This window comes from Thalassophryne amazonica, chromosome 13 (assembly GCF_902500255.1).
Source record: "Thalassophryne amazonica chromosome 13, fThaAma1.1, whole genome shotgun sequence".
Lineage (NCBI taxonomy): Eukaryota > Metazoa > Chordata > Actinopteri > Batrachoidiformes > Batrachoididae > Thalassophryne > Thalassophryne amazonica.
In genome coordinates this window covers 41660565-41732653 of record NC_047115.1, presented here as the reverse complement: position 1 = coordinate 41732653, position 72089 = coordinate 41660565, and the positions used below count along the sequence as shown (strand labels likewise).

The 72089-nt window shown below is 40.0% G+C and overlaps 2 protein-coding genes and 1 non-coding gene across 3 annotated transcripts; all 3 read right to left on the bottom strand.

Moving 5' to 3' along the window:
* Positions 1–2007: 2007 nt before the first annotated feature.
* On the bottom strand, positions 2008–21320 carry oga (O-GlcNAcase). Its single transcript, XM_034185753.1, has 18 exons — positions 21155–21320; positions 19037–19088; positions 18869–18966; positions 18571–18701; positions 18267–18438; positions 18083–18181; positions 17675–17959; positions 14581–14739; positions 14259–14452; positions 13745–14005; positions 13458–13661; positions 12976–13150; positions 7334–7419; positions 6177–6281; positions 5927–6018; positions 5644–5836; positions 3208–3367; positions 2008–2330 (listed from the first exon to the last, which is right to left on the bottom strand). Exons 1-18 carry the CDS (start codon positions 21318–21320, stop codon positions 2194–2196), a joined length of 2769 nt encoding a protein of 922 aa, XP_034041644.1. The 3' UTR covers positions 2008–2193.
* A 5111-nt stretch (positions 21321–26431) lies between these two features.
* pprc1 (PPARG related coactivator 1) lies at positions 26432–64654 on the bottom strand. The gene is made up of 14 exons (XM_034185257.1): positions 64535–64654; positions 50388–50483; positions 50138–50287; positions 49856–49936; positions 47731–49756; positions 36637–36690; positions 35933–35993; positions 35113–35174; positions 32989–33712; positions 32658–32855; positions 32470–32548; positions 32269–32390; positions 31714–31865; positions 26432–26707 (listed from the first exon to the last, which is right to left on the bottom strand). The coding sequence occupies exons 1-14, from the start codon at positions 64613–64615 to the stop codon at positions 26607–26609; spliced, it is 3987 nt and encodes a 1328-aa protein (XP_034041148.1). The 5' UTR covers positions 64616–64654; the 3' UTR covers positions 26432–26606.
* On the bottom strand, positions 31954–32094 carry LOC117524037. The gene has a single exon (XR_004564684.1). It is a non-coding gene; the product is annotated as a small nucleolar RNA SNORA50 (small nucleolar RNA).
* Positions 64655–72089: the final 7435 nt, after the last annotated feature.

Sequence of the window (72089 nt, the reverse complement as noted above, 5' to 3'; positions counted from 1 at the left end):
TCGTAAATTCAAAAGCATATCTGTTGTAAGTCTCACACCTCACTGAGATACAGCTAGGTGGGGCGGCTGTACAGGGTTGACAAACATGGCTAGCAACTTCCTTGAAGGAATGCTAGCCATGTGAATAAAGATGTACAAAATAGTAACACTTTATGATTTACAGAGTATGTACTACAGTATTATGTACACGGACGTGTGTGGCATGCATGTTCCCCTATGTAGCGTATGACGCGGTTATTCTAATGTCAGCTGCAGTAAATGTACCTCATGCACATCATGAACGTCCACAAAAACAAAACGTCACATTGGCCAACGGCAACTGAAAGAACACGAGCCTCATGTTTCTGTCAGAACACTCATATCTACAATCAGAAAGTGCTTTTTAACTATACAGCTACTACACAACTTGAAACGCATTGAAAAATGGAATCTGTATTAAAATACAAAACATTCAATGAAAGAAGGAAACAAAAACCCACTAACTACTTTCAACTCTCAACTCCCACAGTGCAACAGTGTAGGAGTCAATGCTACTTCAGTGACAGAAAATAACACCTGCCAGTAAATGGGGTAGAAAGGACAACTGAGAAAACATTCACTGGAAAATATGAATCGTAACAAAACAGAGAGGGATGCAAAATGACATGTACTACAGCCAAAGAATGAGATCTCACTTTGTCACAGCACATCTGAATTTGGGATGAAAATGCACACACTTGAATTTTACCCAGATTGCCTTTAGTTCAACAGTTCAGGCCCCTGGGTAATGTTCACAACAAACTGAGCAGCTTCATGGCAGTGAGAGAGTTAGTGCTTCATCTGGGTAAATCACACCTGCAATTTAAAGTCCTATTAATATCCACTAATGTGAGCCATGTCCAGAAAATAAAATAAAAATTACATCTCTATATTAATCTGCTAATCATTGGAATTGTAATATCTGAATTTTGGTGTAACCAGGTTGTGCTCCCAGGAAATGTTTACGGTAATTATGAATGTAATTTTGTACATTTTATCAACTTAGTCACTTGAAACATTTAAAAAATAAACACTACATAGTTACACAACTTCCTGAAAACTGGAACGTGTTGATCAGGTGAGGTACTGCAGTGACGTGAACTTGGCCATTGTAGAGACATGATTGACAGGTGAGAGGCTTTGTTTAAAAAAATCAATCAGATCTAAAGTTGTGTTTTTTGGGGGGGGGGGGGGGGGGGGGTATTTCAAATATCAACTGCTCAAACAGAATGGTCTGACTATTATTAATAATTATTATGAGATTCAAGACAGTTATCCACCCCCATGTGTAGTCAGCCTCACCGCTTCATGTTAAATTTATTCATGCTTCTGACTTTTCAGAGAGCTACAACAGTGCACCTCCTCCTCCACAGTGCACAAAGACACCACCTTATGTGATGTTACCCAAAACCACATAAAAAAAAAAAAAAAATGTTCAAGAACATCCATTTTTTTTTCCTGTTGAGCCCACACTCTCATTCTTCTATTGTCATTTCACTGAACTCAACACAATGAGTGTGGGCGGGCAAAAACAAAACGTGTAAATCCCACTGCAAGTTGCTCTTAAAAAGGCCTTGTTCTCAAAGCCGAAAACAAAGAGTCACTATTACGGAGCAAATGGAAATGCCACATTATAAATCTTATTGTACTTTAGAAACTGTGTAATCGAGTCCTGCTTATGCCAACAGGTGCATTATTTCTCCATTTCAGAGTTGACAAAGCAGGACACACACGGGCAGTAAGGCACCACCTGAGATCAGCTTGTTTTACAGCTCTGCCTTTCTCCACTTCAGAGAACTTTGTATGGGACTTACTATGTTAAAAAAAAAAAAAGTCACTTTATGGAGTTGTCACTTTCTGCCTGTGGAGATATGCGAGCAGTGGTACCCAGAAATCAGCACTGGAGTACCACTCTTCCATATTGGCAGTCGAGTCACCTGACTAGAGGTCAGTTTGGCCTTTTAGCTTCAGATCTGCTGAAACCAACAGAGCTGTAAAACCAACAGATAGCACAGGGCATCTGTGCACCTGATGTGCTTAATTTCAGGCTCCCTTGGGCTAGCCAAGGTTCAAATCACATTAATGTTTTGACTTGTGAAAACAGTAAACATGTTTAGAAGCCTAGCTGACCTGCCCTCTATTAGTCTGTCACAGTTATGGTAGTAGAACATTTCCTCATAGGCTGCGTCCCATAATGATGACATCTTTGGGAAAGCCTTCCATTTTGGCCACCTCAAAGCATCCGAGCTTACTGTAGAAGTCCAACATTCTCTTATCAGTGTGACACACCTTGCAGAATGCACCATGTGAACCTGGGGAAACAATAAAACTAGATGAGCAAAAAACATCCCCAAAACTCCCTGTTGCCGAAACCCGTTTGTCAACATTTCACAAAACTGCATTACGATTACAACAAAACTTCCAGATCCTAATGTCTTAGATCAGGGGGTGGGCAACTTGTTCCAGAAAGGGCCAAGAGGGTGCAGATTTTCTTTGCAGGCACTGACTCCACCAGGTGATTTCACTGATTAATATCAGTTTGAGCAGATGGAATCAGTTAATCAGTGAAATCACCTGATGGAATCAGTGGCTGCAAAAAAAAAAAACAAAACCCTGCACCTCTTGGCCCTTTCTGGAACAAGTTGCCCACCCTGTCTTAGATCTTCTGTTGCTCGAAGCAGCATCCTATTCATGAAGATATAGTTTTAGCTGGCTAAAGAGTATTAAACGGGTAGAAGGTTTTGTTTGTGCAAACAAATATAGACAACATCCAAATCACAATAAAACATGCATGAGACATAAAATATGCATTATAGTACAGGTAATCTTGTCCCATTAAATCCTGTGTGTAAGTAAGGATTCTTATCTAACTTTCAAAACACAAATACATTAATTTCCAACATTGTTTAAACTGGCACTTTTTTCATAAATCAGTGTATAAATTATACTAAATGTACATGTATCCAGTACTTTATTTTGGTTTATTCAGTAAGATTACAATAGTCTCTCTCAGATGTTGACGCTCACCCAGTGGCCTTTTAAAGGAAAAGGCAAAAGTATTATTAAATGTGAGCCTCTTCATATAATCACTCAAATTGCAATTTGGTGAGCAATGACATTTACAAATATTCAGTACATTATTTGCTTATTGAGATGCATTAATGTCAATTTGCAATTGCTGCCACCTACCATTGGCCTTGAGAGAAGACAGAAGACATCCCATCATGCTTTTAGCCACACTGGGGTCAGTCACCTTTGCATGAATGTCAACTTTGATAAGTGAGGGAAAGTTGGACAGGAACGATTCTGGAAGACCTTCCTCTTCTTCATGAAAACTCAGCATCATCTTCTACAAGGACAGAGGCAGATGGTAAAAAAGAATCCAATACCACATGGAAAAACCCATGGCATTCATCATCTCACATCAAGGCGACAGTGTACATATGTAGGTGGTTTATCCAATTTGGAAAAGGCATTTGTGTATTTTTTTTTTAAAAGGGTAGCGATAGGATTACACTGAACAAGCCTGTGAAATGAAAATTGTGAAATCCAAGGAAAATTTTCAGGGGGTCTGGGGGTGCAGCCCCCCAGGAGCTGGGGTTTAGGGCCCGAGGGGCCCCAGAAACCAAATTAATTTTGCATCTAATAATACATTTTCAGCATTTCCTCCGTGGTATAACTCACAAACTCGCAGATTAAAGCAGATAACCCGTAAGTTGGAGAGGAAATGGCGTCTCACTAATTTAGAAAATCTTCACTTAGCCTGGAAAAAGAGTCTGTTGCTCTATAAAAAAGCCCTCCGTAAAGCTAGGACATCTTATTACTCATCACTAATTGAAGAAAATAAGAACAACCCCAGGTTTCTTTTCAGCACTGTAGCCAGGCTGACAAAGAGTCAGAGCTCTATTGAGCCAAGTATTCCTTTAGCTTTAACTAGTAATGACTTCATGACTTTCTTTGCTAATAAAATTTTAACTATTAGAGAAAAAATTACTCATAACCATCCCAAAGACATATCGTTATCTTTGGCTGCTTTCAGTGATGCCGGTATTTGGTTAGACTCTTTCTCTCCGATTGTTCTGTCTGAGTTATTTTCATGAGTTACTTCCTCCAAACCATCAACATGTCTATTAGACCCCATTCCTACCAGACTGCTCAAGGAAGCCCTACCATTAATTAATGCTTCGATCTTAAATATGATCAATCTATCTTTATTAGTTGGCTATGTACCACAGCCTTTTAAGGTGGCAGTAATTAAACCATTATTTAAAAAGCCATCACTTGACCCAGCTTACCATGTTTCTTGAGGGCACAAGATGCAGTGAGCTTTTCCCGTTTCTTTTATCTGTGTTCATGACACCTTACACCTTATGCTGCATTTACACCGGGTGCGACGTGAGCGACAGGTTGCCATGTAATCCCTATGGAACGACGCGTTTTGGCGCCAAGTCACGCAGCGCGACGCGATGGACGCGAATGAAGCAACACGAGTGAAGTGATTTTGAGCGATTGGCGCTTTTGTGGCGCGATATTGTGTCGCATCACGTCGCGTTGCCCTCCTCCCCAAGTTGAAAAATCAGAACTTTTCGTCTCGTCGCGCCGAATATGTAGTGACGTGGAGATGTCTGGAGTTTGACTGAAGATGTGAACACGTCCTCTATCTGGTAGCAGCCTGTGAGCAGGACTTATGTCTCTTTTGTCCTTTATTTCACAATTATGACAGAGTTTTTGGAGCGAGCAGCAGCCCCACAGCAGCGGGAGTGGAGTTTCTTTTTATTTTTATTTTACGTGCGCGCGCAAGCGAATCGTCCGTGGAGATTATTTTACTTATTAACTACACAGATGTATAATAAAACAAATGGTGACTGGTTTTCTAAACACAATTATGACAGAGTTTTTTGAGCGAGCAGCAGCCCTGCAGCAGGGGGAGCAGAGTTTTTTCCTTTTCTTTTTTTACGTGTGCGCACGAGCGAATCGTCTGTGGAGAATATTTCATTAATTAACTACACAGATGTATAATAAAACAAATGGTGACTGGTTTCTAAACACAATTATGACAGAGTTTTTTGGGGGGAAGAGCGAGCTGCAGCAAGCAGCGGAGTTTCTTTTTTTCTTTTTTTTATTGTTTAGATGCGCGTGCGTGAACGGGACAGGAGGTCCTCAAACTGGGTCCCGCAGAGGTGGAAGGACCGCTGAAAGCGGCCGTCATCCAGACGCAGCTCCTGCAGCAAATAATGATACTCCCTGTATTGGGAGCTTTCCACAACAACTCGCTCCGTGTGATCAAGGTCCGTCATGTTAACCTGACGGACAACCGGAACCGGCGAGCGGAATGGAAGCTCCTCCTATTTGATGACGCACCAGGGCGAATTTTCACAGCAAAAGCAGAGTGACACACCAGGCGAAGGAGGCACCTCCGTCGCCACGCGACACCCGCAAATTTGTAGCGACTGATCGCGCCCGGTGTGAAAGCGGCATTACAGTTATGTTTGTGAACATTTTTTTAATGCAGTTCTTTCATAAGGGTTATGAAATACATGATGTGAAAATTGTTAACGTTCACTGCTGATAGAAAGAAAATCCTGACATTTGGCACCACGTTGAAGAGATGGACTGGGATCCTACCTCTGCCTCTGTAAGGTCCTTCTGACAGTCAGGCTTGTGGTACTTCTCTTGCATGAAGGGAATCCAACTCAACTTGCATTTCTTAATGAAGGGCTTGACATCCACAGTGCCAAGAGCATAACCACAGATCCCTTCCTCATCTTCTAGCACAAAACCATAGTCTGAACTCAAAGTCAGGAGACCTCCGACTAACCTGCAAAGACGGAGTAAGGATTAGACATGCAGACTTGTACAGGAGTAAAACCCTGCATTCCAGGATGTACACTGGGTGTTTATGCGTTACCTGTCTCCTATGAGGTCAGCATCCTGCTCAGAGAAAGGCACATCCTCCATTCCTTCACAGAACATCTCTTTACAGATTTTATAGACCGCAGCCTGCAAATCAGAGATACAATTGGCATGGATGAAATGTGCTCCCCAACAACCACCTCAACTTCAGCCTTCCCATCTTTCTCTTCCTTTGTATTTTGACTATTGAAATGCAGTATTACATGTTTAACAAACTGGTTAAACAAGAAGGCATTAAAGCTCACCTCATCTTTGGAAAAATATGGCCTGATGGAATAGATTTTGGAGGTTGGCATCGATGGTGGAGGTTGGTAGAAAAGATCGTTTGCCCCATCTATTGGCAACAATCGCTGTGGGTGTCAAAAGAGAAAGGTTTAGTGTCCATCAGGCCAGATAGTGTGCTGGTCTGGCCGAGTGCCTCAGTGCATTTGCTGCAGTTGAGCCACTGTCAAACCAAAAGGATTTGCAGAACACAGCACAGAGTTTTGGGCTGACATAACAGCGACTAAAAATTTTCATATTCATTTTTAATTTGACAGTGGACAATGAGCAAACAACACATTTTCTCAGTTTTGGTAAAGCGCACATTGCACAACGCGCACATTTCAGACAAACAAGAGAGGCGCTTTGGTCTGACTAAGGTTTTACTGGCTGAAGGAGATGCTCCTTTCCCTTTTGTTGGGCATCGCAAAATTTCGCTGCGCTGGACCCTCCTGTTGAGAAAAATAATGATGCCTGCGCATACAGCCAGAGAGAACTCCAGGAAAAACACCAAAGAGACAAATTTAATACTTGCTAACAATATTACACATTAAATATGGCATCATTTACATTTGTGGTTCAAGGTTGGAGGCTTTGCTGGAGCTACAGAACTTTTTGCGTAATCATGGAGTTTTCTCATTACAAACATGCTCTCATTTTCGCTGGTGCTGCGATGCTTGTGCTTGCCAAAGGTTGGCTGGTAAATTTGTGCGCTGTACTTTCCTGCAAAGAAACAATGCGTCATGAAAATAAAACCTATCCATGTTCGCATGCGCTGCATGCGCTTGGGAAAAGCAGCATCTCCTTGGGCAGTTGCTGAAAGAAATTAAAATAATCATTTAAGAAAAGATACATGACCAAACAATGGCTATAATCTCTTTTCTTAGGTTTCAAATATCTCATCCCCCTCACACACCAACACTTTCTAAAGTGAAAGCAAATGTGCTTAAATACCATCCAAAACATCTTTGGAGAATATGGGGATGGAACAATTTGCTGTGAAGTCAGAAATATAACCATCAGCTCACCTTTGACAGACCAAACCCCGTCATACCTGCTTACATAATACCATTTCTTTTCTCATAAACTGTTTTTTGTTGTTTGTTTTCATATGATTGCTGTAATTCAGTGCATTGGATACCTGGAACTCTCCTGCTAGACCTCCCCTAAAGGCCCAGGGCTCTTGGTCTCCTCTAAGGAACTGTGCTGAGGACTGACTACGACACCCTGTTAGGAGCAGAGCCAAGCGGACATTGTTACCACAGGATGGGCTCTCTGACACAGATGAAGGGAGCAAGGAGATGGGGAGGAAGGGAAATCATTTGTATCTAACAGCATAATTAGATTTTTTTTTGTATTTGTAAAAACAAAGAAGGACCTACTTTGTAATATTTCAGTTATATCCAATATAAATCTTTTATGATGAAATGGGGCTCAAGCAACGAAAGCTTACGCATTTTTAAGAGAGTAATCTGGTCCAGTTTAGATTTATTTTGGAAAGACTAACAATCAGAAAAACTTTGAAAGCTCTGCACCATAAAATCAATGCCAATAGACTTCACATAACATAGGATGAAGGTTAGCAAAAAACATGCTCTCCAAAGACTAAAGGGAGAACGGCATGTAATGCAGTTCAGGTCAAAACAAAACACTGATATTTCAGTGACAGTAAACTTCATTATGAGGTCAGAGTTCAGTATTGATCCACCAGGACCAAAACCCAGATGTCGGAGGAGTGCAATGTAAGCTTCAGCTGCCGTCACCCCACTGATCTTGGCACCTGATGTGAAGTCACATTCTCATCTTTCTGCCGTGTCACATGACTGGAGAGCATGAGTCATTAAACCAGGAATACAACAACAGACAGTGTGAACAGTCCTTAGATCAAAAAGCTAACACTCACATTTTAAAGCCACAATCATACAGACGGCACTGGGACAAAACGCATAAAGGGAGCATATCTACACCCCACAGGGATCTATTAAAGTTTGGATATGATAGCACAATTCCTAACAAAGTCTTGACCTGGTTGACAAGGAGCCCTGTCATGTGACCAGACAAACGCAGCACACGGGCAAGACACCTATTGCTGCTTTAGGTGACTAACCTCAGCCTGCTATCAGTAATACAATTCCTCAGATGAGCTCGCACAACAGCACAAAGATGCACCTACGGGGAGGAACAAAGAACTTGCTTGGACTACTAAATCATGTCAGAGTGAACTGCTTTCATCTGATTTGTTAGTGTGCTTTGTGCTGCCATCTATAATTAATCAGAGCACATGCAGATCTTTTTCGTGTGTGGTCTGTCAACCTGTACACTAGCATACCGACTGTAACTCTACAGCCAAACCAAGGTGAGTAGACTGGGAAAAAAAAAAAAAATCATGCGCCATAGACAAATTTTGGAGCCAAGTGTAAATTCCCTTGAGTAGGCGCATCTGGCTGGTCTGAGCAATTTCTACAACCCTACTGACAGAAACAAAAAGCCAGTTAGAGAGAAGCTGCCAAAGAAAGAAATTTGAGAGTTAACATGTAATATTCAACGCTAAATTCGCTGCGCAAAATGTGACTTCATCCAAAGGGCTGGTTCCTTTCCTCCAAATCAATCTTTTAATAATGATCAGTCCAATTATGTGTGTGTGTGTATATATATATATATATATATATATATATATATATATATATAAACAAACAACTCCAAAGCATGAAAAGAAAAACAACGCCTGCACTGTGCATACATCGGGCACTGTCGATCCAAAAGCAGTAGAAACTTGTACTGTGGATTCTTCCATCTGTACATAGTGAAGGGAGAAAACAGTAGAAAATAATTATTAGTAAGTGCACTCAGTACATTAACCAGGGATGTTGTGACTAAGTGCTGACTGCACAGCTTCCAATGTGGGAGGAAGATGGACACGTGTCAACACAATGAACAGAGCAGATGTAAACAGGCACTCCATGACCCTGCTGTCCTGATATTCAAATACCGCCTGTGGTGATATTAATCACATACTGTATCTGAACATCCTCATTTGATATGGAACTTTCTGTTGAGTAATTCATTAAGCCACTGGTGTTCAATTTTAATGTGGCTTTACCAGTGTGGGTATGCTGCCTGCTGTGTACTGTTGGTCTCAGTCCTCAGGTTTACCACATGGATGGACTGGACAGAAACCTGCGAATGAAACCGAGTTATAGGGAGTAACCTACAGGCCATGCTGGTGCTTTCGGCTATTTCAAGAAATACTCAAAATGTGGAGGTGTTGCAAAACTGATTTCACTCAATCTGTATCATGGTGAAGGACTTGCATGAGATGCCACAAATCAAATAATATATATATATATATATATAGAAATTAAGGCACATCCAAACAATATTCACTATTTTAATGTGGGTCCTGTTTGGTCCAACTGGTTACAGCGAAAAACTCAGTGTTTTCCCCTACACCGCTACATTTGTGGCAGCCCACCATAATAGTAACACTGTTTGCCACATTGAATTATTTAAGTATTTAAAATGGGTAAACCTACATTTTATTTCAAACCTGCATGCAGCATGTTCAATCATCGCTCTCTGTTTTTCGTAATCAAACTGACAGACTTAGCTGTGAACAGCCATTTCTCAAAATGCATGCTCTAAATCAAAAGCATGTGCAGAAAGAATAAATCTGGGGTTCACAAATGGTTATGAACACTTCTGCACAAATATGCTCCAAAACAGATACAGTGAGGAAAATTAGTATTTGAACACCCTGCGATTTTTCAAGTTCTCCCACTTAGAAATCGTGGAAGAGTCTGAAATTTTCATCTTAGGTGCATGTCCACTGTGACAGACATAATCTAAAAAAAAAAAAAAAAAAAAAAAATCCCAAAATCACAATGTATGATTTTTTAATAATTTTATTTGTATGTTACTGCTGCAAAGAAGTATTTGAACACCTGTGAAAATCAATGCTAATATTTGGTACAGTAGCCTTTGTTTGCAATTACAGAGGTCAAACGTTTCCAGTAGTTTTGTGTTTTCACACACTGCAACAGGGATTTTGGTCCACTCCTCCATACAGATCTTCTCCAAATCTTTCAGGTTTGGAGTTTCAGCTCCCTCCAAAGATTTTCTGTTGAGTTCAGGTCTGGATACTGGCCAGGCCACTCTGGGACCTTGAAATGTTTCTTACGGAGCCCCTCCTTAGTTGCCCTGGCTTTGTGTTTGGGGTCATTGTCATGCTGGAAGACCCAGCCATGACCCATCTTCAATGCTCTTACTGAGGGAAGGAGGTTGTTTGCCAAGATCTTGCAATACATGACCCCATCCATCCTCCCTTCAATACGGTGCAGTCGTCCCCTTTGCAGAAGAGCACCCCCAGAGTATGATGTTTCCACCCCCATGCTTTACGGTTGGGATGGTTTTCTTGGGGTTGTTCTCATCGTCTAAACATGGGAAGTGGAGTTGATTCCAAAAAGCTCTATTTTGGTCTCATCTGACCACATGACCTTCTCCCATGCCTCCTCTGGATCTGTTTCTGTGTAGGCTCTCAGTTGTGCAGGTGGTTTCCATAGTAGAGAAGCTTGAATCTTCGACTGGACTGGGTTGCTTGACGCGAGGACGTTTCGCTTCAAATCGCAGAAGCTTCCTCAGCTAAAATTCTTGCTCTGGAAGTGAAAGAATTTTAGCTGAGGAAGCTTCTGCGATTTGAAGCGAAACGTCCTCGCGTCAAGCAACCCAGTCCAGTCGAAGATTCAAGCTTCTCTACTCCTCTGGATCATCCAGATGGTCAATGGTGAACTTCAAACGGGCCTGGACATGTGCTGGCTTGAGCAGGGGGACCTTGCTGCCCTGCAGGATTTTAAACCATGACAGCATCATGTGTTACTAATGTAATCTTTGTGACTGTGGTCCCAGCTCTCTTCAGGTCATTGACCAGGTCCTCCTGTGTAGTTCTGAGCTTTATCAGACTCATCCTTACCCCACAAAGTGAGATCTTGCATGGAATCCCAGACTGACGGAGACTGACAGTCATCTTGTGTTTCTTCCACTTTCTAATAAATAATCATAACAGTTGTTGTCTTCTACCAAGCTGCTAGCCTGTTGTCCTGTAGTCCATCCCAGCCTTGTGCAGGTCTACACTTTTGTCCCTGGTGTCCTTAGACAGCTCTATGGTCTTGGCTATGGTGGACAGGTTGGAGTGTGATTGATTGAGTGTGTGAACAGGTGTATTTTATACAGGTAACAAGTTCAAACAGGTGCAATTAATACAGGTAAAGAGTGCAGAATAAGAGGGCTTCTTAAAGAAAAATTAACAGGTCTGTGTGAGCCACAATTCTTGCTGGTTGGTAGGGGTTCAAATACTTATTTGCAGCAGTAACATACAAATAAATTATAAAAAAAAAAAAAAAAAAAAAAAAAAAAATCATACATTGTGATTTACGGATTTTTTTTTTTTTTTTTTTTTAGATTATGTCTCTCACAGTGGACATGCACCTAAGATGAAAATTTCAGACCCCTCCATGATTTCTAAGTGGGATAACTTGCAAAACCACAGGCTGTTCAAATACTTATTTTCCTCACTGTATATCCACTTTAATTCTGATAAGCTAGCTTGGCTGGGTACTACATGACGATGTAACGTAATGATTATATGGCCAAGTTATTTGTAAAAAAAAAATAAAAAAAATAATAATTTAAAAAATACTTTTAAAAATCTTAAAGTAATTAAATATTTGTAATTGGATTTTTTGTTTTTTAAAATAAATAAACTAAAAATTTCACAATTTTCCATAAAACAGACTGGTTATACCTATAGTAATTGTCTTTGATTGAAAGGGAAAGAAAAGATTTATAAAGGTATCAGTAAAATATTTTTGCTTTATATGAGACAGATGCCACCTTGATACATGTTGAGCAAACAAAGTTGAAATCCAAAAACATGATACCAAAATCTCCTCAGTGAGGGTATAACACCAAATTATAAGTACTGCATTCCTGTGGTTATTGTTCGCTGAAAACATTCTAAATTTTTATGTGTAATTTATGCACCAGAATGGCCTTCCACAGACAGTCACTCGATTTGCTCTCCAAGCTCGCGTGCGCACCAAGGGCATGGAGGGGAGGGGGATTTCCCCTAGTGATGCCCATCCCCACAGACAGAGAGATGGAAGCAAGGATATCTGTGTGGGAACACAGCAGTGATGTTACTGGATACACAGCAAGCAGCAGTAACTCTGCTGGGACATTTGCCACATGGATCTGGTTTTGTTATTGCCAAGGTGGAGCAGATTGTTGTGGTCTTCCAAGGAAGAAAAAAGAAAAGTTGGATGATAGCAGTGCAAACAGCACTCAGTCATACAAAAACAATCAACACTTCAAAAAACAGAAATCATTTTAGAACTTCTGAGAGGCAAGAAATCTGACATTATATGTACTGAAATGGTCAATAAATTGCCCTCAATTATAACTAGTTATTAGAACCACTGATTCCCAGTATGCATACAGGTATAGTGGGGAAGCATTTTAGGAGTCATTTTTCTCAGACTCTCATGATGGATAATACTGTACTGTTAACCATCAAGAAGACTGTGCGTGCATGAATTTGAAGAAATTATTTAAATATGGCTTTTGAAACTACATTGCACTGAAGATTAATTTGATCAATGCCAGTGATACTGTCACAAATTAACACGATTTGTGTACAAGTGTCTGCAAGAATGACGAAGTTCAGAATTATCATCTTTAGTCACAATAAAGGTATGAGTTTACCCTGTAGGGTCACCTATTCTTACATACCTAGCCACTGGACAAAAGACTTGACCATAGAAATGATACTCTTGATGTCCCAGATGTAAGGGTAGAGGTCATATAGAATGGTTCGGTTGGCTGTGTTCGACAGACGTGTAAACATCTGGATGACTGAGCAGCACATTTCTTCAAACTTCTCCGCCCGTGACTGCCACTCTGCAACCTAGACAATAAACAGGGTTTAAATTAGATTCAATTGTACACTTCAAACTGTACATCTGGTGTTTATGCCAATTTACCATAACGCTTTAAAGTTAAGTGCAACCAGGACAAATCTCAATCATACAAGTGAATGATCTCATAACCACACCACCCAATGGACAGCATAGGTAATGCATATCCACCATTTTGTTTGCAGTACATGACATCATCATACACCCAGAATATGTTCAGTACATAACCCCCACAATTACAAATTTTCTATCAACTTTCTAAGGGGCTGTGCTATATAAAGGGATGAACAAACATACCTTTTCAGCTTCTTTTCTCTTACAGTTGACACTGACCACACTGCTGTTGGCTCTAAGCCAGTTGAACTCTTTCAACATCTGCATGGCCTTGGGTCCATGTTCATAAGGCAAATAGAAAAGTTCTGCTAGCAAGCTTAAGTCCTCAAGTGTGAGGGGCTCAGCTATGAACAGGGGCTTCTCATTGGGACCAGGCACATACACACCCTGAGGACACAAGAACAAACAGTGTGAGTTCTGTAGGTGTTACCTTTTTAGTTTAGTCCTAGACTAGGTGTATGGGGGGGCACCTGTTTGAGCTGCTCATCTGTCTGCATGGGGGCGATATCATTCCCACAGTCCTCCTGGATGGAGTCTTCAGGAGACTTTGACTCGGACAAACTCTCCTTGTCTGTATCCATGGGCTTCAAGTCCTCAGTCATCTTATCAACGAGAACAGGACCGACATCTTTGCTCTCTGGATTGGTTTCATTTCCTGGTTCTGGTTCATCCTGCTTCTCAACCACCATCTCCATGGGCTCCTCATCTGAATCCTTCTTCTCCACCTCCACCTGCACAGACAAACATAAAAGAAAAATTCTACAACTTTTACAAGTGCTCTCCACTTCAGCAGAACTGTTACAAAACAACAACAATACATGTTTTCAAACAAAGATGTAAAGTGTGGTGAAGAACTGAAACAGAGTACAGGAAAACAAACATTCTGAACAAATAAAAAATTGCAATAATTTCACCATCAAGGTCACAGAAAACAAAAAGAATCAAATGTAACTGCTCTGCCTGTAATGTACAAGTAAAGCTAACCTCCTCAACCCCCTGAGATCTTTTTGAGATTGGGTGTGCATGTGGATCCAGACAGAGAGACGGCATGGCTGGTGACATGATAGGCTGCTGAAACACAGTTGTGACTGTAGTGGAGGAGCAGAGAGAGGGAGCAGCAGCCATGGATGACACGTCTATAGCTGTACTTTTGGCACCGCTCTGAGGCACCTGCCGGCCTGAAAAGATGACAATCTTATGATTTAAAGCTATCCAATTAGCAATACCCTACTTCAATATATCCTGTTTCTTTAAAAAGAAACTGAGGAATTGTGTGCATTCCATACACTTATGAGACTGGTCTTACTGTTGTATTGATGAGGCACACCAAATTCCCCAAGCCATTCTGCCAGAGCCAGTTTTAGAGCAAGCTGTGGGCTATAAAGCATGTCTGTTTCAAGTTCTTCATCACTGCCCTCATTCTCCAATTTGATCTGGATGGACACTGTGCTGTCCTCACCATCTGCTGTTAAAGGGTGAGAAGACAGCCATTAAAAAAGCATGGAACAGTGGCATGGCAAACACTGGTCTGTCTTATTATAATAATACAGTACAGAGCTTCACTGGTCCCTTTGGACACACACACATATATATACACACATATATACATATACACACATATATATACACACATATATACATATACACACATATATATATACATATATACACATATACATATATACACATATACATATATACACATATACATATATACACATATACATATATACACATATACATATACACATATACACATATATATACATATACACATATACACATATACACATATATATACATATACACATATACATATATACACATATACATATACACATATACATACATATACATATACACATATACATATACACATATACACATATATACACATATATATACATATACATATATACACACATATATACATATACATATATACACACATATATATACATATACACACATACACATATATACATATACACACATATATATACATATACACATATACACATATATACATATACACACATATATATACATATACACATATATACACATATATACACATATACATACATATATACATACACATACACATATATACACATATATATACATATACACATATATACACATATATACACATATACATACATATATACACACACATACACATATATACACATATACATACATATATACATACACATACACATATACATACACATACACATATATACACATATACATACACACACACACATACACACATATACATACACACACACACATACACATATACATATATACATATATATATATATACACACACACACACACACACACACACACACACTCAACAAAAATATAAACGCAACACTTTTGGTTTTGCTCCCATTTTGTATGAGATGAACTCAAAGATCTAAAACTTTTTCCACATACACAATATCACCATTTCCCTCAAATATTGTTCACAAACCAGTCTTAATCTGTGATAGTGAGCACTTCTCCTTTGCTGAGATAATCCATCCCATCTCACAGGTGTGCCATATCAAGATGCTGATTAGACACCATGATTAGTGCACAGGTGTGCCTTAGACTGCCCACAATAAAACGCCACTCTGAAAGGTGCAGTTTTATGACACAGCACAATGCCACAGATGTCGCAAGATTTGAGGGAGCATGCAATTGGCATGCTGACAGCAGGAATTGTATACATATACATATATACATACATATATCTCAGAGGTGGGACGAGTCATTGTCGAGTCATCAATCTGCAAGTCCCAAATCAGTAAGGAATCAATTGGTGGTCATTATGACTTGAGACTTCCTGATTCATGATTTGAGAGTGACTTGATGGTGACCTTGTCCCACCTCTGGTGTATATATCTCTCACACACACACACACACACACACACACACACACACACACACACACACACACACACACACACACACACACACACAGAGAGAGAGATATATATATATACGAGGTCTGTCCAAAACGTATCGCACCTTTTTATTTTTTTCAAAAACTATATGGATTTGATTCATATGTTTTTATGTCAGCCAAGCTTGAACCTTCGTGCGCATGCATGAGTTTTTCCACGCCTGTTGGTTGCGTCATTCGCCTGTGGGCAGGCTTTGAGTGAGCACTGGTCCACCCCTCTCGTCGTCGTTTCATTGCGAGGAAATGGCGGAATGATTTGGGCTTTTTTTCCCATCAGAATTTTTTCAGAAACTGTTAGAGACAGGCAGCTGGAAACCATTCGAAAAATTTATCTGGCTTTCGGTGAAAATTTTACGGGCTTCACAGAGAATAAGGAGTGTTACTACAGCTTTAAGGATGCCCCCAATGGCGCACGGCGCGCCGTGCTTGAGCTGCCATCGAGAGGCAGAAACCACCACATCATTTCTAAACGGATGGCTATGTGGAGCCGGACCGTCGTGTGCTATTTCTCTGGTTATCACAAGAGCTGGACATCAGCCATTTTCCGGCAGATTTCACTTTTAACAAGAGATTTTGTCATGGAAAGCCGCGCGGAGGCTTCGCGCATCAGGACATGCCCAGCTCTCCACAATTTCTCTTATAATAACTGGGCTGGTAAGCTTTGAAAGCCGAGATAGGCATGTCCCAACTTGTCCTCTGGCACTCCGAAACGGAGGTGTTCCTTTGTCTCGCTCGATCAGCGAATCGGTCCTGACGCGCGAAGCCTCCGCGCGGCTTTCCATGACAAAACCTCTTGTTAAAAGTGAAATCTGCCGGAAAATGGCTGATGTCCAGCTCTTGTGATAACCAGAGAAATTGCTCACGACGGTCCCAGCTCCACACAGCCATCCGTTTAGAAATGATGTGGTGTTTTCTGCCTCCTGATGGCGGCTCGGAGCGCGGCGCGCCGTGCGCCATTGTGGGGCATCCTTAAAGCTGTAGTAACACTCCTTATTCTCTGTGAAGCCCATAAATTTTCACAGAAAGCCAGATAAATTTTTCGAATGGTTGCCAGCTGCTTGTTTCTGAAAAAATTCTGATGGGAAAAAAGCCCAAATCATTCCGCCATTTCCTGACAATGAAAATCCGACGATGGGGCTGGACCACTCCTCCCACAAGGCGTGCTCACAGGCGAATGACGCAACTGACAGGCGTGGAAAACCTCACACATGCGCACGAAGGTTCAAGCTTGGCTGATGTAAAAACATATGAATCAAATCCATATAGTTTTTGAAAAAAATAAAAAGGTACGATACTTTTTGGACAGACCTCGTATATATTGTGCTTTATGAAACCAATTACCAGTCATTAGAATTTGAGTGGTCCAGAAAACAAAAACAAATACAAATGTGTGTGTTCCTTGGTGAAGATATTTGGAAGCATTTCTGAAACTACTTACTCATGACCACATCCTTGCGCACTCCATTCATATTAGACTTATACCAAGTAGCCAGAGTATGGATGGCTACAAAGTTGGACTCAAACTCGCAATTAGGGTTGGTGAGCACTCCTTTCAACCTAGGAATAAGCTCTGTTGAACGGCCCTTGTACGGCCCAAGGAAAAGTCTCTTCTGATCATAGTCATTGGCATGAATGTTGTCCCAGATTACTGGTGCTCTTCTAAGAATTTTAGACACCTCTTCAATAGTTTCCACAGTGATATCTTTGGACACCACTTTTGGACCTGGAGAAATAAAACCCCACATCAGTGAATCTGTAATGTATGTTTGAGAAGTCATTAATTTTAATAGAATGCTGAACAGCAGGAATAATGTCAAATGATTGTCAGGGAACAATTCAACCTCACCTGTCCATAGTACATCAATGCCAGGCAGCAACTTTTCTCCTACTGTGTGCAGATAGGGAGACTGAGAGACACTTGGGTAGCAAAATGTTCCACAGTACTCTGTTGTAAGACAAAACAAAAAGAAGCTTTAAATAAGTAAGTAAAACATAATTCATTTTTCGTTAAAGATGTAATAAATACCTACCTGTGGGACAGAAGAGGAAGGTTTCAGGCTCTCCCAGATACTGGTAGATTTCATTGGTGATGGAAACCTGAGCATGTGCAAATGAGCTGAACACCTCTTTGTCAGCTGGGCACATATTGTGGTCAATGTCATCAAAAAGTAAGGCAAATGACTTGCAACCAAAGTGTGAAACCTGAGGGAAAGAGAAGGAATGGGGAGCATTTTGTTATAGAATAACAGAGTGCAATATGCTGTGCATGTTCAGTTGACAACACTATGTGCTTTTATATGCCTTTCACAGCATGATTATAAAATATTCCCATGCCTGATCAAGTTTTCTCTTTAGTGCAGAAACCTCTTTCTGATTGGAGAAGGTGATGTCCAGTCCGGGTGAAATGGCATAGATGAATTCTACCCCATGCTCCTTTGCAGCACCAATTAATGTCATGAGTTGCTCTAAGAGATAGTTTAGGGGGAAAAAATAAATTCACTAAATCCGCAAGGAGTCATATGTTTAAAATCAGTCTAGTAATTGTCCTTAAACTTGATCATGCAGGTCTGACTGGCACCATTATATGACTAACTGATCAATGTGTCCAGAATGCAAAATCCAAACAAATTACCTGCTTCTTCCACAGAGTACAACTCTCTCCAGAACATTCTGTGTTTGTAGTCATCTTTGGGTGCATATAAGTATGTATTCAATCCCCATTTCTGTTGCCTGTAAATTACCAGGTTATCAAATCTCTATGCAACAACATAACAAATGCTGCATTAACAGTGCATCATACCTCCTGAATAACTCTTTCCTCTGTTCCATGGTCCAAGGACGACCATAAAAACCTGCATCAGCAAAGAAGAGTCAATTTAGTTGTTGTCTACAATAATCTATCAAATCTGTTTGTCTGTTTCGCCTTTGCACACATTTTGTAACTGCACATTTTATTTTATTTGCACATTTTTACTGTGAATTATTTAGCGTATATTCATACATGTACAGAGAGAGTACAGTTGGTCTGTTTCACAGTCAGGGTACACAAGTGTGTGTCAGTGGCACAAAAAAAAAAAAAAAAAATCTAAGTAGTTACTTTGGTCAGGTTATTCATCCATATTTAACTGCTGAATGGGGTACTTAAATGTCCAAAGTTTCAGACCTGTCAGATGTTTGCATATATGAGCTCGAGATATATAAGGATTAAACAACTCGAAGCCATGCATTATATGGTTTGAATGCATTTCGTGGAGTAACACCACTCTGCGCATTATATGGTCTGAATGTACTTCCCATTGTGGTGTTTTAGACTCCGCGTCGTGCATTCAAACCGTATAATGCACGGCTTTGAGTTGTTTAATCTGCTTATACCATGGTCCCACACGGTGAGCTAACACACAAATATTTAAGTTAACAGAACTTGATAAACATGCGTAAGTATTTGGGACTATTTTATGCCAGTCTCAAGATATTTTGCCTCCGATGCGCTTACTGAGTCTGCGGGCTCGGTAAACGCCACAGTGGGCCACTCACACCGCCCCCCCCCTCTGCTGTATGAAGCTGCGGCCAACTCTGGCAACAGGTCCAGAAACTACACTCGCTGTTTTGATGCGGAGCGCTCCAGCAGCCCGCAAGGATAGAACTGTTCTCTTCTTCTTTCCCATCTTCAATCTTGTCCAGTTCGTCTGATGTTAAATCTTTACGCCGTTGCTTTTGCTGTTCTTCTCGTTTGCTCTCCTACTCTTTCCATTCCTCAAACGTTTTATTTTGGCTAAAAATATTAAAATTCACTTGGAAAGCCATGTTTTATGGCGTTTCTGTCATTCACCTGTCAAAACACAGCTGATCTGCGCCAACTGATTTGCACGTTGCTATGGTAACAACCAGAGCTGAGTGATTAAAAAAAAGTGACTTAACTCGCCGAACTACATGTGCGCATACACGAAAATAATGCACGCCAGTTAGACATGGAATTCTCACTGACCATGGTATAAATATATACGTATATACATACACATACATACTATCTATTAAAAACAGTTGATAAGTATGTACACAGAGTTGTATACAACTGCTATTGTGTTTCTGCATTCTGATGATGATGCTGATAGACCAGTAGCAGCTATCCATGTATGGCAAACTAAACTTTGTTGGTCATTTCCACCTTGCCATGAAACTAAACTTTATCTTTAAAATCGTACCCTCATTGGAAATCAGCCCCATTCAACCCTGCTGTGTGAACTCAGTTGTTACAACAGGCAATTTGCTCTCAAGTGTAGGCTAGACAAATATGAGGCATTATTTGTAAAGCGCTTTGAGTGTCAGATGCAGATGGAAAAGTGCTATGTAAATGCAGTCCATTTTTACTAAAACAGGAATTGGTGATTATTATTCACACAGCACTGCATTTTTAATTAGTAAAATTAATAAAAAAGTTTCACAAATAAGCTTGAGTCACCAATGTGCTGCCTAGCACTGTTCTGATAAAAAAGATCCAGCATGCAAGTGAGTCGTTGACGAGGGACCAGCGTCTCAAAAAGGCCAAGGGGACGCACACGTGACACCTGGCAACGAGCAGGTTGATTGCTCACTTCGAGAGACAATGAATATTGCAGGACTGTCCGAGCGGTTTCCAGTCTGAACCACCAGGGGGAGATCCGCGAGCTGTGGACTACTCGTCCTCCTCTGCAGAAACAGGTCGCTTCGAAAACCTCAAAAGATTTTGTTCAAGGCTTCATCACCACGGTGTGTACCAGGCATTGTTAGCGACAAGTAAATATATTTCAAGACAACTGGTACCCGGTATTAGTCTGTTCGAAAGGTGTGCAATAGGACCCCCTTTAATATTCTGATCGCATCGGTATACCAGTCATGACGGGAACACACAATTTTGTTTAACATACATATGCAGTCTTACCTTCTACGACCCCACTGATGAATTTTCTGTGGCCCGTCAGTTCCACTCCAATACCGACTTCATCCACTGGGCCGGGGGCCTCGACACAAGCCTCTCCGGAGACTGGGCTGGGGCTCGTTTCACCGTCCACTTGAGGGGTCTCTAGCGCCTTATCTTTTTGCACCATCGTTACGAGATTTCCCCCGATGTGAAGACACTTAATGCCGACGAAACCGAAAAACGAAACGAGCCTTTAAACAAGCCTTGAGAGAGGTAAACCGCGTCGTTTGCTAACTTACGGTGTTAGCCAGACTTGTCAAATTTCTCCGAGGAAAACTGCAACCGGCCCTCCAGAACGTGATCGAAATTACTACCTACTGCTTCAAGGCATTTATATTATTAAGATAAACATAAGGAGCACATCTGCTGAATTGCGTGCCGTCGTTTACTAGTCTTTATGGATTTGCCGTTTAGTCCGTTCTTCCTGTTTACAGTAACTGCGCATGCTCAACAGACCGGTTTAAACCAGTCAGAACTGGATCTGCGTGACAAAACAGCGCTAACGTCGTCATGTAAAAGTGATATTCTACATTTCCAGTCAGAGTCTGAACCTCACATAAGCGTCGCATTTGTATTTAACACAGACACCCACCTACAGACAACCAACAAGACCACGTAAATCAGCCACATATTGTTCGAAGGATGCTGGAAGTTTAAAATGCCTGCACTAACAGTCTAATAAACCCTGAGTTAGTTATACTGTATATAATCTGTATTACAGACACTGACAAAAAGCATGGTTGCTTAGTGGTTAGCACTGCTGCCTCACAGCAAGGTCATGGGATCACTTCCCACCTGTGGCCTTTCTGTGTATTATTTGCATGTTCTCGTGTTTGCGTGGGTTTCCTCCGGGTGCTCCGGTTTCCTTCTAATTATCAGTACGCCATAAACCTCATGGAGGCATTGGCAGTATTCGCTAGGGCATCTGTAGCTAAAGTACAAGCACTGTCGGATGAAAAGCTCTACAAATGTCATTTTTTGTTGGCCTGAGGAGGGAGCACTGTTGCTTCACAGCAAGGTCATGGGATCGATTCCCACCTGTGGCCTCTGTGTGGAGTTTACATGTTTGCCACCTGTTTCTGTGGCTTCCTCCCACATCCAGACATGCAGATTAGGTGGAATGGAAATTTTAAATTGTCCATAGGTGTGCATGCAGGTTTGAATGTGTTTGTCTATAATGTAGCCGTGACAAACTGGCGTCCTGTTCAGGGTGTACCCCACCTCACACCCTATGACTGTTGGGATAGGCTCCAGCCTCCCGTGACCCTTAATTGGAGTAAGCTGTTGAAGATGAGTAAATGAGGAAAGCAGATGGCAGTCTACACACAAAGAAGTCCGTGTATGGCCTCAAGTACGGACTACATCGTCAGGACTGTTTTTGCAAGTTGACTGAGAACAATTTTGGATTGGATTGCTATTTAAAGTTTGTGTTGGATTATTTGGAACCTCTTGAGCTCAAACCACTAACCCAAAGGTTCACTAGTCTGAAGGTTCAGGTCAGTAAACAAATTAATTTTGATGCCCTTTAGCCTACTAGCTGTACACTTACACGTGGTTTTCGTTCCAGTTAAAGACATTTCTTTCATCTGTAATGCGAATGTTACTTTAACAATTATAAAAGATCACTTTAACTTCACTAGTTAAAGATGCACCGTACAAAATAAATGTCATACACAATATTCCGTAATCAATACTTTGGCATTTAATTCAAATGGCAATTATCCAACCTTCACAGGTGACTCTGAAGCAAGATATGTTTGGCAGAAATTGAAGTACACACAGACTACTGAACCTTCGTATTAGTGAACCCTTCCCCAAAGGACCAGTGACACACCAAAATGTCCTTTTGTTTATGAATTAATATCAAATTACAAGGATCTATTTTAGGCATTATATGAAACAAAATATTTTTTCATTTGTGTAAAGAATATTTAATGTGGTGAAAGATGTAATGTTGGAACATTCCATCTTTCACCTCATGAAACATTCTGAACTCCCATAATGCATTATGGGAGTTCGGGGTTTGTGTTTTATTATTGTACATGTTGGTTTTGCAGTGTCGTTAGTGTTATAGATTTGTTGCATTTCTCTAGTTCAAATAGTGCAGTTAGTTTGGTGAAGAGTTGTTGTGACCATGAGTGAAAGTGCCTCATGTTTGTCTTTTGCCACCCGCTGTGGCATTGTGTGTGAAAAGTTAAGTGCCACATCTTTCCAGCAGCCGGCAGAGTGCATAAAGACAAAAACTCTGGCTTGTTGTTCATTTGGGTTTGTGATCGCCTTTTAATTTACTCAGATATCTCTGCAGTGCTTAAACTCAAAGCTGGCTCATCAGTAACCGACAGTGTAACAATTCAGTCCTAAAAGTTAGCGGTTAGCTGCAACTCCAGCTGATTTTTTTTTTTTTTTTTGGCAGTTTATCGGTTTAGCGTTATAAAAGTTAACTTTCCATTGAATAAGAACATTTTCTTACAAAACAAAAACTCTTCATGAATTTGTAGGTTTTCCAGTGTCTTGTAAAAAATTTCCTCATGACATCATAATCATCTATAATCCACACACCCATTTGTTTGATGAAGCACGATAGAAGTTCAACATGTTCAGAATACTGTGCCAAGATTTCCACCATGTGTTTTGGTGGCTTAAGTCCCTGTAGAGAAGGGGAGGGTCCATGTTCTTACTGCCCTCTGTCCTTGGCTGGCAGATGTGCGGGCATGTAAAAATCCAGCAACCTGAATGATGTAAGAGTAGATGGATCCAGAGAATATGACCACATCACCCCAGACTGACACGTCTGAATAAAAATTGACACACACCACCCTGGTTCTTTATTTTATTTTAGACATATAGCACATTTAAATGCATTACATTCCTCTCCCAACAATTAGGAGTTTCATTCCATTTGAGTTTTTTTTTTTTTTTTTAAGATTTTATGCTCAGTACTACAGAAGTGTATTGCATTCACTGGATAAAAAAAAAAAATTCTACCACTGATCTCGTAATTATGAAAAGTCCAGGCGTCTAAATTGTTCATTCATATATATATATATATATATATATATATATATATATATATATATAGGGCTGGGCAACCTTAACGCGCTAACGTTGCGTTAATTATTGAGGTCATTATCGCCGACAATTTTGTTCCTCCCGTTAACGCTCCATTTTTTTTTTTTTTTTTAACCTTTTATGACTGTTGCTCGTTGCCTTTTATTTTGAAAGCGTCAGTCGGGGGCGAGCTTATGCTGCTGCTTCCTGCTGATAGCTGAGTTCACACAGAAAACGACACGAGGATCGAGAAAAGTACAGGCTATGCCATGCACAACAAAAAATGCAGAAAGATGCCGAACTTTTGAATGGACATTTTCGGTACAAAGTTCTACAGATCAGGCCCGGATCCAGACCGGTTTGGACTGATGCAGCTGCATCGGTCAAATTTTTTTTTACGCATCGTTCATCATCGGTAAAAAAAACCCCCCCAAAAAAAACCTTGACTATCTCGAATAGCTGAACGTGTCCCCGCGGTGAACACAGCTTTTCGGTGGTTTTCATGTCAACCTATAGTCCGTAAATTATACGGATTTTTCCGAGTTTCAGAGTCATATGGACCTACAAGTAAAGTCGGATATTCAGGGTTTGGTCTGTAATAAACTATTTCTGCAGCGCGGCTCCACTTTGAAACCATGAACCATTGAAGCAATGCTTCGATCCAGTAGCTCATTGGTTCTTTGATTCACTGCTCTTCAGAAACGGCAAGCCGCTTCTTAACCCCTCGCAAAGCCATTAAAATATCATCAGTCACTTTTGTGTGGATTAAAGTCACTAACTGGGACTCTTGTCTTGTTGCTGTCAAGAAACGAGAATCGTCCTCTGTTCTGTTCACACAGCTCGAAACGCTGCGCGGCCGAGAGAGTCCGGTTGGAATTAAAAATTAATTAAAAATGAATCGCTGCTTTAAATAAATAAAATGACACCTCTTTCCAAATGTAATATAGACAAGAAACTACAATCGACAAACGTTTTTTTTCTCCCAAAATGAAACGTGCCGTATTTTCTTTTCAAATTACATCCTGAAGTGAAGCACAGCAGCTGTAAGAGCTCAGCTCAGATATATAGAAACACATTCATGCCAATGTCTGAAAGGAAATGCTTTTGACAAAAACTACAGATTTTATTCCTATTTATGTCCAGAGATCAAGGATTCACCGAGTTCATTATGTACAAAGTTTAAGGATCCAGTGACCAAATTCATATTTATTTACTTTAAGACTCAATAAAATGTTCAATTTCAATTCAGTTTAATCGGCTTATAAAGTGCCAAATCACAACAAAATCTAGATATACTAAAACAAATACATCACAAATGTACACGTATCAAATTGTGGTATGTGTACAATTGTGATGTATTTGTGTTAGTACATTTAGTCATGGACATGAATATTGTTATTTTGATATGAAACAGGATAAATGACCTGCAAGTGGTTTTGTATTTGATTTCATTAGTGTGTTTCAGTTGAAATTTACATTTTCAAATTTATGCAATGTTCATTTACATTTTCAAATAAAACTGTGCTTTTAAGCAGCTTTTGAATTCATTTTTGGGTTTCATATACACCATGCGATTAATCACAGAAAGTCAATGAGTTAATGCGATTAAGATTTATGTTTGCCCACCCCTAATATTTTTTTTCCAGTCCCCCTCAGTAAAGAAGCGAGCTAAGGTTAGCCAATGGTAACACACTAATCAAACACTGTAGATTTTCCCCTAAGGTGCTCTTGGATGAATGTACAGGGAGGAGCATGGGGTGTCTCACCAAAAAGATGCATCTCGCTCCCCTCCAGACTTCCAGCTTGGGGCTCACTCCCAGCCAGAAGCATGCCAGTGTGGGTGCCCCACCTTGCCGGAGGAGTTTCATTCATCTAAACACATCTTAGGGGAAAATCTACATTTTGTGTGCGATCACACTGCAGTGCCGGTGGTTAAAAAATTGGCCAATTTTCAATTATGACTCAGGAATTCTCATGCTTGTTTTTACTGAGGGACCGGAAATACTGAAGCCCATTGTACAGAAGTGATTACTACCAAAAAAAAAAAAAAAAAAAAAAAAAAAGCTTGTAATGATGAGATCAGCAGTCTAATTGTTTTTATCCAGTGAATGCAATATGCTTCCGTACAGTACTATATTTAAATCGACTATATTTAAATAAACTTAAAAAATTTGAGTTTTTTTTTTTTTTTTTTTTTTAGTTTTTAATAGTTTCATAACAAATCTTCACTTCAATAGAAGGTGTTAGCTTGCAGGGGAAAAAAAAAAATCTAACTCAATAATTAAGACTAAAAGACCATGTTGCTGATGAGGAGCACAACTTCAGATGTGAGATGTGTCCACTGCCTCCTGCAGCAGGCCTTTCATTACCTCCTCAGATTCTTCTGGGCCTGTGTCAGTAAAGTGTCAAAGTCTAGTGCATCAAACTTGCCTCCTGAAGGCAACGGATCATAGTCTCTACTTGAATCTGAAAAACAAGAAGGGGGGAGGGGGGGACATGAAAGATATAGTTTAAAAACTTTCAAGACACCAATGTGAAAGTTAAATTTAAGTCAGGGACATTATTTAAAACATTCAAACTTGAACCTTGATTTATGAAGTGGTTAGGAATTTGTCTTCACAGCACGTTTCAGACAGGAGCGCAAAGATGTGGTATTTGCCAAGGTTTTAAGTCACTGTTTAAAGCCCTATTATAACACCTGAATATAAATGCTTTTTTAAAATTCCAAAATGAATGAAAATTTTTTCCTCAAAATTCTGCACACAGTACCCTATAATGACAATGTGAAAAGTTTTGTTTTTTATATTTTTGCAATTGAAATAAACCTCATGTGTACGCAAGTATTCACAGCATTTGCCATGTAGCTCAAAATTGAGCTCATGTGAAACCTGTTTCCACTGATCATCCTTGAGATGTTTCTACAGCTTAACTGGAGTCCACCTGGGGTAAATTCAGTTGATTTGACATGATTTGGAAAGGCACACACTTGTTTACATATAAGGCCCTACAGTTGATAGTGCATGTCAGAGCAAAACCCAAACATGAAGTCAAAGGAATTGTCTGTAGACCTCTGAGACAGAATTGTCTCAAGGCACAAGTCTGGGAGCTGCTTTGAAGGTCCCATAAATGAAGAAGTCCGGATACACCAGGACTCTTCCTAGTGCTGGCTGTCCATCTAAACTGAGTGATTGGGGAAGAAGGGCCTTAGTTAGAGAGGTGACCAAGAACCTGATGGTCACTCTGTCACAGCTCCAGCTTTCCTTTGTGCAGAGCGAACCTTCTACAACCCCTGGCAAAAATTACGGAATCACCGGCCTCGGAGGATGTCTATTCAGTTGTTTAATTTTGTAGAAAAAAAGCAGATCACAGACATGACACAAATTGTGGCAGTTAGTAACGGTTACTATTTTAGACCAAGCAGAGGGAAAGAAATATGGAATCACTCAATTCTGAGGAAAAAATTATGGAATCATGAAAACCAAAAGAACGCTCCAACACATCACTAGTATTTTGTTGCACCACCTCTGGCTTTTATAACAGCTTGCAGTCTCTGAGGCATGGACTTAATGAGTGACAAACAGTACTCTTCATCAATCTGGCTCCAACTTTCTCTGATTGCTGTTGCCAGATCAGCTTTGCAGGTTGGAGCCTTGTCATGGACCATTTTCTTCAACTTCCACCAAAGATTTTCAATTGGATTAAGATCCGGACTATTTGTAGGCCATGACATAGACCCTATGTGTCTTTTTGCAAGGAATGTTTTCACAGTTTTTGCTCTATGGCAAGATGCATTATCATCTTGAAAAATGATATCATCCCCAAACATCCTTTCAATTGATGGGATAACAAAAGTGTCCAAAATATCAACGTAAACTTGTGCATTTATTGATGATGTAATGACAGCCATCTCCCCAGTGCCTTTACCTGACATGCAGCCCCATATCATCAATGACTGTGGAAATTTACATGTTCTCTTCAGGCAGTCATCTTCATAAATCTTATTGGAACGGCACCAAACAAAAGTTCCAGCATCATCACCTTGCCCAATGCAGATTTGAGATTCATCACTGAATATGACTTTCATCCAGTCATCCACAGTCCACGATTGCTTTTCCTTAGCCCATTGTAACCTTTTTTTTTTCTGTTTAGGTGTTAATGATAGCTTTCGTTTAGCTTTTCTGTATGTAAATCCCATTTCCTTTAGGCGGTTTCTTACAGTTCGGTCACAGACGTTGACTCCAGTTTCCTCCCATTCGTTCCTCATTTGTTTTGTTGTGCATTTTCGATTTGAGACATATTGCTTTAAGTTTTCTGTCTTGATGCTTTGATGTCTTCCTTGGTCTACCAGTATGTTTGCCTTTAACAACCTTCCCATGTTTGTATTTGGTCCAGAGTTTAGACACAGCTGACTGTGAACAACCAACATCTTTTGCAACATTGCGTGATGATTTACCCTCTTTTAAGAGTTTGATAATCCTCTCCTTTGTTTCAATTGACATCTCTCGTGTTGGAGCCATGATTCATGTCAGTCCACTTGGTGCAACAGCTCTCCAAGGTGTGATCATTCCTTATTAGATGCAGACTAACGAGCAGATCTGATTTGATGCAGGTGTTAGTTTTGGGGATGAAAATTTACAGGGTGATTCCATCATTTATTCCTCAGAATTGAGTGAGTCCATATTTCCCCCCCCCCCCCCCGCTTGGTCTAAAAAAGTAACTGTTACTGACTGCCACAATTATTTTTCCTGATTTTCTTACAGTGTTTCTTAAAGCCAGAAAGTTGCCATTTGAAATTACTTTAGTTTTGTGTCATGTCTGTGATCTGCTTTTTTTCTACAAAATTAAACAACTGAATGAACATCCTCCGAGGCCAGTGATTCCATAATTATTGCCAGGGGTTGTAGAAGGACAGCCATCTCTGCAGCAATCCACCAATCAGGTCTGTATGGTAGAGTGGCCAGACAGAGGCCACTCCTTAGTAAAAGACAAATGCAGCCCAAATGGAGTTTGCCAAAAGGCACCTGAAGAACTCTGACCATGAGAAACAAAATTCTCTGATCTGGTGAGACAAAGACTCTCTGATGTGAATGGCAGGCGTCATGTTTGGAGGAAACCAGGCACCATCCCTAGAGTGAAGCATGGTGGTGGCAGCATCATGCTATGGGGATGTTTTTCAGCGACAGGAACTGGGAGACTAGTCAGGATTGAGAGAAAGTTGAATGCAGCAATGTATAGAGACATCCTGGATGAAAACCTGCTCCGGAATGCTCTTGACCTCTAACTGGGGCGATGGTTCATCTGTCAGCAGGACAATGACCCTAAGCACACAGCCAAGATATCAAAGGAGTGGCTTCAGGACAATTCTGTGAATGTCCTTGAGTGGCCCAGCCAGAGCCCAGACCTGAATCTGATTGAACATCTCTGGAAATATCCGAAAAATGGCTGTGCACCGACACTCCCCATCCGACCTAATGGAGCTTGAGAGGTACTGTAAAGAGGAATGGGCAAAATTGCCCAAAGATAAATGTGCCAAGCTTGTTGGCATCATACTCAAGAAGACTCAAGGCTGTAATTGTTGCCAAAGGTGTATCAACCAAGTATTAAGCAAAGGGTGTGAATACTTACGTGCACGTAATTTCTTCTTCTTTTTTTTTTTAACAAATTTGCAAAAATTTAAAAACTTTTTCTCACCTAGTCAATATGGGGTATTGTGTGTAGAATTTTCAGAGTAGAGACGCAACGTGACATCACTGGCTGGTCTCTCTTTGGTTGCTAATCCAACATGGCGGAATTAGCTCAGAAAACAGCTGCTTTTTGTGTAAATCTAACACGTTTCTCCTATTATGTGAGAAATAAGAAATAAGTGAGAAATAAGCACTTCTAAAACTGAAAACTTTTATAACCTGATAACACCTCTGAAGTGATTTATAAAACATCTCACAGACGTCAGCGTGCATGCACATCACACGTTGTCAAAGGTAACTTCTGGTCTTTCAAAAGCTCATGTATGCACACATGCATGACCTCCTGCAGACGCCATTAAGCGATAAACATATTTATGAGCAGTGGTGGGCACAGCTAACCGAAAAGTTAACTTTGATAACCATTAATCCGCTAACTGAAAAGTTAACTTTAGTAATGCTAAATGCAAAACAAACGCACGAAAAATAAAAAATAAAACCTCAAACACTGTCACCTTTATCAAAAGCAGTAAATCGCAGTATTAGAAGTTAGTTTCTCTATATTATATATTTATAAACCGTTAGTAGAGCTGCATTCACAAACACACACACACACAACAAAAAAAAAAACAAATGCTGTCATTGTCTTTATAAAAAGACAGTAAATTGCAATATTAAGTCAGTTTACTATAAACACAGGAACGGCTCACCTACATTGCATTCAACGCAACTGGAAATCTACACCTCACCCGTCGCATTGAGCTTCCCCACAGAAGACAACCCATGTAAATTTTGTATTTACATAAAAATAGAGCAATAAGTGCCTTTCGCTTTAAAAAAAAAGATCTGACCTCAACTCGACAGATGGACTGTTGCAGACACACAACAGACAGGAACCAACATGTATGATTTTAGGGTTTACAAACATTTTTGACCATTAAATTTTACCAGCAAAAAAATTTTTAGCGGACTAAAAGTTAGCAGAACTAAATTTAGTGGAAGCTAATTGGTCTGCTGATGGTTGTCAAAATTAGCTGAAAAGCTAATCCACTAACGAAAAAGTTAGCTTCGCTAATCTGCAGTTAGTGGAACTGTGCCCACCGCTGTTTATAAATGACTGATTGCGTTTATTCTGCATCATATGGCCAAGGGTATTTTAGCATTGCGTTTTTTAAAAATTAAAAACCAGAGTAGCATTTGTCTTTTTTTTTTGGCTGATCCAAAAAATTATCCAATCTGTGGGTTAAAAACTGTGGCTAATGGAGACAGTCTCTGAAATCATGTGATCATGTTCCTGTCAGTGCCTTAACTCTGCTTTCCCTCACGCTGGATCTTCAGACTGCCAGCTCATCTTTGGAATACATATGCATTAAATGCACTTCTGTATGTAGATTAAAAACTAAAGCAATCAATGCTTATATGACAGGTGTTCACACCACCTGCTCTGCTACTGCACATGGATTTCGCACCAATAAGAACTGTATTGTAACACATTTTGTAAACTTTTGTGTGTGATGACTCGCGTATTTACTTCTGCATTGAAAATGGACACAAAAAACATTTCACATCCGGGCACTTTGTCAATATTTTGCTCGGTTTGAAAATGGCGGCTCGCGCTCCATGACGGCACTTTCGCATTAAGTAGGCAGCATTGTGACTGTGGTCTCTAGTTCTTATATACTGCTCTGTGCTAGTACCACACTTTACAAATCATTGATTTGTGAAAGCATGCTGGCTAGTGGGTAAAACAGAAAATGAACTTTTCTTTTGTACAACTGTATTTTCCCCTACCCAGGTCAGAATAGCTGGTCTGGCAGAACTGTCTTCTTCCACCAAAGCAGAGCTCAAATGGCAACTCATCAGGCTTACGCAGCTTGCTGCCATTGTCGATGGCTGCAAAGGCATCCTGGGAGTTGTAGTAAGTCACAAACCCATAGTTGTCCCTGTGAGAGAGTACACGGTTTACCTTAATTCAATTTCATGTTGCCAGGTGATTACATGGAGGTCCCTATAGGGCTTTACCATGTGTTGAGCTGTGATTTGCTTTTAAAAGAGCAACCTGGTGGTGATTCCAGGATGCCCCAGTTATGAACAATTCTGGGTTTGCTATAGCACTGTAGCTTGGCCTTAAGAGGTCACCAAGAGGACCAACTAGGTTCAAAGACAGTGCAATACCTTAAAATCAATTTATGCATATATTTATTTAGCTCAGGGTCACCACAGCAGATCCTGTAAGGATTAGCATGTTAATTTGGCTCATATTTTACTACTGCCACAATGTCATACTGCTAAATATTAAATCAGAGTAATTTCCCATCCATACATAACAGTGGATTAGATACTTACCCATGGTCTCTAAAGTGCAGGGTGCAGTCCTCAACATCTCCAAATAAAGAGAACCGCTCCTCAAGTTCCCTTTGGCTCATTGTGCTCCGAATTCGGCCAACGTACACAACCCTGCGCTCCTCCTGAGGGAGAAACATTACGTTTGAGTAGTAAAAAGACTGCAGTTATTTGAAAGCAGTAAAAACAGGAAGAACAACTTACAATAGCCTTCTCCTTGCGTCTCTGCACGTCCTCAGTATTTTTCTTTGCACTGTAACTACAACCTGGCCTGTATGAAGGACTAAGATTGACAAAAAATAAAAAAAATTCATTAACCAATTGTATTCAACATGTAGAAGTCAATCTGTGCAAGGTTTTTTAAAAACAAAAACTATACATGTAAATTATACCTGTACAATCTTCTACTTCTCCTCCAATACCCTCGTCTCTGAGGGGAGCGAGACCATGATCGAGACCGACTCCAAGAGCCAGAGGAAGAATAAGAGTACCTCCTCCTCCTGCGAGGGGAGCGAGAGGTAGACCGAGAGGACAGGGAAGAGGACCATGATGATGAGCTGGAACTACTTTCAGATCGACTATGCCGATACCTACAGAGAGAAAGAAAAAAGAAAAAAAAAAAAAACCCCAATGAACAGTAGAAATCATGAAGTCAAACAGTGTTAATACACCACATGGAGCAACACAGCGAGAGCTCAAAATAATATTCCAAAATGTGCCAACCTTTTCTTAGCTGGAGAGCAAGATCTAGAGCTAGATCGAGAGGAATGGGAATCTGACTCCGAATCGCTGGACATGGAGCTACGAGAATTATGGGATATTCTCCTTCTTTGACGACCTCTTCTCTTCTCTTTGGAAGTAAATTCAGGGCTGGGTGTGCGGGAAGCAGCATGCCGACGGTAGGACCTATCAAAAGGCCCTCCCCTGGGGCTTCTCTCTTTGACAGGAACATTAGCCTCCTGCCGAGCTGGAGAAGCATCAGGTGTCTCTAGAACAGAGCTAGTCTTCGTTCCATTAGTCCTGTGATCCAGAGGCTCTGTTTGATGAAGTTCTTGTTTTTTTATAGACACAGTATTTGTGGGAGAATGGACAAAAGATGCAGAGGAAACTGGGATTGGTGGTGTAGTGGTTGCAGTAGGTTCCTTAATGGGTTTGTTGGCAATTATATTTTGCTGTTTGACATTCCAGTGGTCATCTGGCTCGTTGGAACCTTCTTTGTTAGGTAGGCAATAATCATGGTCCATGCATGCCAGGCGAAGTGATACAGATGCAGCAGCAGAAGTAGGTATAGGTCGGGACCTGATTGAGGGCAGGGGCCGTGCTTCTATCTGGATAACTTTTCTAGGACTTTGCTTGGAGACCACAGCAGCCCTAGTCTTCCCCAACAGGCCCAAAGGGGCAAGAGGCTTCCACATCTGGTGAGGAGGAGTAGCTGGAGGAGTCAAATCTGAAGCAGAAGAAACCAAGTTTAGCTGTACCACAACTATAGCCACACCACTGTGGTAATCCTTTGTCTATATGGTGACCAACAATCAAAAGTATTCTGACATTTGTTTTCCCCAATTTCGGGTAATTGTTCTTGATACACTGTGGTTCACAAAAGCAAATGACAACAATACTGTTTTCAAGTTGGAAGCTACAGTCTGGTACATAAGTACAAGTATCCGGACAATGAATTTTTGTAATACTGCCTCTGGACACATTAAAGCTGAAATTAAGCAATCAAATGCATTTAAAACTGAGATTTTTATTTTTAATTCTGAGACCTGGACATATTGCATTCACCAGTAATGGGGCTATTCCACAGACTGCCATTCTATCCTGCAAGTTTAATCCCTAACAACAAAAGTCTTAAAGGCTTCAATCATGTTTGGACTTCTTTAAATGGGGTATTCATAGAGACTATGGCTTGAAAATTGTTTGATCGTGCTCCAACAGAGTAAAAATTTGAAGCCGAAGCAGCTTTTGTTCAAAGTTGAACAGCTCGATCACGTCTGGCCAAGGGCGCAGCTCCTTTCTTTTGTTTCCAGTCAGTTGCTAGGTCTGCACTTTATAAGCCAGACTGTTACAGGGATGAGAATGGGCAAAGAAAAAAACATCTGAAAATGGCCAGGGTTCTGGGACCAGCCATAGGCCCCCAGCAGGGTCCAGGGGCAGTGGCCCTATGTAGGGGCCCAGGGGGCAAAGCACCCTGAAACTTTTTGAGGTTTTGAGCATTTTAGAGGCATTTTGGGGCCACTACAGAGACCAAATTTAAGTGTACACGAGATGTTTCCAAGTAAGCTTTAAGCAAATGTTTAAAGGAATTATGGCTATTCTCATACAGCCCCCCCAATCCCCATTTTCAGAAGCTAAACATAAGTGGCCAAACATTTTTTGTAAATATGAAGATTATTGTTAATAATTGGATGAAAAGTTCTCTTCAGTCACCATCTGCTTGAAGTCTGAAAAACTTGGATGTCACACAATGCAGCGCTTCTAATCTTGAGATGCTCTGCCAGGCTATCACAGCATTCTCCTTCAGTTGCTGCTTGCTTTGGAGTCTTTATACCTTCAGGTTTGGCATCAGTAAGTGAAAATCATATTCTATGATTGAGGTCAGGTGAGTGACTTGGTCACTGAATAACATTCCATTTATTTGCCTTGAGAAGCTTTTGGGTTGCTTTGGCAAATTAAATCAAATTAACAAGAGTAATTCACTGTCCAAATACTTATGTACCCGACCATAAACACATGCAATGTATAAAATCTGTTTAAAATTGCAGAACACACCCTTTCATCTGTCCACATTTCATACCGACTTTACTGACTGGAGGAACCTAAAACAAAGTCAAAATGCAGAATTACCTGCACAACTGGAGAGACCTTTCAATCGCTCAACAGCCGTTTTCTCTTTAGCCAATTCAACACTGCAAATATAAGAGCATGTTAGTCAAAGTAATTGGTAAATACTGTAGACAAAACTTCAGTGTGTATTTGGATAACACTGCAACTAAAGGCGATTTTCCACTACCCTTCAAATTGCCCAAATTGAAGTAGCCATTTGCAATATACAAAGACTTCTATTTTGAAGAATCTCAAATATCGTAAAAACCTTTTTACACTTGCATGAGGTGGTTTTTCAGGCTATTTAAAAAAAGCATTAAAATGGCAATGCAAATGCTTTTGCTATTATAGGTCGCATGACGTAACGCATCACAAGACATTCTAAAACACACGGCAGTACGCACGAGACAGAAAGCTTAGTAAATATGATAAGAGATGACGTTATGGCAATATTGGACAGATAAAAAAAAATAAAATGGCACTATTTAGCGGGACCGTTCTGTCACGATTACTACATGAGTTACAGTTCGTGACAACTCATTCTGTCGAGGCTGTCACGAGAACACAAAACCCAGTCGCCACACACCATCAGTTAATCGAAATGCAGTCATTTTGCTTTTCTGCTTTGTCATTCTGAAAATATGGCTAAACGTTTATGAAAATCTAACAAACTCAGCTACAGTCTATAGAATATCATCAGTAGAGCTATACAACAGTAGAACTATACTACATGTGCGGTAGGTCTTGGCAAGAAGTGGACACACGCACCCCCCTAAATGATCACAGAAAATGTTACCCCATTACTCACACAGAGCAGCTTAAAGGCTGTAGGGTAACTCACCCAGAGTTTCCTACAGCTGCTGCTCTACCATAGACCTCTGGCACACAATGTTTCTTTTTGGCTGAAGAGAGAAAGAACGACAAATGAGTACTTCAGTATACAGCACCATCATGCTGGGAAAGGGAAAACATTTGAGATTGGATATAAAGCAGTTCAGCGTGACCTAAGATGAATCATCTAGCCTGTAATGAGTCAGGTTGAAAAGATAGACAATGTACTCTCTTCTAATTAATATCAGTATAATTAGCCTGTGTTTCAAACAGTCAATCGTACTACACTTCTATCGTAGGAGAAGAAAAAGTAACAACCTGCCTAATGATGTAGTGTGTATGTGTATATTTTGAGTCCAAAGATCACATCCCATTATTGAACATACAGGTAAATAGATCAATTTGATCACAGCTACTGATTAGGTCGTCACTTGGTATGAATCATAATCCACCCTGATCAGGAAGAACTTACACCCACAAATGCTGACCCACAAAAACCACTGCAATGTTACACTTCACTTCCTGCATTTAAAAAAAAAAAAAAAAAAAGTGGAACTGATACACTGACCACACTTAGGTTACATAAATTAGTGCCAAGCCAAGTTATTGGCTGGTCCAACCACCCTTATACTACCCATTAAAATATGCTTATTACACTTCATAAAACCTCACATTTGACAGTTTGACAGGTAAATATGCACCTCTCATTCCTACCTTGTGTATTTTCAAACTGCTCCAATAAACTGGTCAGATCTGCAGCTTTGATTCCTAAAAAATAAATAAATACAAAATAAGTCCCATAAAGTGTTATGCCCTGTATCAAACAAACATAAGGGCAAGTATGTACCAACATACAAAAATATGTGTACTAGGGATGTGGAGATTAATCGATACGAATTGGGATCTAGATACAAACGTGCACAATGTGAGTATCGATTCATTCAGTGTACGTCAATTCAATTGATGGGTGAAACTGCGACGGATCGGTCGTTGCATGCTTGCATTGATTTTTTTTTCCCGAGGCACACTGAATGCACCATCACTGCTTCGACGGAAGCCCGAGAGCTCATTTCTACTGCAACAAATCTATTTCAAAATGGAGGCCCATGACAACAGCACAAGCAGTTATAGGGGATTTTGATACACCTAAAACATTTAAGTCAGGCGTTTGGAGATATACATGATCATACTGTTGAGGGCACGGGTTTTAAACACGATGAAAATAATTGAGCCGCATTAAAAAAAAACCTGTTTAATTTAAACAAAGAAAACAACCATCTTAATGTTGTATTTGTCATTTCCACTCTACTGAAAACATACAAAACTATGAATTCAAACCCACAGTATGTGCTAAACTGTGATTTTTGTTTACAGTTATACACTCACAAAAACAATGTACTTTAACTCTTTGATGCACAACATGAGTCAAATGGCCCGGACGAGTTTTTTATTTTCTATATCTTTGCAATAAATGAATTTCATCATTCAGGATTCAAGGTATTCCTCAATTTAACTTGTTTTTGATAATCATACATCCTAATTAACTTTTCCTTTCTTACTTTTTGAATTAAAAACTTTGTATCATTACCCTTCGAATGCACAACATGGGTCAAAAAGTCCAACATCAATTTTCTGTTTTTTTTATTTAATGTAGAATAGAATAATTCTTTATTGTCCACCGATGTGGAAAATTGTCTTCAGCTCACCAGCACACACACACACACAAAAAAAAACAGTCATAAAACATTCATACAAACACACGAATAAAACAAACATAAGATACATAAAATACATGGAAGTAAAAGAAGAAATAGAATAAGACCTAGTAAGATAAATAAAACGTACAGTAAGATCTAATAAAATCAAATAAAACAGAAGTAAAGCAGTTCAGGTTTAATTTGTGGAGTGGTCACTTTTTTGAGTTCATTATGGTGACGGCATTTGGTATAAAAGATTTTTTGAAAGAACCTTTGGCCAGAGGAGCTCTGTAGCGCCTCCCAGACTTCAAGAGCTCAAACTGACAAGACAGAGGATGAGAGCTGTCTGCCAGGACTCTCTCAGCTTTCCTCCTCATCCTGTCAGTGTAAATGCCCAGGAGGATAATAAAGATCTGGTATATCTTGATGGTTATGAATTGTTCCTGGTTAATAGGCAGACGAGAAGGGGCGGAGGCGTTACATTGTTTGTAAAGTCAGATTATAACTAAACTCATTAACAACATGTAATTTACAGTGGACAACATCATGGAATGTGTTACCATAGAAATTACATCTATAAACTCCAAAAACATAGTTGTTAGTTGCATTTACAGAGCTCCTGGGACAAATATTGACACCTTTGAAGACATTATCTTAGGAATGTACAACAAAATCAACAGAAATAAGCATTTATTTGTCTGTGGAGATTTCAATATAGATTTTTTAAACCCTCACATTCATCCACAAATTACCTCATTTATAAACACCTTGTACTGTTTAGGACTGTTTCCAACCATCATTCATCCTAGCAGAATAACTATGGACTCAACAACTCTCATTGACAATATTTTAACTAACGTTATATCCGGTAATCTTAGTGGGGGACTACTGGTCAGTGATATCAGTGATCACTTGCCAGTTTTCTCAGTCTTTGCATTGGAGGGTTGTTGTATGTATCGAAGCAATATCAAATTCATGAGTAGAAAAGTAACACCTGAAACAATTGATAATTTAAGGGAGGATTTATCAAGTCAGAATTGGTCAGATGTTTTTGTTGATGATGTTGACAGGTCATATGATGCTTTCATCTCCATTTTTTCCAGTTTGTATAATAAACACTGTCCATTTGTTGACAAAATATATAGAAATCAATATAGCAACAAACCATGGACAACTAAGGGGCTTCAGAGGGCATGTAAAAAGAAAAACGTACTATATAAACAATTCAAAAAACTACGAACTAAGGAAGCTGAAAGTAAGTATAAAACATATAAGAATAAGGTAATCAATATCATGAGACTCAGTAAAAAAATATATTATAATGAGTTACTTGTCAAAAATAGAAATAACATCAAAAACACATGGAACATATTAAATGAAATAGTAAAAAAAGAATAGAGTAACTAGAGATTATCCTTCATTTTTTCAGAGTAACAACTACATCACGATTGATAACGACGAGTCTATTGCTGAACACTTTAATGAATACTTTGTTAATGTGGGTAAAAATCTTGCCAGTAAAATTGACTCATCAACTAATAATTTCTGGGTAAATAACTCAACGTTTAACAAATCTGTTTCAATGTTCATTGGTGGTACTCATGAAAGGGAAATACTTGATCTGGTTCATGGTTCAAAAAGTAAGAAATCGACTGATTTTAATAATTTGGATATGGCTTTATTAAAAAAAAGTTGATTGTATAGTAAAACCGTTCAATTATATTTGCAATATGTCACTAAGTACTGGTAAATTTCCTTCTCAAATGAAAATAGCCAAAGTAATTCCTCTGTTTAAAACTGGTGACAAACACACATTTTCTAATTATAGACCTATATCACTCCTGCCACAATTTTCCAAAATTTTGGAAAAAATATTTGCTAAAAGATTAAATGATTATTTACTGAAGCATAACATCATTTGTGAAGAACAATATGGATTCAGAAGGTCTCGAACTACATCACATGCTTTGATGGACTTTGTGGAAAGTATAGCAACTGCAATTGACAAACAATACACAATAGGTGTTTTTTTTTTATTTACAGAAAGCGTTTGACACAATTAACCATGGAATACTATTAATTAAACTGCAGAAATATGGAATCAGAGGTCTGGCATATGAATGGATAGCTAGTTATTTACAAGGCAGACTTCAGTATGTTCAATTCAATAATACAAATTCTGAACTCAGGGATGTCACATGTGGGGTGCCGCAGGGCTTAGTGCTGGGTCCTTTGTTGTTTATAATCTATATAAATGATATAAGTTGGGTGTCGAGTTCACTGAGATGTGTCCTTTTTGCGGATGATACAACTGTGTTCTGTAGCGGTGAAAATCTTGAACAGCTTCTGGACATAGTGGAGAAAGAACTGGAAAAATTTAAGGTCTGGTTTGATGCTAATAAGTTGTCACTCAACCTTGGGAAAACTAAATGTATTATATTTGGAAATAAACAGGCACCCAAATGTAAAAATTTAACTATAAACAATAAGGAAATTGAGTTAGTAACAGAATACATTTTTAGGTGTTATAATTGATAATAAACTTAGCTGGAAGACACATATAAATTATGCGAAATCAAAATTGTCAAAAACTATAGCCATTTTGTATAAAGCCAATGACCTGCCGCAAGAAGGGTTACTTACTCATTCTCTGATGGTACCATATATGACATATTGTGTTGAGTCATGGGGAAACACAAATCAAATACCACTCCAATATTCCTTTTGCAAAAACGAGCCATACGAATCATCTGCAATAAACAATATCGTGAACCAACTCATTCTCTATTTGTGTCTTTAAATTTATTAAAATTCATAGATTTGGTCGATTACATTACAATTCAAACTTTATTTCGAGCGAAAAACCAAGCCTTACCAAGACATGTCCAGAGTCTGTTCCGATTGAGGGAATCCAGATATAGTTTAAGAGGTTGTGCAATTTTTATGAAACCAGCAGTAAGAACAAATGTAAAGGATTTTTGTGTGTCTGTAGTTGGGGTGAGGAAATGGAACAAATGTTCAACAGAGGTTAGAATGAGTAGTACCTTAGTAAGATTTAAGAAACTACTCAAAAAGAACATCATGTCTAAGTATCATAAAGCAAATATAATTTCATTTATATGGAATGTTCAATTTATAAGTGGGACTTGTTGTGTGGGTATGTATATGCGTATGTAGATATACAGATATGGGTAGGTGTATATGTATATAAGTGACTGTGTATATGTATGTATATATTTATGTTTGTAAAGTATATACGTATGTATATAGGTATATATGGCACAGCCCAAGCAGAGGGTCACCCCCAAGAGCCTGGTCTGCTTGAGGTTTCTTCCTTATAGGGAGTTTTTCCTCACCACAGTTGCCTAGTGCTCGCTCTGGGGGTTGGTAAGGTTAGTCCTCACTGGCGTAAAGTGCCTTCATTCGACTTTCTTGTGATCTGGTACTATATAAATATAAGTGAATAGTATATTGATGTGTATGTCTGTGGGTCGACATGTAATAGTGAATTTGTATTTATGTAAATATGACTGATTAGAATTGTTGGAGTTGTACTAGCAGGGGTGGGCGCTAATAAGCTTTGCTTCAGCCCACACCCTTTCGGACTCACTAGTTTTGTCTGTGTTTGTGGAATTGTTCATTTTTTTTCTATTTGAATATTTTGTGTGCCGAATAAAAAACTGTCACTTGAAAAAAAAAATGTGGGCCAGAGTCTTCTGGGGTTTTCCCACAATTTTCCCCGCCATTTTTACAATTCTATTTAATTTGTCCTTACATTTACAACTCAAGTGACCAAACCAAACACAAAGATGAAATGTTAAAATACTCTCAATATGTGCAGAATACACAAGCTCTAAAATCTGCGGATTAACACCAAGACAACTCACTCTTCTGAGAAGACTGAGTCGCTGTGAACATTTCTTAAAGCTAAAATCAGTGTTTTCAAAGAAGCTCAAGTGACTATCAAGAACTGTACCAAGATATTTAAAAGTTTCAACCATTTCAACAAGCTGGCCATCGAGTGAAACTGGCTGCACGGTCAGTTCTTGCTTTGTGTGAAAAACAAGCTCCTTTGTCTTAGACACATTGATTTCCAGCTGGCTGTCGAGACACCAAGCTTCAAGAGCCTTAGTGTGAGCGAGATAGGAGGCTTCGCCACAGGAGTCACACTTCTGTAGCAGGCCGACTAGGGCCATGTTATCCGCGTATTTAATCAGTTTAAAGTTTGTGTCATTAACTGCAAATTCGTTTGTAAAAAGAGAGAAGAGCAGAGGTGAAAGAACGGTACCCTGTGGGCAGCCAGTGCTTATGATGAGCTCTCCTGACAGAATGTTGTTAGCACAAACTCTTTGAGGACGACAAGACAGAAAGTCTCTGATCCAGAGCATCAGGCCCTTTTCAACATTTAAATCAGCCAGCCTTTTCAGAAGAATATGTAATTTCATAGAATTAAAAGCTGCACTGAAATCTACAAACAAAACCCGAGCATATGCTTTAGCAAGTGAAAGCTGCTTTGAGATCATGTCCAGCAAGATCAATCCGGCATCATCAGTACCTCTGTCCCTCTTATAGGCAAACTGCAGAGGGTCTAGTTCACTGACCACTGTGGTGGTCAGGACGTCAACTAAAACTCTCCATAGTTTTACATAATATGGAGGTTACGGCAATGGGCCGAAAACCTTCAGGTTTGCTTGCCCCTGGCTTTTTTGGGCCTTTTTTTAAGGCCTTATTATGGAGAATTTCCAAGATTTGGGCACTCCTGTGACAAGAAGGGAATTAAACAATCTGGAAAAGACTCCTTTTAATTGAGGAGCACAGTCTTTGAGTAGACGGGCTTTCAGGCCATCTGGGCCAGTGGCCTTGTTTGGCTTCAGTTTAGAAAGACTTTTAGCCACGGCATCCTCAGTGATAGCTGTGGGAGCTCCTGCTGGAAGATTTTTACAGATCTCATCACATTCCTGTTTATCATCCACTTTATCAAATCTACAGAAGAAACGGTTTAACTCATCAACAAAACATTGATTAATGGTTGTAAGAGCATCACATTTCTTACTGGATTTGCCCATCAGTGTATTTAGACCTTCCCAGGCTTGTTTTATATTGCCACTGAAAAATTTACTTTCTACTTTATTCTTGTACTCAATTTTTGCCTTAAATATATTCCCTCTCAGCCGTCTCCTTTTTTCCTGCATTAATTGCACATTACCAGAGCAGAAGGCTGCCTTCTTTTCATTAAGACAGATTTTCAATTGTTTGGCCACCCAGGGTTTGTTATTTGGGAATATTTTCACAGTTTTAGTCTCTGACACGTTATCCTCACAGAACTTAATATAAGATGTGATGGTGTCAGTGAGTTCATCTCCATCCAGACAGGATTCAAAGAAAATGTCCCAGTTCCTCGGACCACACCTGTACCTGCTTATTAACTGTTTTAATTCTTTTGACCACAGCTTTGTATTTAGGCAAAAGATGAATCACATTGTGGTCTGATTTTCCAAGAGGCGGTCTGCATACCGCTTTATAAGCCTCTGGGATGTTGCCATAGCAACGGTCAAGCGTCCGATGCAGACGTGTAGGACAGTCTACATATTGCTGCAGAGTGGGCAGGTGGTCAGACAGACTGCAGGAGTTAAAGTCACCCAGAATGAAAACGGGCTGGTCAGCAGAGCGGGTGAGTGCATTATTATAGCTCTCTGCTATTCTCTCTCCTGCTGCGTCGTCATCTGGACCGGGCACGTATACGAGAATGACAGTGATCTGTCCGAACTCCCGCGGAAGATAAAAGGGTCTAAAAGATACAGTCAGTATCTCAGTCAGGTGTGCATACTTGCTCTCGTATGCTGTATTGAGTGGCCCAGCTGTTATCCACAAACAAACACAGACCCCCTCCGATGGATTTGTGTGCAGTGCGCACGTCCCTGTCCGCTCTGACAACGGTGTAGCCTGACAGGCTCGGTGTATCGTGATGATCTTTAAGCCATGTTTCCGTCAAACACACAAGATTACTCTGTCTAAATTCACTGTCATGCTCGGCTCTCAGCACAAGTTCGAGTTTACTGCTTACCGAGCGGACGTTAGACAGAGTGATGACAGGCAGGGGGAATCTGCTGCGGCGTCTCCAGAGTCGGTGCCTCACGCCTCCCCTGGAGCCACGCTTTTTCCTCTTCCCCAGACATTTAAGAGGCCGTCGGATTTCCTGACAGTCCACAGGTAGACAAACTGAAGGAACCCCACCAGGTGAGCGAAGTGACAAAAGATGCTCTCTGGTGTAGGTAAGGAAGCTTTGCCGGCTTGTGAGGCAGCTCCCGTGCGCAAATGCTGATAGGCAGAAAATGATCCACAGCAGTGCAATTTTCATTGCGACGATAAGGTCCAAAGTGCAAAGTGCAGTGAAGTTCTGACAGGTCACATCCACATTAAACCAATGAACTGCTTAAAAAAATTACGTTAAAACAAATTTAATAACGCTAACAAACAGTGAAACAAACAGTGAGCGCAGGGTCAGCAGCAGGCCGCGCCCCCGGAAGTAAAGTATGTCTGAATGTTGCTATAGCTTTGAATTAAATTAGTTTTTATCATTTACTATTTTAAGTATGCAGTAGATATCTTGTTTCTGTTTAGCATAAAACATCATGTTTATTTTACTTTATGAAAATTCAGTAAGGTATATCTTATATATTATATTCCAATTCTAAGGTGGAACTATACTAGTATACTAAAGCATATCTAAATATCTAAAAAGGAAGAGTAAAATAGAAGAGTAGAAAAGAGTAAAGTAGAGCCACTTAGGTGTCTGGTCTTGAGAATCAGGGATGGTAGGTTGAAAAGCTTTTTTATCCCATGGGAACTCTCCCTACCCACCCACGTGGCTCAAGAAAAAAGTATATATAATAATAAATAAGACATAAGAAAGATAAGACATCATATATATAAAACTATATTTAAATATTAGGAGTAATACACATATACAATAAATATGGTTCTATATATTATGTTATAAAGCACAGCCTTTGTATTTCTACATCAAGTTCACACACGTAGCAGAAATAACCCAAATGTATTCATTATAGCATTTGGTGTGAAGCTGTGAAATGTGTTTCTGTTACAACATCACAATGGACAACTTTTTCACCAGTGTCCCTCTGATAAGCTCCCTGAGAAGAACCTGACCAGTATTGGGACTTCTCTCCAGAACAAGCTATAATGAAGTCATCCAAATCGCAGGAGAGCCATAGCTCGGAATTTGGATTCAATACCAACATGACCACAGTGAGCTATGTGCAGTAGAAGGGAAAAGCTGTTGTCCTATTGAGCAGCATGCATGATGACAGAAGGCGAAACCGGAAGTGATCCAGTACTACAACCCCTGGCAAAAATTATGGAATCACCGGCCTCGGAGGATGTTCATTCAGTTGTTTAATTTGGTAGAAAAAAAGCAGATCACAGACATGACAAAACTAAAGTCATTTCAAATGGCAATTTTCTGGCTTTAACACTATAAGAAATCAGGAAAAAAAATTGTGGCAGTCAGTAACAGTTACTTTTTTAGACCAAGCAGAGGGGAAAAATATACTGACACATACAATTCTGAGGAAAAAAATTATGGAATCATGAAAAACAAAAGAACGCTCCAACACATCACTAGTATTTTGTTGCACCACCTCTGGCTTTTATAACAGCTTGCAGTCTCTGAAGCATGGACTTAATGAGTGACAAACAGTACTCTTCATCAATCTGGCTCCAACTTTCTCTGATTGCTGTTGCCAGATCAGCTTTGCAGGTTGGAGCCTTGTCATGGACCATTTTCTTCAACTTCCAAAGATTTTCAATTGGATAAAGATCCAGACTATTTGCAGTGTTTGGCCCCACTCACTGCTATTATTATTATTATAATAGTATTAATTCAATTAATTTTAAAATCATACTTGGATGAATAGGTCATTTTTGACCCATGTGTGCAAACTTGGCGAAGTGATACAAGTTATTTTTGTTCACAAATTATGAAGGGGAAAAATGGAAATGATTGGTGGTGATCAAAAACAAGATATTTAAAGAATACTTGGAATATTTAATGATAAAATAAACTGACTTCATAAGATAGAACAAAATACAGACAGCATGAAATAACCTGGGAAATGAATGCAGGTCATTTTTGACCTATGTTGTGCATCGAAGGGTTAACCTGCTTTTGAGGGGGAAAGGGTACATGCCCCCCTCATATATGAATGGTTGTAATAAACATGACAGAATCATAGACAAAGTAGATGTTCATTTAAGTCAGTTGTTACAGAGAATGGGGTTAGTGCAATGTGATGTTTTTAAGTGCTTTTGTAGATCATTCCATGAAACTCTTGGACAAACTCATCATTCCTAGATCAATGCTAGTACTTTTTTCTGCATAGAACAAGGGAAGGAGATTAACACATGGCCCATACTTCCACACCAGCTTAATATTAAACAAATAATTATTTGGATTCTAATTATGAAAAATTGTTGTTTGGACACATTCTGATCATGTGCAACCAATGTATATACAACCCCTGGCAAAAATTATGGAATCACCGGCCTCGGAGGATGTTCATTCAGTTTAATTTTGTAGAAAAAAAAAAAAAAAAAGCAGATCACAGACATGACACAAAACTAAAGTAATTTCAAATGGCAACTTTCTGGCTTTAAGAAACAGTATAAGAAAACAGGAAAAAAAAAAATTGTGGCAGTCAGTAACCAAGACCAAGCAGAGGGAAAAAAATATGGAATCACTCAATTCTGAGGAATAAATTATGGAATCATGAAAAACAAAAGAACGCTCCAACACATCACTAGTATTTTGTTGCACCACCTCTGGCTTTTATAACAGCTTGCAGTCTCTGAGGCATGGACTTGAGTGACAAACAGTACTCTTCATCAATCTGGCTCCAACTTTCTCTGATTGCTGTTGCCAGATCAGCTTTGCAGGTTGGAGCCTTGTCATGGACCATTTTCTTCACCTTCCACCGAAGATTTTCAATTGGATTAAGATCCGGACTATTTGCAGGCCATGACATTGACCCTATGTGTCTTTTTGCAAGGAATGTTTTCACAGTTTTTGCTCTATGGGAAGATGCATTATCATCTTGAAAAATGACTTCATCATCCCCAAACATCCTTTCAATTGATGGGATAAGAAAAGTGTCCAAAATATCAACGTAAACTTGTGCATTTATTGATGATGTAATGACAGCCATCTCCCCAGTGCCTTTACCTGACATGCGGCCCCATATCATCAATGACTGTGGACATTTACATGTTCTCTTCAGGCAGTCATCTTTATAAATCTCATTGGAATGGCACCAAACAAAAGTTCCAGCATCATCACCTTGCCCAATGCAGATTCGAGAGTCATCACTGAATATGACTTTCATCCAGTCATCCACAGTCCACGATTGCTTTTCCTTAGCCCATTGTAACCTTGTTTTGTTATGTTTAGGTGTTAATGATGGCTTTTGTTTAGCTTTTCTGTATGTAAATCCCATTTCCTTTAGGCGGTTTCTTACAGTTCGGTCATAGACATTGACTCCAGTTTCCTCCCATTCGTTCCTCATTTGTTTTGTTGTGCATTTTCGATTTTTTGAGACATATTGCTTTAAGTTTTCTGTCTTGGTCTACCAGTATGTTTGCCTTTAACAACCTTCCCATGTTTGTATTTGGTCCAGAAAAAAAGTAACTGTTACTGACTGCCACAATTATTTTTCCTGATTTCTTATAGTGTTTCTTAAAGCCAGAAAGTTGCCATTTGATATGACTTTAGTTTTGTGTCATGTCTGTGATCTGCTTTTTGTCTACAAAATTAATCAACTGAATGAACATCCTCCGAGACCGGTGACTCCATAATTATTGCCAGGGGTTGTATTTAAATAATGTAAATCCAAACTTTTTGGGGGCAGAACAGCAAAAATTACATTCATAGTAAATAAAGCCAAGCTGTTATTTTGTGTCTCACTCAATTCTGCACTTTATATTTAAACCCAACAAAATAAGGCTGCAAATCAGCTATCACATGCTACCCAGTTTTAAAGACACACACACAAAAAATACACAATACAGTAATTGTAATACAGAAGGTTCATCTTACCAATCTCACTGGTGAAAGCTTCAATCAGTTCCTGTGTGGGACTCTTTGGCCTTTGGTGTTCTACTGCAACTGTGGGCTTCTCTTTAGCTTCAGACAAAGTGGAGACTGCCTTAACACTCTGCAACTCCATGGAAGGAGAAGCAGGAGCACAGGCATGGGTGCCAACAGTCATGGGTTTGCCAGTGTTGTTTAATGAGATAGGAGCAGCGACCTCAGGCCCCGTCTGGGGAGCAGCAGCCTTTAGGGAGGCACTTACAGTAGCAATAAGACTTTGGACCCCCTCTGTAGTGGTTTTAGAACAGCTTTTACTGAGATTTACCAACTGAAAGTAGAGCTTCTCACAGACTCTACCTTTGTCTCCTGAAGAAGAACACGTTCCATCTGCTGCTTGCAGAATACGCACGGCAGGGTTTGAAGAAAGTTGTGGCATGGAGCTGTGAGACATAAGAGTTCCTGCAGATGTGGCACAGGCCTGCTGCTGTGTAGGTGAACTCTCCACAGATTTACTGACAGCAGATAAAGGATTGTGGGCTAGAGAAGGCTTAGGAGGTTCAGATGTTTGCTGGGCTTTTGGAAAAGAGGCAGCAGTAGAAACCTTGCTGGAGGGGGCAACTATGTAGGCTGGTGGCACCAACAGTGCCTCAGGGGTGGGTGGTGCACCTGGTCCCCTTGGCTGCCAAGCCGGTTTGACCTCCTCCACTTCCTTCTTCGCCATCTGGGCAAGTGTGCACCGAAAATCTTTGGGGGCGGTGTCGGGCAAGATAGGGATAGGGGTAAGCTCTTTCGGAAGCTCTGGAAGACTGGGCCACTTGCTGCTGTAGTCTTGTTGTTTTACTACCAGAGCAGGCTTCTTCTGTTCTCTGAGCCGACGGTATTCTTCAAGACTGAGGGATTTGGACTTTGGTTCCAGAAGGGAAGGAGCTGCAGATGGGATATCATTGTGGGACTGTGTCTGTGATGCAACACCATTAAGAGGAGCGGTATGGCGACTTGAAGCCCCAGAAGCTACCAGGGTGGCAGATAGGACAGCAGAGGGAGCTGCTGATGAGTGCACCTGCTTCTCAGATTCTGAGGCCAAATGTTGAGGTGGTTTTTCTGGCTTTAGGAAATTTAACCTTGTGGGCTGACTGTGAAGCTCACTGCTCACATTTAATGCATTAGTTTCTGGTCTGGATGCCACCGGAGTTGCAACTTTTACATCTGCTTCAGGGGATAGTGTTGTAGTGATGCTTCCAACTTGTATTTCAGTTTCACATGGACTTATTTTATGGATTGAAGGGCATTCAGCAGAACTAACAGATGGCAGTGAATCTTTGTCTTCTTTTTCATTGATGGACCCTTTTTCAGGTTTAATGGGCGACTCCTGCACATTAGTCTTTACAGAGACACTCTGGATGGTCTTACCTGCAACAGGTTTGGGCTGATTTAATTTCTTGCATTTCTTTTTCCGTTTTCTACATGAGGGGGTTTTCATTTTTCTTTTAATGATGGTATTATCCTTTACATCAGAACATAACAGCGGTGCCACAGGAGCAGGAGGATTCACTGGAGACTCACTCATTGTGGGATCTTCATCATCAACAACTATATGCTCGGAACTGTCAGACACCCCTTCGTCCACTTCATGTAAACCTTCCTGCTTATTTTTTGAGGTAACCTCTATAAGCGGTGGAGGTACAGAGAGATCAAGGTCTGGGATGGCCAGGATGGTCTCTCCATTTTCTCTCTGGTCCACAACCTCGAGCAAGATCCCCCCTTCCGGCAACAGCTGCTCCCTTTCCTCATCATCTACGTAGACGGTCATACAATACGAGTGCATATGTCTGACCAGGTCCCTCAAGCTGACAGAAACATCTCTCTCCTGCTCAAAGGTGACAGGAAGAGGAAAGCTCAAGTCTTCACTGCCTAGCAAGTTGTCATCAGGAGACGAATGTTGCGTCGCTAAGCTTAGATTAGGGAAGCCTTCCTCCTCCTCCTCTTCTCCATCACTTCTTTGCATAACATCTGCCTTTATCCTGGGGAGGTTCTGGATTCAGCCAGGGAGACACACCCAGTCAGATTCTAACATCCATCCATTATAAACACATACCTTTATGTTTACGGTGTTTCACACAGGGAAACCTACCGTTCCAACTGACTGTGACTTTGTGCTACTGAGCGTGTTTTTCTCTGGAGGGGAACGGGACAGGCACAGCAATCGCTGAAGCTAGAATGTGACAAGCAAAAGTGGAATCACATGAATGCCTCTGCAACGTTTTACAGTTACAGACATAACTCAGACCAGAAACACGTTAAGCAGATAATCCTTCCATCATCTTTATCTGTACCCACAAGCGAGATGGATATGGTCAAGGGCACAGATGAATGAAGTACTTCTGCAGTCATTTATGACAGCGTGGCGACTCACCGGAGAGTGTTCCCTGCCCTTGTGTCCTGACAGCAGGTCTGAGTCAGGCAGTGTGTCAAAGGGAGATATGTTCTCTTCATCCACGTTATCAAGCATCTCTGTCAGGGCTGTTAGCAGCATCGCCTCACTCTCCTCATCCAGCCCTTTAGCCTAAACAGACATAAGAAAATTAGGACCCGTTTAGTACAGATATTTACACATGGCTGATCTCACTTTAGATCTTTACAACACATTTCAAAATGAGTCTTACCTCTACTGCTGGTGTGTCCTTGAAGATGGAAACTAGAGAGGAGTCTAAGCAGCTTGGAATGGCCTCCAGAGTCTCTCCTGGGCTCATCCCAATTGCCTAGAGAGAGAAGAAAACATTTTCTTAAGTAAGAATATGTAAAGGACAGTCTCCTTAATCAGGAAGAACTGAAAAAAAGTCAGCGGCCACAGTATAATATATAACCACGGATGATTAGTAGATCAGGTTGTCGCAGCCAAAGGATCAAAAGATTTAATTCTGGATACTTTTCAATTTAAAAAGTGAGATCTGCAATAGTGATTGCGATATTCAAATTAGGGATGGGACCGAGCCAATCCCGGATCGGTAGCAGGTTCACATACCGATGTAGTTCATGTATCAGAAAATACCAATCCCACCCGCAACATTTTCAGATACTGAAGAAGAGCCACTGTGAATTCTCTCAACTGCTGTTTGCTCTCTGCTTGTATACTGCCAAGTGAGAGGAGGTTTTCTGAAGCCGGGCTGTTTGAGAGAGCTCTCTTCTGCAGTGTTCTAGGTTCAGTTACCAGCAAATTTCTGCTCAGCGCGACTTCCGGTCTGGCGGGCCAATTGAAGGCAGCATATAGTGCACGCTCCCGACTGAGTAATTTATTTGAGTAATTTATTTACCCTATTTTTCTAACTCGAAAATTGGAAAATATTGGTTCTAAAGAAGCGGGTACTATTCTAAAGAAGAAAAATGCCGACAAAACATAAGAAAAAAGCAGCACGTGAACGCAGTGAGGCGAGTGAAGATACTCTGTCGCAAATCAGCAACAACATGGAGGATGAGCCACAAGGTAGCGCTGACGAGAGACTGCCCTGCTAATATGGACATGATACTAAGAGAGTTACGCGATTTCAGAAAAGACACGAATGAGCAGTTTAATGCAATGAGAGAAGAAGTAAATGGCTTCGGCAAAAGGCTGGACGAAGCAGAGGACCGCTTAAATGAAGTGGAGACTCGGGTGCAACATTCGGAAGAGCTGCTAAGGGAGCTAGCTAAACAACAAATGCGGTATGAAACAAAGATGCTGGACCTCGAGAGCCGCTCACGGCGGAAGAACATCAGGATATACGGAGTGAAGGAGGGAGAAGAGGACTCATTTCCATCTGTGATTAACTTTGGGTCTCTCATCTCCTTCCACACTGGGGATTGAAAGAGCGCACCGTGCTATTGCCGAAGAACCACCTGAAGGAGCCGCGCCTCGCTCATTTACGAGGTCTGTTAGAAAAGTATCCGGCCTTATTATTTTTTTCAAGAACCATATGGATTTGAATCACGCGTGATTACATCAGACATGCTTGAACCCTTGTGGGCATGCAAGAGTTTTTTCACGCCTGTCGGTTACGTCATTCGCCTGTGGGCAGTCTTTGAGTGAGGAGTGGCCCACCCTCTCGTCGTTTTTTTCATTGTTTAGGAATAGCTCAGAGACTGCTGCTTTGTTTGATAAAAATTTTTCAAAAACTGTAAGGCACAACTGAGTGGACACCATTTGATAAATTCAGCTGGTTTTCGGTAAAAATTTTAACGGGTGATGAGAGATTTTGGTCTGTAAGTGTCGCTTTAAGGACGGCCTACGGCGCCTGACGGCGATCTGCGCTCTGAGGCGTCGTCGTCTCGCTGTTTCAAGCTGAAAACTTCCACATTTCAGGCTCTGTTCACCCAGGTCGTCGTCAGAGAACAAAGAAGTTTCAGAAGAGGTCGGCATGAGGAGTTTATGCGGACATTCCACTGTTAAAGGAGATTTTGTAATGAAAGAACGTGCGGGCAGATACGCATGTCGGGCCGGACCCGACCACGGGGGGGTCGCGACAGGAAAAACACCTCCATTGGAAACCTTAACGGACAAGTTGGAACATGCCCAGCTGTTAAACAATTTCTCAGATGCTCACTTGTTGAAAGCCATCAAAAGCCACCTGAATTTTACAAATGGTTTTCAACACGGAGGTGTTTTTCCTGTCGCGGCGCAGATGGATTTGCAGCATCGTCACGAACAGACTCGGCGAATTTGCCCGCACGTTCTTTCATTACAAAATCTCCTTTAACAGTGGAATGTCCGCATAAACTCCTCATGCCGACTTCTTCTGAAACTTCTCTGACGACAACCTGGGTGAACAGAGCCCGAAAGGTGGAAGTTTTCAGCTTGAAACAGCTAGACGGATGCCACCTCCGACCGCGCCGATCCGCTTTGTGAGTTGCCCTTAAAGCGAAAGAAACTCCACAATCTCTCATCAGCCGTTAAACTTTTCACCGAGAACCAGCTGAATTTCTCGAATAGTGTCCACTCTGATATCCCTCACAGCAGCGTCTCAGACAAAGGATTTCAGCCAAGAGAGCTGGACCAGTGCTCACTCAAAGCCTCCCCACAGGCGAATGACGTCACCGACACGCGTGAAAAAACTCACGCATGCGCACAAGGGTTCAAGCATGTCTGGTGTAATCGCACGTGATTCAAATCCATATAGTTTTTTTTTTCTATAAAACTGCCAGTTTTCTAATAGACCGTGTATTGTCAAATTTGCAAGTTATCGCACCAAAGAGGATATACTCAAACAAGCTTGGCAAGCGAAAGGATTTGACTTCAAGGGGAAAAAAGTGCACGTGGACAATGACTATGCCCCAGAAATACAACGAAGAAGGAAAGAGTATATGGCGGCCAAGGCTGTACTTAAGGAGAACAATATTAGATTGCAGTCACCCTTCCCAGCCAGGCTGAGAGTGTATTATGGTGACAGCACAGTGACGTACAACACGGCGCATGAAGCTACGGCGGATATGGTGACGAGGGGACTGTCGGTGAAAGTGGTGAAGGATCGATCTACACTTCTGGACCAAATCGATCAGCAGTCATGGCAAACAAAGAGTAAGAAGATGAAGCAAGGTAGCACGGCACAAAAGCAGGGCTTCAGAGAGCGGCTCCAGGAGTTCAGGTATAGAGATGACGCAAACTAACAAAAGTGCGGCTTACACAGAGACATTATATATGAGGTAATATGTTCTGTCTTATTTATCCATTTTATTTTTTATTTAATTTGTTAAATTGTTTCACTGTTTTGTTATACTAATTTGTTGGGGATTGAGGGCATTTATAAGTTGATTACGTCGGGTTAGTGAAAGATATAGGGACACCACGGACCTACGCATTGTCAGTCAGCGGGTTGCAGGGGGCACTCTTCCACAGGTTGGCAGAAGAGTTTTTCCCTCACCACTCTCAGCTTATAGGGTAGCTATTTTTTTGGAAGTCAAGGTAGTATGTTTTTTTATTTTTCACTGTTCCTTCTATCAAATACTACCTTCTTTTTTTTTTTGGTTGATGTTTACCATATTGAGGTTCAAATTTAAATGCCTATATGATGCAGAGTAATAAAACTACTAAGATTGTATCTTATAATGTAAACGGGTTGGGTAATCCTATTAAGAGGGGTAAGATTATGTCTAAGTTGAAAAAAAGAAGAAACAGAAGTGGCTCTCTTGCAGGCAACTCATTTGTCACAGCCAGAACATGAAAAACTCAGAAAATTGAAATTTAACCAATTCTCATCTGCTTGTTCTCAGGGCTCTGAAAGAAGAGTGGTAATCCTAATTTCAAAGAGGCTTAATTTTGAGTGTATTCAAGAGAAAAGAGATAAGGAGGGGAGATTTGTAATGGTGAAGGGATACTTGGAAGGTATTTTGACTACTTTTTTGAACATATATGCTCCCCGGGGTCAGAGTTGAAATTTTATAAAAATATTTTTGAATTAATTACAGTAGAGGTACAGGGCACTCTGATTTTGGGAGGGGACTTAAACATTCGACTCAATCCAGTGCTGGATCCGTCTAACCCTCACTGCTCAGAGCCAAATAAAATAACTAAGTCTATTAAATTAATTCTTAAAGCATTGGGCCTTCTGGATGTGTGGAGGGAGTTGAACCCAACTAGAAAAGATTACACTTTTTACTCCCACCCGCACTCTTTTTACTCTAGGCTGGACTATTTCTTAATGTTCCAAAAAGATTTTAATAGAGTGGTTAGTTGTGAGATAGGAGTAGTGGACTTATCGGACCACACCCCAGTGTATTTGGAAGTAACATTTGGGAATAGAAAGAGAGACACACACTTTGGAGATTAAACACAGGTATTCTACCCCCATTTAGAGAACAGATCAATCAATCAATCAATTTTTTATATAGCGCCAAATCACAACAAACAGTTGCCCCAAGGCGCTTTATATTGTAAGACAAGGCCATACAATAATGATGTAAAACCCCAACGGTCAAAACGACCCCCTGTGAGCAAGCACTTGGCTACAGTGGGAAGGAAAAACTCCCTTTTAACAGGAAGAAACCTCCAGCAGAACCAGGCTCAGGGAGGGGCAGTCTTCTGCTGGGACTGGTTGGGGCTGAGGGAGAGAACCAGGAAAAAGACATGCTGTGGAGGGGAGCAGAGATCGATCACTAATGATTAAATGCAGAGTGGTGCATATAGAGCAAAAAGAGAAAGAAACAGTGCATCATGGGAACCCCCCAGCAGTCTATGTCTATAGCAGCATAACTAAGGGATGGTTCAGGGTCACCTGATCCAGCCCTAACTATAAGCTTTAGCAAAAAGGAAAGTTTTAAGCCTAATCTTAAAAGTAGAGAGGGTGTCTGTCTCCCTGATCTGAATTGGGAGCTGGTTCCACAGGAGAGGAGCCTGAAAGCTGAAGGCTCTGCCTCCCATTCTACTCTTACAAACCCTAGGAACTACAAGTAAGCATGCAGTCTGAGAGCGAAGCGCTCTATTGGGGTGATATGGTACTACAAGGTCCCTAAGATAAGATGGGACCTGATTATTCAAAACCTTATAAGTAAGAAGAAGAATTTTAAATTCTATTCTAGAATTAACAGGAAGCCAATGAAGAGAGGCCAATATGGGTGAGATATGCTCTCTCCTTCTAGTCCCCGTCAGTACTCTAGCTGCAGCATTTTGAATTAACTGAAGGCTTTTTAGGGAACTTTTAGGACAACCTGATAATAATGAATTACAATAGTCCAGCCTAGAGGAAATAAATGCATGAATTAGTTTTTCAGCATCACTCTGAGACAAGACCTTTCTGATTTTAGAGATATTGCGTAAATGCAAAAAAGCAGTCCTACATATTTGTTTAATATGCGCTTTGAATGACATATCCTGATCAAAAATGACTCCAAGATTTCTCACAGTATTACTAGAGGTCAGGGTAATGCCATCCAGAGTAAGGATCTGGTTAGACACCATGTTTCTAAGATTTGTGGGGCCAAGTACAATAACTTCAGTTTTATCTGAGTTTAAAAGCAGGAAATTAGAGGTCATCCATGTCTTTATGTCTGTACGACAATCCTGCAGTTTAGCTAATTGGTGTGTGTCCTCTGGCTTCATGGATAGATAAAGCTGGGTATCATCTGCGTAACAATGAAAATTTAAGCAATACCGTCTAATAATACTGCCTAAGGGAAGCATGTATAAAGTGAATAAAATTGGTCCTAGCACAGAACCTTCTGGAATTCCATAATTAACTTTAGTCTGTGAAGAAGATTCCCCATTTACATGAACAAATTGTAATCTATTAGACAAATATGATTCAAACCACCGCAGCGCAGTGCCTTTAATACCTATGGCATGCTCTAATCTCTAATAAAATTTTATGGTCAACAGTATCAAAAGCAGCACTGAGGTCTAACAGAACAAGCACAGAGATGAGTCCACAGATCAGGGAAGATATTACGAATTATCTGATCGAGAATGATAATGAGGAAGTTTCACCAATTATCTTATGGGATGCTTTAAAGGCTGTCCTGAGGGGGAAACTTATAGGCTATAGCTCCAATCTAAAAAAGACAAGAAATGAGACATTGAAAAAACTCCGATCACAATTAAAAATAATGGAAAATTACCATAAAATTACTATGAATAAAAATTTGTCCTTAGAAATACAAAAAAAGAAAAACGAAATTAATGACATTCTCTCATGTGAAATAAAGAAAAATATGGTATTTTTACAACAATGATATTATGAGGTAGGGGGTAAATCAGCAAAACTGTTAGCCTATAAATTGAAAAAACAATTAGAAAATACAATTCATAAAAGTAAAGATCCTCAAACAAACGAGTTAATTTATAAATGGGAAGATATTCAACATACTTTAACTTTCTATAAAGAACTATACACACAATCAAAAACTGATGAAAAAAAACATCTTTCCTGAATACACTAATTATACTGAAAGTGAGCGAAAATCAAAATAAAAACTTGACTGAAATAACTGAAATTGAAATTTAGAAGGTCATTTCCAATTTGAATCCAAATAAAGCTCCGGGACCAGACGGTTTCCCCTCAGAGTGGTACAAAGAGATGAAAGACCTCTTGGTGCCTTTAATGAAAACCACATTTAATTTTATTTTACAGACAGGTGTAACTCCCTCATCATGGAACGAGGCTACTATCTCTTTAATAGCCAAAGAGGGAAAGGACAAGCTTGATTGTGGAAATTATCGTCCAATTAGTGTATTTAATCAAGATTACAAGATATTCACACACATTCTTGCCAAAAGAATAGAGAATATTCTCACTGAGATAATTAGCCTGGACCAGACGGGCTTTATTAAGCAGAGACAGACACAGGACAATATCCGACGAACACTACATATAATTGATCATGTAACAGAAGAAAATATTGAAATGATCCTCATTGGTCTTGATGCTGACAAAGCCTTTGATCGGGTAAACTGGGAATTTTTATATAAAATTTTGGGACAATTTGGTTTTCATCAGTCATTTATTGTAGTCATCCAAGCATTATACAGGTGTCCGAAAGCAAGAATTAAAATTAACGGAGCACTCAAAATCTTTTGACCTGAGAAGAGGGACACGTCAGGGGTGCCCGCTGAGTCCAGTACTCTTCATTGAGGCCCTGAGTCGAGGCATCAAGCAGGACAGTGGTATTTCTGGAGTCAAAATGGCGGGCCAAGAACACAAAATTACCCTGTTCGCAGACGACGTTTTGATCTACTTAACAAATCCAAACTTGTCTTTCCCCAAACTGCTATCTTTCCTGGAGGACTTCAGTTCAATATCTGGCTATAAACTTAACATTCCAAAAACACAGATATTAACCTTTAATTACAAGCCCAGTCAAGAAATAGGAACAAGTGTTAAACTGAAATGGGATTTGGAGCAGATGAAGTACCTGGGCATGAACATACCTAAAAAAAACTTGTAAATTCACATGATGTGAACTATAAGCCATTGAGTCATAAAATTAATGAAGATATTAAACAATGGAACATGCTACCAATTTTAAGTTTTTAGTCACGTATTGCTGTAGTTAAGATGAATATTCTGCCCAGACTGCTTTATCTGTTCCAAACTCTCCCAATTGAAATATCTGATAAACAGTTTAATGAATGGGACAAACTAATCTCTAGATTTATCTGGCAGGGGAAAAGACCAAGATTAAAATACAAATATTTACAGCTGGCAAAGGACAAAGGGGGATTAGCTCTACCATGCATGAGGGACTATTATTTATCAGCACAACTCCGGACGTTAGTGTGTTGGTGTAATCCAGACTATAAAGCAAGATGGAAAGAGCTAGAGATGGCTGAGTCTGAAAACTATCCAATTCAGGCAAAGTTAGGCGACAAAAGACTGATAAAAGAGCAGACAGAACAAGGTAATCAATGGATTAATCTTCCGCTGAAACTTTGGCTAAATTGTCTTAATAAGAATGGTTGGCATGAGAAAGCTAGGATTTTAAGATGGTATGCTTATGACTTGGACTTCACTCCTAATAAACTAGATGCAACATATAAAAGTTGGGCCGGTCTAGGCTTAGGAGCTTATTGTATGTTGTATGATAAAGAAATTTTGAGGGAATTTCAATCAGTAAGGGAGCCATATCAACTAAGTAATTCAGATTTTTACAGGTTCCTCCAAATGCGTCATCATCTACAAAAAACTTTGCCTAGAAATGATATTTTTGAAACTCCAATACTTAGAATTTTTATTAAGGCATATCGCACAGACTCAAATTTTAAACTAATCTCGAAATTATACAAGGACATATAGGCAGCCAAGGATTTAAATACATCATATATTAAACAAAAATGGGAAAGGGAATCAAAGGTGGTGATTTCTGATGTTACTTGGTCTAAATATTGTGCATTTCAATGGAAAATATCCAGCTCTAATGTTTGGAGATGTTTTGGTTGGAAAAGCTTGTGTAGATATTTTATCACTCCAGCACAAACCAAATATTATTCAAGCTCCTCCAATTGTTGGAGAAACTGCGGAGCCGAAAGTGCAAAACACTTACATTTGTTTTGGCCATGTCCACTAGTCAACAGCTTTTGGATTTGTATTCATTCTGAAATGGAAAAAATTCTGGGTCTGAAGTTCCCTTTTAATTGGGACGAACCTCTTTTTGGACTTTTACATTCAGTGGACTCAGACAAAGAAACCAGATGTCTATACAGCATGTTAAGTATGGCAGCCCATACAGCAATCACCAAAAAGTGGATGAGCTCCCATGCTCCATCTTTAGAGGACTGGCACAGGATTGTTTACGGACTATTCACAATGGAACGAATTACATTTTCCAGGAGATTACAATCGGACAAATTGGAAGAGGTTTGGAGCAAATGGAGGAGTTACATTTCTGCCAGGCATCCTGAATTTGTATGACACTCTGTATTGAATGTTGTTTTTTTAAGTACACCCCTGCATGTTCTTTGCTCTATGTTCTAAATTTTTTTGTGTGTGGGTATCTCTGTAAAAATATTTTGTTAAACTTTAAAAAAAAAAAAAAAAAAAAAAAATTCTGCTCAGCTCTCGGATTCAAACTGTCAGTTTGTCGAGCATGGATTTTTAAAAATTAACCGAATTGGTGCTGAAAATGTGTGTTAAAAAGTTAGCCACTTCACTGTCCCGAGGCTGTAAAATGGCAGCTCAGCGTGCAGCCTAGGACGAGAAGCAGCAGAGATTCTGTCCGCTGAAAGGGGAAAAGTCTTCATTAAAATCCTGTGCGTGAGCGTCAGTGACGATACATTTATTTTACAGTTGAAAGGCTTCGTGTTTCGAAGAAGTTCAAAGTTTGCGCAGCTGTTTGAGAGGAAGAAAAAGAGACAGAGAGAGAGAGAGAAAGTGAGAGAGTGAATGAGAGAAAGAGACAGACAGAGAGGGAGAGAGAGGCAGAGAGAGCTGTCTTTTCTCCAAGTCTATGAAATCAAGGCTATAAAAAAAATAAAATAAATAAAAGTACTTGATTCTTTCACCAAAACATCAAATCTAGGCTCTCATCTTAGATACACCTTCTGGCAAATTGTAGCTCAACTTTCAGGTCTCCTTTTTAAGAAAATCCTCATATAAACTCAACAATAATGATAATAATATTAAAGCAAACAGAGCTCTGGTATCGGATCAGAAAAGTATTGGTATCGGCAGATATCCAAATTCAGGTATTGGGATCGGATCGGATCGGAAGTGAAAAATTGTGGATCGTGCATCCCTAATTCAAATGTTCATTTTAATGTTACCAAGCAATGTGAATACTTTAGGCCTCATTCGAAAAACCAATGGATCTGATTTATGAAGTGCTCATTGTATGGTTGTATGTGAAACATTACAAGTGGTTTCCATGTTGGCTTTCTGTTGGCAATCAACCAGTTCAGTAGCTTATTTTGTTGCCAAAACTGCCATACTGAAAATTCTATTGAGGTATGAGGCAATAAATGCAATTACAAAACGAGTCATAGATACTGTACTGCTGGCAAAAATGAGGATACACATACACAAAAATAATAAATACAGCCTCATTTGAAATGCGGCACTTTTATCTCCATCTATCTGTGGCTTCTGCTGGAGTCTTTCAATCAGATGGAACCAAGAGAAACACTTTTGTTTGTTTTTACAATTATATGGCTTTGAGAGCTACACTTTTGAATTAAGGCTTTTTTATTTGTTTTTATGACTAGAAAAAAGAAGAATCCCTTAGGTGGGAGGAATGTAAAAAATTTAAACCTTTGTCTTTGATGCTTCCACCAACGCTTGCCTGTCCTGTCTTTAAGCATCTAGATATACGAGGGCTGTCCATAAAGTATAGGTCCTTTTTATTTTTTTCAAAAACTATATGGATTTCATTCATATGTTTTTACGTCAGACATGCATGAACCCTCGTGCGCATGCGTGAGTTTTTCCACGCCTGTCGGTGACGTCATTCGCCTGTGAGCACTCCTTGTGGGAGGAGTCGTCCAGCCCCTCGTCGGAATTCCTTTGTCTGAGAAGTTGCTGAGAGACTGGCGCTTTGTTTGATCAAAATTTTTTCTAAACCTGTGAGACACATCGAAGTGGACACGGTTCGAAAAATTAAGCTGGTTTTCAGTGAAAATTTTAACGGCTGATGAGAGATTTTGAGGTGACACTGTCGCTTTAAGGACTTCCCACAGTGCGAGACGTCGCGCTGCGCTCTCAGGCAGCGTCGTCAGCCTGTTTCAAGCTGAAAACCTCCACATTTCAGGCTCTATTGATCCAGGACGTCGTGAGAGAACAGAAGTTTCAGAAGAAGTCGGTTTCAGCATTTTATCCGGATATTCCACTGTTAAAGGAGATTTTTTTAATGAAAGACGTGCGGACGGGTCCGCGCGTCGGGACGCAGCCGGCGCGGAGCGGCGGCACAGGAAAAACACCTCCGTGTTGATAACCATTTGTAAAATCCAGGCGGCTTTTGATGGCTTTCAGTGGAGTGAGTATATGAGAAATTGTTTATCAGCTGGACATGTTCCAACTTGTCCTGAAGGCTTCCAACAGAGGTGTTTTTCCTGTGGCGGAGCGTCGCGGCGGCTGCGAGCCGACGCGCGGACCCGTCCGCACGTCTTTCATTAAAAAAAAATCTCCTTTAACAGTGGAATATCCGGATAAAATGCTGAAACCGACTTCTTCTGAAACTTCTCTGTTCTCTCACGACGTCCTGGATCAATAGAACCTGAAATGTGGAGGTTTTCAGCTTGAAACAGGCTGATGACGCTGCCTGAGAGCGCTGTGCGACGTCTCGCACTGTGGGAAGTCCTTAAAGCGACAGTGTCACCTCAAAATCTCTCATCAGCCGTTAAAATTTTCACTGAAAACCAGCTTAATTTTTCGAACCATGTCCACTTCGATGTGTCTCACAGGTTTAGAAAAAATTTTGATCAAACAAAGCGCCAGTCTCTCAGCAACTTCTCAGACAAAGGAATTCCGACGAGGGGCTGGACGACTCCTCCCACAAGGAGTGCTCACAGGCGAATGACGTCACCGACAGGCGTGGAAAAACTCACGCATGCGCACGAGGGTTCAAGCATGTCTGACGTAAAAACATATGAATGAAATCCATATAGTTTTTGAAAAAAATTAAAAGGACCTATACTTTATGGCCAGACCTCGTATGTATCTGATCCCATTTTACAACAGTGTACACTTCACTTCAATAAGGCAGATAAACTGCATCACATCATTAGAAACAGGATGATATGGTGTCGGTTCATATGTAAGGCTGAAATTACCTTTTCAAGTAATTAGTATAAAACACGCGTCATTTGTCATTTAATACTTTAATTATGAAAAATTAATAAAACTAACTTGTTAAACATGATTGGAACCTCAGGCAGCTGGGGAAGAAGTCATCAAAGAAACCCCAAACTTAAGTTAAAATCTAACCCCTAACCAGTGATTCAAATCACTGAAATATGAAATCAGTACCATTAATTAATGGTACTTGCACATGTTGTATGTGCACCTTTATGTTTTAACATGTCAATAAAGATTATCCAATGATATTATTTGTAGTCTCATTTAGAAGAGTGAAATAAATAAAAATTTAAAAAGTCCATTTAACTTTTTAGGGGGGAATTTTTTTTTTTTTAAACCAGCCCTGGCCACTCACTGTAATGTGAAAATAGCAGTCTATCAAATAAACAAAACTAATCACAAAACCACTTTTTTGAGAGGGGGAGGGGTTTGTTGTCATCTGCAAAGGACAAAGTAGGTCAATTTAACCAATTTTTGATGGCATGCCACGAAATAAGCCTCAACTTTGATGTGGTATTTTAAAATGAAACTCAAACCCTCAGAGGGAAGGAAAAGCCACACAGCTGCTGTTTGAGAAGCACAAAAACACAGCAACAGTGGCGTTTTCTTGGAACCTTAAACAGACTTGGAAACCAGAAGAAGCCCCACATTTGTTTACAGAAGGTCTGATTGATTTGTAACACTGGGAACTGTGAAATCGATAAACACTTCAAACTCTCATAAGCTGCAGAAAGCAACACGTGTGTTCTGTAAACACTACTACAGTAACAGACATATTTAAGATTAATAATAATACATTTTATTTGTATTGCACCTTACAGTTCAAAGAAATCTCAAGATTAAGATTAATAGTGCACTGATAGCACTGCATACTTTATGTTTACATGCCTTTACTTACTGACCCACGTGTTGGCGCACACACGCAGTGTGCAGACATATTTGATCCTGGCCTCACTCACCCCGCCCAAAGGGGGGAGCAGTACGGATGTTGCCAGGTCTGCTACTCTAAACGTCTCTGGATTTGTTTACAAAATAAAGTTTGTTGTGTGGGCTTGCTGCTACCTATTTATGAATAATAATGACTGAACTACATACAATAAATCAGTCACTCCCACTTAGTGTCAACACCAGTACACACAGTACTAATACACTGTTATCAAGTCAGTACTCAGACTGCACTGTAGTGCATCTATTTTTTTATTATTTCGGCTTTGGAAGTTAATTTAGTAAAAAAAAGGGTAAAGTTCACATACAATTACAGCTCAGCCACTAGGCATGCCCTACAGTAACCACAAATCACTGGGTTTGATCCTCAGTTTTGTAGATGAGTGGCTGCAACTACTGAGTGTTTTTTTTTTTCATAATCAATGATTAGCCAATTAGTTGTTTGGTCTATAAAAAAATAAAGAGGGAGGGGGGAATTATAGAGAGTCCTTGATAAAGCCCAGAACCAAAAGATATTCAGTTTACTGCCCAATGACAGTAATGCAGCTGATAAAGTAAACCAGATAATATTCACATTTAAGAAGCTGATATCAAAGAATTAGGATTTTTTAATGACTCAAAATGAATAATCGATTGTCAAAATAGGTGTCCATTAATTCAACAGTTGACTGATCGCTGCAGCTCCAGGATCAATGTGTCCTAAAGCAAGACACTGGACCACAAACCATGTGCAAACAGTGTTAAAAAGATGGATGAAAAAAAAAAAAAAAAAAGCAAAATCATTAATGACTACTATAAAAGTAACGAACACATGCAACAATAAAAAGTCCTTAAATTATACCATTTAAAAGGATGGTTACTCTGCGTCTGCTTGCTTTTTTTTAACAAATCTGGCAACACCGTATAGCCCATGTTGCGGTTTAGACTATCGACAAACCAGAGCAAAAACATATATTCATAAACTCCCTAAGTATATTTTGTTAAATAATTAAAAAGTGTAGTTTATAATATGACTCACCAGGACTGGTACGAAGCCAACAAACTATGAAAAGGCCAAAACGTGACAATTTAACCATTACTGGTCAACAACAAAGATTAAGTTTGTTTTTACATTATCTGTTCAATAACGGTTAAAGGGAGCGCAAAGTTAATTACCACCTCGTTTAATGTTGCCACGTGTGAAAGAATGAAATGTAAATGAATGGGTGTTTTTTTTTTCTACGCTGGAAATACTAGCATATAAGTGACGCAAAATTTCCATCATAAAATGAAAACTACTGTCACTTTACACCGGTAGAATCCACAGGGACGGCGTTGACTAATCAACAGTGAGTCACTGTCAAATAAAACTGCCATATTCACGGATTTAACCTCGTGTATTTTAGTGATATACACCACAAAATACCGATTTCGCGTTTGTGAATTTGAAACACCTGCCTAAAGTAATAAAACTTTATGAACCACCTTTTAATGCCGGCGGCACCGCCACTGTATCCACGTGTCACTTTTCCGCACGCAGTGGACAACATGTGCACACAGCGCAGGCGGTGAAATGTTGAAATAAACGACGAACAGTCGGATAAAAGAGCAGCAAATACCATAAATAACCATTTCGTTACCTCGTCTAGTGTGTCGAAAGGGAAAAAATCCATATTGCAAGCAGTTAAAGTGTCCTCGCCTCCTCCCCACGGCGTCGCCATCTTACCAGCATACTTCCCTGTCCGGTCTGCGCGTGCGCATAGACTAATCGCAACACGAGGGCGGCAGAACGGAAGTTCACAGGAAACACGTGACCGTTCTTTCCCGACAAAATGACTCACTAGTCAAGCTGAGAGTTGCTTGGGGATTGAGACTGGGGCATTGTGGGTTGGCAGCATATTTAAAAGTGATTGGAAAACATCCAGATGGGTTGTGTCAGTGTGGTCAGTTGGAAAGTGTTCATCATGTTTTAATGTGCTGTCCTATGTATTCTAGTGATAGGCGGAAATTGTTTAAAGATTTGTCAGATTTTGGATTGACTGTGTTTTCTTTTAGGTCAGTTTTTTTTCTGAGAGCAGTTACTCGCATTTAGTGGACAAAGCTGTGATTAAGTTCCTCCATTCCACCAACCTCTATTTGAGAGTCTAACATGAGATAAAGTATTTACCTATTACCTGTGGGGGGCAGCATTATGCTACGCCAGCGTATAGCCTGCCGGAATCTATTAGAAGAAGAAGAAGAAGAGTTGCTTGGTGATCCTATGCAGATGATCTAATTCATTGCATATTTTTATGTTGTAATCGGCTTGTGATCTAACCTGTTTCTGTTGTCATTTTCCTCCGGTGTTTTCGGGATTTCATTAATAAGGGCTGGAGCTTGGCCCTGCAGCATCTGTTGTCAGCGTAGAGCTTAAAAAAAAATGGTGCACGGGCGGCTCCAGGATTTCTTTGAAAGGTTTCTTCGGATAAAACACAAGAAAAAACTGCCGATACTTTATTCAGAGACCATAAAAATTAGAATAAAAACAGGAAGTTGTTTCCAGTGGTTACCAGGACCCAGAGATTAGCAATGTCATAGGTCTACCTTTATTTTATTGTGCATGCTACAATATGTGAGCATTCACCCTATTGACGTTTCAAATCCCGCAAAACTTCGAAGAGGTTGCCACGCTGCGAGAACTGCATTGAGATGCTCTGATCGGGCTGCACTTTAACCGCTGCACACGGACAACACCATTAACATCGCAACGTAAAACTATTTTTATATTGTGCCTAAAACTCTCGTGAATATATTCTCTGGGTTTATAGACGTTGTTATTGCGTTTGTTTTATGTAAACGTGAGAATCACAGGCTGTATCTCTGTTATTTTCAGTGGGAGCTGCTGTGAGCTACAATCTCTTCCTGATCATGTCGTTCTGGGGGAAAGTGAAGTTTGCTCTTTAACATCTTGATTATTGTTCTTTACAACACTGTCCTCTTTGTTCCAGACAAATATATATAATATGTATGAAATTCGGTTTCCGTTTATTAAATTCCACACAGATTAAACAGCAGACATGGATTATTTGTTATAATTGTTTTAGCGAGTTTTCAGGGTATCATGCAGCAGTCTCTTATTAATGTGATGAAAAGCATAAAAAAAATTACATTTTTGTAGTATAATATTCATTTACAATTGTCATCATGTGGATTCGCTATGTTGTTTGACTGCAGCGACTCTCTGGTGCGCAAGGGATTATGGGATACGTCAATAGGGCGAATAGCCCAAAATAAGAGGTTCACTGGATTTAACTTGTTTCTATCAGAACCCAAAACTGTAGAGCGGAATATGTCAAAGTTTTTATGCAGTTACTCACTGAAATTTTGTGGCTCCACCATTGAAGTTATTGATTCGCTGACTCCATTAATCATTATAAACATGCCTCCCAATCACAGGGAACAAGAAGGCACACCCCATACTCTCACGTGCGCCACTGTCTTAGTAGTGCAGCAGATAAGTGAATATTTACTGAGGGATCCTTCAAATGGTGATGCAAGCACCAAATTTGGCACACATACTCCTTAGACATTACTCTTTTAAAAATGCCGAGTGGCCACATGAACTTTCAATAGGCGGCCAAGAAGGGGTAATTGAAGAATTACACAGGGGTCAAAATTTTAAAATACTCCAATCATATTGAAAGGTATTCCATGTTATTTGTCTGATCATAAAGATTCCAAAAAGATATAGTTTGGACTATCTGTGAATGAATGTTATGGAGTTATGGGGTAAAAACAGCAAAAACACTGAGGAAAGGTCAATTTCAGTTTGTACAGGGGTCAAAAGTTAAAGTTGCTCCAGTTTTGGTAAAAAGTGGTGCAAATTACTGGTTGCGCTAATAGCATTAATAAATTGAATAGTTTTGACTGTGATGTCGGCATCCACTGTATTCTATGACATGTGACATATGCTACCCTGTAACGTGATAACTAAGTATGATACATGATGCAAACTATTCCTTTTTAAAACCATATTCACTCAACTAATAATTTGCATCACTTTTTACCAAAATTGGAGCAACTTTAACTTTTGACCACTGTACAAATTGAAATTGACCTTTGTCACCATTCTTGCTGTTTTTACCCCATAACTCCAGAACATTTATTCACAGATAGTCCAAACTATACTTTTTTGGAATCTTTATGATCAGAGAAATAACATGGAATACCTTTCAATATGACTGGAGCATTTTTAAATTTTGACCCCTGTGTAATTTTTCAATTTTTAAAAAAGTAATGTCTAAGGAGTACATGTGCCAAATTTGGTGCTTGCATCACTATTTGAAGCATTTTTTCAGTTATGCAATGCACTATATCTTATGGCAAGCTAAAAGTGGCTAAATGTCGCTCCAATGAGAGCAGCACTCTGAGCAGTGTGGGCAAACCCATTCACTCAGCGACTCCTGCTGGTAATTTGTACCACTGCATCCAACTGGCTTAGCGTTGGCTTCATCACTTTTATAGTTAAAAATAAGGAGCTATTTATTCACTGAAGCATATTTATTAAAAAAAAATGAGATTATATATAACATAACTACCATATCCAATAGCTGTCATTTCAGACATTTTTGAAAATTAATTTTACCGGGAGTTTTCCAGGGCCCCTTCCCGTTGACTTTACCGCCTTAAAGTTTGTAGAAATATATATACATTAAAGTAAGTTCTTTTGACTTTTCCCTTTTACTTGCGGTGCATGTTGATCTGGCACAAATTTTACACTGGATGACCTTCCTGACACAACACCACATCCAAGGTTGGGTAGGATTACTTTGAAAGAATACATGTGGATTACATGTACGTATGTATGTACATACATTTGGATTACTTGTAATCTGATTACTTTTGGATTACATTTCAAAGTAATCCTACCCAACCTTGGCCACATCATATGGAGAATGGGCACGGGAGGTCTTGAACCAAATGGAAATAAGCACAATAACTGCTTGGCCACCACACTCCTTATTGCCAATAAGGATGAATATTGTCTTTGACATCATCATCACCTTATTTGTATAGTTATTTCTGGTCCAGATTACACATTTCAAAGTGCTTTTATGTTAGCAATTACACATCAGGGGGATAAAAACAAATAAAAAATGCAATAAAACAAATCACACAAACTATAAAATTAGAATACACAGTAAAACATAAGCTATGATAAATTTAAAAAACAGAAAACTCAGCAATCATCAACCAATCCCAGAATTTGATGAGACAGAATAATCTGATAATTAATTTGAGTTGATTTGTATAAATTTCACCAAATAATAAAGAGCTTTTCATGAGTGGGTTAACAACCACCGAAAAGAGTGCATGGTTAAAATGAAGCTTTCTGCCTTGCTGAACCATTTTGTCAAAAAAAAAGTCCCTGCACCAAAACATTTGAAACAATATACGAGGTCTATCAGAAAAGTATCCTACCTTTTTATTTTTTTAAAAAACTATATGGATTTGAATGACGTGTGATTACACCAATCATGCTTGAATCATGCTTGAACCCTCGTGCGCATGCGTGAGTTTTTTCACGCGTGTCGGTGACGTCATTTCCCTGTGGGCAGGCCTTGAGTGAGATGTGGTCCCGCCCTCTCGGCTCTTGTTTCACATGCTGCTCCAGACGGCGTGCGTTGCTTTATCAAAATTTTTTCTGGACCTGTGAGGAATATCCGAGTGGACACTATTCGAGAAATTAAGATGGTTTTCGGTGAAAAGTTTAACAGCTGATGAGAGATTATGGGGTGTTTCTGTGTAAGGACTTCCCACGGAGCAGGACATCGCGCAGCGCTTCCAGGCGCCGTCGTCGGCCTGTTTCGAGCTGAAAACATCCTAATTTAAGGCTTAATTCACCCAGGACGTCGTGAGAGAACAGAAAAGATTCAGAAGAGGCCGGCATGACGACTTTATGCGGACATTCCACTGTTTAAGGACATTTTGTAATGAAAGACGTACGCGCAAATTCGCTGAGTCGTTTCTATGACAACTCGGCAAATCTGTGTGCGCTGCGACAGGAAAAACACCTCCGTGTTGAAAACCATTTGTAAAATTCAGGCGGCTTTTGATGGCTTTCAACAAGTGAGTAACTGAGAAATTGTTTAACAGCTTGGGCATGTTCCAACTTGCCCGTTAAGGTTTCCAACGGAGGTGTTTTTTCTGTCGCGACCCCCCGTGGTCGGGTCCGGCCCGACATGCGACTGCCCGCACGTTCTTTCATTACAAAATGTCCGTTAACAATGGAATGTCCGAATAAACTCCTCATGCCGACTTCTTCTGAAAGTTCTCTGTTCTCTGACGACTTCCTGGGTCAACAGAGCCTGAAATGTGGAAGTTTTCAACTTGAAACGGCGAGACGCTGCCGCCTCGAAGAGCAGATCGCCGTCAGGCACCATGCGCCGTCCTTACAGCGACACTACCAGACCAAAATCTCTCATCAGCCGTTAAAATTTTTACCGAAAACCAGCTGAATTTATCGAATGGTGTCCACTCAGTTGTGCCTTACAGTTTTGAAAAAATTTTGATCAAACAAAGCAGCAGTCTCTGAGCCATTCATAAACAATGAAAAAATCGACGAGAGGGTGGGCCACTCCTCACTCAAAGACTGCCCACAGGCGAATGACGTAACCGACAGGTGTGAAAAAACTCTCACATGCCCATGAGGGTTCAAGCATGTCTGATGTAATCACACGTGATTCAAATCCATATGTTTTTTTTTTAAATAATAAGGTCGGATACTTTTCTAATAAACCTCGTAGTTTCTAATAATTTTGAAGTGTTCTAAGTCATAAACAGTGGTGGGCACAGTTCCGCTAATCTGCTAATTAGCAAAGCTAACTTTTTCGTTAGCAGATGAGCTTTTCAGCTCACTTTGAAAACCATCAGTGGACCAATTAGCTTCCACTAAATTTAGTTCTGCTAGCTTTCAGTCCGCTAACATTTTTTTCTTCTGGTAAACTCAGTAAATTTTAACAATCAAAACGTTTGTAAACCCTAAAATCATACATGTTAGTTCCTGTCTGTTGTGTGTCTGCAACAGAGGCAGTCGGAACAGTCTTTGTGGGAGGTCCCACTCATGATGGTGAAGGAGTACATTGATCTTGAATCCTGCCATTGGAAGAAGGCAAGGGTGGAGCCTACCCCAGTTGTCAGACATGGACCAACTGGTGTGTGTGTGTGTGTGTGTGTGTGTGTGTGTGTGTGTGTGTGTGTGTGTGTGTGTGTGTGTGTGTGTGTGTGTGTGTGTGTGTGTGTGTGTGTGTGTGTGTATCAGAGGTGGTTTCTCTAAAGCCCCTTTCACACCGGGGGTGCTCCCGGTTGCGCCCAGTTGCGCCGTGCATCATGACGACACCAAGTGGAAGCAACTCAGTGCCGAGACGATGCAGCTCGGCGCCACAACAGCGCAAGGGGCGCAAAGGACGAAGCAAGTCGGGCACCGAAAAAATAAACCTATTTAATTTTTTTGGTGTCCTGTGCTCCACGCATTAGTTCCTTGTTCTCTGCTCAAACTCTCACATCACAGTTAAAAAAAAAGGACAAAAAAGGACATAAGTCCTGAGACAGGACATGTCAACATCTCTACATTTGCTTGACGGTTCTCCTAAATCTTTTTTCTCATATGATCTGTGGTTAATGCATTTTCCCGCACATTTTTGCGTGTTCATGCATTAATTAAATTAATGCCAAAGTTCTAAGTGAGTTACTCTCTGCTTCGTTCTTCAGTAAGTGTTTAAAAGTTGTCGCACGTTAATTAACGTCCCCTTTCGCAACACAACATCAAGTATTCATAACTGTAAGTCTATCCGGGCACTTGTAATAATTAGTGGTTGCTGGTGTATTTTATTTATGAAAATTAGTGACGGAGAAACTGAAGCGTTTTGAACCACTGAATCAATATGAAGCAGTTGGTTCAGCATTTCGAAGCTTTTGTTACAATTAGATATGGCGATGTCTGCGGGCCAATCTTTAACATAACATTTGCCTAAAACAATATTGCAATATGTCATCATCAAACAGTCATTTTGATGTCATCAACAGAATTTTTTTAAGACGTTTTTGTTTAAAAACATTAATAATATACTTGTGTTATAATCCCTGAAGGAGTCTTCCCAAGGGATTAATAAAGTTGTAAATAAGGTTCTATCTAAACCAATCTAATGTGATTGTGCCATCATAAAATACTGTATGTAATGGAGATATAAATTGTGAAATGCTTGTGCAGCTAGGGACTGTTACGACCATTTTACATATTTGAATTTACAATAAATAAATTGATAAATTTTATGATGTAAGCCGACAATGAGCTTCCCCTCTTTGACAGACCAGCAGCCATCCACTGGTCTGGAAGTCAGGCCGGTGTTCTGTCATGATGAGCTCATGTAGCGTAAATCGTCAGTTAGTGTGTCTGCTTTATATCCCCATCACACATAGCCGGAATCACGCACAGTGGGTCAAAGTTATGAACTGGTGCACATCTGAAAGGTGTGTTTATTCACTGTCGTCAGCCTGTTTCGAGCTGAAAACCTCTAAATTTAAGCCTCTGTTGACCCAGGACGTCGTGAGAGAACAGAGAACTTTCAGAAGAGGTCGGGATCAGCAGTTTATCCGGACATTCCACTGTTAAAGGAGATTTTTTTAATGAAAGACGTGCGGACGGATTCGCACGTTTGGCAGGCAGCCGGCGCGACGCCACAGGAAAAACACCTCTGTGTTGATAACCATTTGTAAAAACCAGGCGGCTTTTGATGGCTTTCAGTTGAGTGAGTATCTGAGAAACTGTTTAACAGCCGGACATGTTGCCTTAAGGAATAAATAAAAATTAAAATAAATAATTAAAAAACTAATTATAGTAAGTATGATTTTTTTTCTACTTCTCTAAATCTCTCTTTGCATGAATTTATATGTTCAGTTAGCTGTTAGCTGTTTTTCAGTTAGCTTTATATACATTTAACTGTTTTCATAGTGATAAATAAATTTTTAGATTCAGATTGTTGTGTCGACGCGGGTTGAGGAGCGGACCTGCGTCTGACTGAACCCAGTGCTAAATAACCAGAAAGCGGTTCCAAAAACAAAACAGTTTATTTTCCCCTTTTTGTGCAATACTCAGTGTACAACGTAAAAGTGCGTTTGTCTGGCGGAGTGAAGGACGGCGCGCTCTCCAGCGCCCAA

Coding starts and splice junctions, on each gene's coding strand:
- pprc1 (XM_034185257.1), bottom strand. CDS start 64,615: ATGGCGACGCCGTGGGGAGGAGGCGAGGACACTTTAACTGCTTGCAAT. Junction 50,288..50,387: donor AGGACACACCAGCAGTAGAG/GTAAGACTCATT, acceptor ATGTCTGTTTAG/GCTAAAGGGCTGGATGAGGA. Junction 32,856..32,988: donor TGCTCTCCAGCTAAGAAAAG/GTTGGCACATTT, acceptor TTCTCTCTGTAG/GTATCGGCATAGTCGATCTG.
- oga (XM_034185753.1), bottom strand. CDS start 21,320: ATGGTGCAAAAAGATAAGGCGCTAGAGACCCCTCAAGTGGACGGTGAA. Junction 7,420..12,975: donor GTCTTTTGTCCAGTGGCTAG/GTATGTAAGAAT, acceptor TGCTCCTAACAG/GGTGTCGTAGTCAGTCCTCA. Junction 6,019..6,176: donor CATATTTTTCCAAAGATGAG/GTGAGCTTTAAT, acceptor TCTGATTTGCAG/GCTGCGGTCTATAAAATCTG.